This window comes from Enoplosus armatus, chromosome 6 (assembly GCF_043641665.1).
Source record: "Enoplosus armatus isolate fEnoArm2 chromosome 6, fEnoArm2.hap1, whole genome shotgun sequence".
In the NCBI taxonomy this organism is placed as follows: Eukaryota; Metazoa; Chordata; class Actinopteri; order Centrarchiformes; family Enoplosidae; genus Enoplosus; species Enoplosus armatus.
The window spans coordinates 8870360-8934735 of record NC_092185.1 but is presented as its reverse complement, the minus strand read 5'-3'; the positions used below and the strand labels follow the sequence as shown (position 1 = coordinate 8934735).

General features: G+C 43.3%; 4 protein-coding genes across 4 annotated transcripts; 2 read left to right on the top strand and 2 right to left on the bottom strand.

Annotated features, from left to right (window-relative positions):
* Positions 1–7109: 7109 nt before the first annotated feature.
* On the top strand, positions 7110–18786 carry LOC139286625 (zinc finger homeobox protein 3-like). The gene is given in 10 exon segments (XM_070907495.1): positions 7110–8778; positions 8870–9408; positions 9573–9786; positions 10444–10551; positions 10684–10820; positions 11036–11146; positions 12683–12863; positions 12954–17719; positions 17856–18521; positions 18670–18786. Coding segments are annotated over 10 exon segments (8508 nt in total).
* Positions 18787–30503: 11717 nt separating this feature from the next.
* LOC139286255 (deoxyribodipyrimidine photo-lyase) lies at positions 30504–35820 on the top strand. The gene is given in 10 exon segments (XM_070906995.1): positions 30504–30737; positions 32584–32852; positions 32913–33238; positions 33372–33683; positions 33845–34017; positions 34128–34212; positions 34269–34501; positions 34637–34831; positions 34946–35171; positions 35276–35820. Coding segments are annotated over 10 exon segments (2598 nt in total).
* An 822-nt stretch (positions 35821–36642) lies between these two features.
* LOC139286715 (glycine cleavage system H protein, mitochondrial-like) lies at positions 36643–39207 on the bottom strand. The gene is made up of 5 exons (XM_070907613.1): positions 39057–39207; positions 38754–38836; positions 38547–38610; positions 38056–38187; positions 36643–37209 (listed from the first exon to the last, which is right to left on the bottom strand). Exons 1-5 carry the CDS (start codon positions 39205–39207, stop codon positions 37112–37114), a joined length of 528 nt encoding a protein of 175 aa, XP_070763714.1. The 3' UTR covers positions 36643–37111.
* Positions 39208–40276: 1069 nt separating this feature from the next.
* On the bottom strand, positions 40277–57891 carry fam107b (family with sequence similarity 107 member B). The gene is made up of 4 exons (XM_070907301.1): positions 57694–57891; positions 44953–45124; positions 42019–42175; positions 40277–41843 (listed from the first exon to the last, which is right to left on the bottom strand). Exons 2-4 carry the CDS (start codon positions 45078–45080, stop codon positions 41724–41726), a joined length of 405 nt encoding a protein of 134 aa, XP_070763402.1. The 5' UTR covers positions 45081–45124; positions 57694–57891; the 3' UTR covers positions 40277–41723.
* Positions 57892–64376: the final 6485 nt, after the last annotated feature.

The following is a 64376-nucleotide window of genomic DNA, read 5'->3' as shown; positions in this document are numbered from 1 at the left end:
ATATTTAATAGTCCTGATTAATAATAGTATTGATCCTTATGGGAAACATCTCTTTTTGTCTGCTACCCTCTTCACAGGGGTCAGAGATCAGGGTCAGCTGAGGGGCAGCACCCCTGGAGCTGGTTGTGATTCATCATCTCGCTCAGGATTTAGTGAGGATGGTTCTTCTCACCGAGTCCTCCCCTTGAAGGACCATCCTATGGGCCCGTTATGAAAAACAGGACAGCTGAGATAAATAGAAGAAATGGAAAAAATAGGTGAAATGTATTTGTGCAAATCTACTAGGTAAACTATCAACTATTATTATCGCTAGTGCCTTACATTTACTGACGTATGTCTTACATTTAAATGTAAGACATACGTCAGTAAATGTTCTGGGAAATTCACATTTTTTCATTTAGTTTGAGGAGCCATGAATCCTCTTCCACAGACAGCAAGTTTAATAGACGGAAATGCAGCAATACTGAACGTGTTTACCTCGTGGTACGACAAAGGAGGCTTGGGAAGATGGGGGTTTAATTTGTTTATGCTCTTGGGCTTTCAAATATCTGCATTTTCTCCTAAGGAATTTGGTGGTAACAGTAAATAGCAGACTGGGTTTAAGTGTAAAAACACACCGTTTCCTGCACTCACCGTTTATATTCATTTCCTTTCGAAGAAAATGGCAGGTCTGTTGTAGGGAGAAGAGAAATAAATATTTAATTCATATTTTTACTATTACAATTTTTTTTTTTAGCATTAATGGGACTAAAACAAGGTTGGGAAATATTGTTTTCTCCCTAAACAATGTCCCTCCAGGTACCATAGAGGAATGCAGGTAACAGTTTAGTGGCGTCGCTCAGAGGCCGGCCGTATTTGCAGGCTGTGTACCTGTATAAATGTAAAGCAGGTTGATGCTGAATGAGCCTCACCCTCAGAGGGAGAGGAAAAAAAACATTTTGAATCAGAATCAGGCAAACCAAATTAAAGGGGGTGCAAATCCCCCATGTGCCTTCTCCCTCCCCATTTCTGGCCTATCATCTATCTCTGGACCATGGTGGGGTTGTCATGTCGACCAGCCCACAAGTTACTATGACAACGGCTCAAGGGGAAGCACTTGCTAGGGAGGTTATTGCCTCCTTGGGGATGTAAGAAGGACAGGGGGAATGTGAGCAGACACAAAGATGGAGAGACTTATAGACACCAAAAAGGCTTAAATGAAGGGAGAGGTCAAGTTGGGAGTGTGTTTGTGTGTGTATGGCGTATTATGAAGGCCAGTTTACGTTCACTCTCATACAGTGGACGCAGTGTGTAAATCACAGTTGCCCCACGGACGCTTTGGATGCAGAGTACAAAGTTTTCTCCGTCCTGGACGAGGCCCGAGCCTCTCCTATACATGATGTATTACACTTCCCACTCAGTGCCATACCCTGGGGCAGAAAGGGGCGGGGGCAAGGGAGGGAGTGACATTAAGGACCCTCCAAGGTGTCAGATGGGTCCCCAGCTTCCCCCACATTTTGTCATATAAATGTCATAAAGACAAGTTTGGAGTTGGGGAGCTTTTGGCTCTCCTTCTGCCTGGGGGGTATCACAGTGGTTAATTGCCCCATTAGCACTGACAGGGTAAATTGGTGGAAGGGCTAACTATATATTACAGTGAAAACAACAACCCCTGGCATACACCTGAGGGCATGGAAAGCGTGGTGCATTTTACAGTGCGGCCTGTGCATGTTATGCAAGTGTGTATGCAAGAGAGCGAGAGAGTGTGTGTGTGCAAATTGTAAATGTAAATGTACACTCACATGAGAGTTTTAATATCAGTAAAATATTTGACTTCTATATTTATCACTACGGAAATGAACTCGCAGTGCCAGCCAGGGAGAGCGTCTCCTCTCACATCTGCGCTGAACTTTCTCAAGGCGTACGTTTAAACCAATCAGGAGAATTATTCTGTTCCGTTCTGTGAAAATGTGACTTCATGTGAGGACTGTGCATTTCTGTGTATATTAATTGTGAACCACAAACATTCAGTATATGACACTTTCCTCACACACACAAACGTAGACAATCAAATGTGTGTGTGTTCACTTGCCTTTTCATTGTTTTAAATGGGGGACAATAAAATGCAATTTCAAATTCAAATACAAATGGGAAAATGTACAACAATAACCAGCAATGCAAATAATACAAAGGAACATTTGAAAGCATTTTATTATTGTGTCACAGCACTTTAGTGTAAAAGATCATTTGTTTATCATGAAATTCAAATAGGCTACATAATCTAAAATCAAAGCAAAATGATCACAGCCAAATTGCTTTTTCCCCCCAACATCACATCTGTTTATTGCTTATTCTTTGACATGTATAAAATGAGCACACATTTGATATGTTGTAAATACAATACAGTGTAAAAAAAACAACGTATGCACATGTAAGAACAAACAGATTCTCAAACAGCAGATGTCCATATTGCTTTACCTTCAATTAACATTTTCACATTTTTTTTTACTCAAATCCAGAAATGCACGGACACACCTTGCAGATTCTTCTCTCTCTCTCTCTCTCTCTCTCTCTCTCTCTCTCTCACACACACACACACACACACACACACAATGCAGTGACACACAACTTGGTGATATGGACTAACGTTAAAATGATCATAAAATGACATTAAATTGTCACCGTTCTGACTGCAGCCATAACATAACAACAACAACAACAGAAAATATCCATGTTGGCACGAGGACAGTCACTGGTTTATGTTTGTGATAACCTGCGATCTTTGCTTGGTGGCAGACAATCCCTTTAAACGTTGTCAAATCGTAAAATAATTATTGGATGTTCCACAAAACGTAGACGCAAATGATTTGGCACTTCATTGACCAAATGCATCGATTCTTGCCACATTTACAGTTTCACAAATGCAAGAAAATAATCAAACCAAACCAAGACAAAACCAAAATCAAAATGTCAGTGCATTCAATACCAACATAACGAAATGTCATTAATATTCATATACTATTACGATATGGCCTTGTAGTGCGGTTGTTTCACGCAACAGTGAACTGATAGTAACCTTGCTGCAGTTAATGCTGTAGCCTCTTTTACCTGCTGTGTTAATACTATAATATTCCTATCATTTCTTTCCACAAGGACTTTTTGCTGTAACATTGAAGCCTTACGTACCTTTTTCAAATGTGTATTTATACAATTCTTAAATAAGGACGAGATCAGCTTTTTACAATCAAAGGCCAATAAAGTGAAAAGGTACCATTTGATCCTATATAAATAAAGGGAGTGTTCACCTTCTAAAATATGGACGATCGACAGATTGCATATCCAGGGTGAAATTCACAATAGTATTATCATAACAATAGACCCGAGTGGCGAGGATGGGACGGCCGGACCAGAGGAAAAAAAAAGACTAAAGGTCTTCTGTGATGACAAACACAGAAATGGACACCAATCTAGGCTTAAATGTGTTTTTGTTTTCCAAAACTGAGAAAATGAAGCCCGAAACCCAGACCTGCAGCCTCAGTTCAAAAAACAAGCAAGGGTGCAATGTCTCCTTTCATACCCCAACACATATAGACGAGACTTTTTGTCTTTTTGTTTTAAGCATTTTTCTTTTTTCTTTTTTTCTTGTTTTTTTTTAGATCTCTTTGTCAGACGAGAATATTTGTCTGCCCAAACCTTACGATTACAGGGTACAACTTTCCCCAAAGCAAGAGGGCTGTCACACAGAAATTCAAATATTTCATGAAAAGAATGCATTTTAAGTCTGGGACATAATGCCGACATCTGACCCGTCTAACCCGTGCTTCATCTCAAACAAAATGTCAATATGATATTCCTAAAATAATCCTCCAGGGCCTTGCAGTGTGTCTGTAGTCCTCAATAGTGAATCACGGTGATAGTGTCGCATTTTGTGTCAGATTTTCTGGCGTCATAATATTCTTCTGAGAAGCCAATTTGTCTGCTTTTTTTTGTCCATATTTACTTTATTTCACTTAGTGTTTTTTTTTATTAGCGTATGTCTCTTTGGTGATTTTTCTGCTATATTGTCTTCTGTCTACATTTTTAGATCAGCTGAAATTTGGCTTAATGTCCATGTATAATGTGTTATTGGCATTTTTAGCCATAATGTTCCGTCTGTTATTAAAAATTCAACGTTTCAGCTGTATTTTCTCGTACTTTTTAATATTTTCCTCTTCTCTATGCGTCCCCCTGTAGCCTCTCCCCCTCCCTCTTCCCCCCCTCCCTCTCTTTCTCTCTCTCGCGGAATCCTATTGATCCAAACGGGCTAATTAGCGGTGTCTGCGCAATTACGCACATGCGCACTGGGCGTAATCTCAGCCATTTTTTGAAGGAAACTAATTAGCAGGAATAAAGAGCCAAGTGTTTTCCCCCCACAGTGATCAGAACTCATTCTACCTCTGGAGCTCGCACAAACCCCTCCGTCCCCCATCTTCTGTTTACTACAGCCTATATGTAGCTTTAATTACACTGTTGTTTGGTAACAACTTGGACCCCGCTGCTCTCTCTCCCTCTCCCCATTTTTTTCCCTCCTGGCTCCGTAAAAACGCAGAGGATCATTCATAAGGAATGAGTGGGCTCTCTATACGATTGTTTTCTGGACTACTACACATTCAGCGTACGGAGCTTTGTACCAGAGCCGCTGCAGAAATGTAAGTCTGCCATTTGTTTACGATATTAAAGGGACCTGGGAGGAAGCGACCCGGCGGTGGGGAGGAGTGGGGGGGTGTTTGGTCAGTGCAGCCTGTAAATTCGCACAAATCAAGCTTTTTGTCGATCTGTTTGTGCATTGAGTCACCTGTTACTGGTTACTGAACGCGATTACTCTCGGTTTAGCTGAATCGGAGTGTGGTACGCTGCGGTCCACTGTAAACAAAGGCTGAAGTAGTCTGGAGGCTGAATGTCGGTCAGTGGCTTGACAACACGGACTGAGACGGGGAGTGAACTTCAAGCCGCTGCCCGCCCGGTATTCTCCAACAGCCCCGCTTGTAAATGTAGTAAAACACGGCTTAGTGTCATTACCTTGAGACTGTATGTGGTCCAATGGGTCCTCACGCAAAGCAGTTGCGTTCAAAACAGTATTTGTCCACGTCCACGTCCTTTAATGACAAACAAAATGCATTTTCCTAAAGTATAGCCACACAACTCTTCTCTCTCTGTCTCTTTCTCTCTCCCCCTTCACACCAGGGGTGTTTCTCTCTGTTCTTAACACACGCACACACACGCACACACACACACACACACACACACACACCAGCACCAGCCTAAGATAGAGATTCAGGGAACACACTTTTTGTTATCATTTTATGTTGCGCAATCTGCATTATGCACACCCAATAACAAAGATATCTCGTGTATTAATATTTTCAAACAATTTCTAATATGCATGTTAAATATCAGGTGTTTTGTGTGTGTGCACTTAATTGACAATATCAGAATCAGTTTGTAGTGCACAACAGGATGTACGCTTATTAACACACACACACACACACACTGATGCACACACAGGTTGTTAAATGATGGTTTCCCGTACTTGTGATCGATAGAGAGCCAGGAATGTTTGTATAAATAGTTACATTGCCGATAGACCCAAGTTATTGATTGCAGTGTAAATGAAAATCTTTATCAGATTAGAGACTGTTCTCAGCTGCTGGCAGGCAGGCCCAGCCCCTCAGCGCTATCCAGCAGGACAGTGGACAGCTGCAGTGGGCAAGGGTCTGTGGCCTGTGACATAAACACAGTACATTAAAGCACTATCAGAGTGCCGATATGAGCCATATATCTTTAAGGTGCAGAGAGGGGAGAGGGGGTGGCTACAGGAGAGAGGGAGAGAGAGGGTGTTTGAGGAGGAGGAGGAGGGGGTTGGTTGGTTGAAGGAGAAGGTGAAAGGGTACATTAAGGTCTCTCCTTGATTAAAAAAGGTCAGTAATGAGACACACAGAGTAAGAGAGATGTATCTGTCTCATCTGGCATCCATCTGTCAGTCAGAAACCGAAGAGGAGGGAGGCCCGATTTATTTGTTAGGAAAACCTCTGTAGTGGTGCATGATTGTGCTGGTGTTTCAGACTCTTTGTGCAACCTCACTGCTCAATTTTTGGAAATTTCAAGGATTAACTTGAATGGTTATGGTCATTCACGTATGATAAAATGTCATAGCCTTTTGCTAGTTTCATTAAAACCATTTTTCAAAAGCCGAGGAAATGCAGTCTTAAAATATACAGATTTTAAAACTCTCCTTTAAATGTTTTTAAACACTCAACCATTATTGACTAAATACATAAAGTTTCAGTTTATTACAAAAAGGGATTCATTATTTTGTGTCTGGGTGTGTTTGTAGTGTGCAAGCAATGGGACACAATATTATACACACACAATGAGGAGAGGTCAAAATATAATACACTGCAACACCACAAACAATTGCTTCAAAAATTGCAACAGATTTTAATAAACACCCGTCTGAAATCTCAGCAAAAATTGCTTCACACAAGTATTTGTTGTATTTTGGACTAAAAGATTACACAGGTGTTTGTTTTACTGTGTCCTGTGTTTGCACTACGTGTTATAAAATGGCTCTTGCTAAGCAGAGATCCTGTTTCCACACCTAATATCTCTGCTCTAATTCACAGCAAAAGATATAGAGAATGATACAGTGGCTTTAAAAACTGTTCATTTATCCGCCTTTATCTAAGTGTGGCAATTTAGTGGAAGCCCTTTAGCTCAGAAGCGTTCTGTTCTTTATTTAATCCGATCCCCTGAGGAATATTACAGACCTCCTGCGTAGCCTTTACCCGCATTCCTCTACCTAGTTTAGCGCTCATGCTATTGATTTTCCCATTAAGGGCTAACGCTAACCCCTGAGTAACCAGCCTCTGTATTGCACACTGTGAAGGCTGTATTGAACAGATGCTATCCTGGGACTGTAATCAATGGCCTCCACTGTTATGCAATATTATTTACATGACTCATGTATTTCATTTCCTACTCTTTTCCCCTCACTTTTCTGCTGTCTCTGTCTGTCCTGCTCTCTTCTTCTCCTTCTCTGTATCTGAAACACACAGGTGGGGAAGTAATGCGTGGCAGCTGTAGCCTCTGGTATGGACAGCGGTGAGGGAGGAGGAGGGGATGGAGGGGGAGGAGAGGAGAGAGATGCTGACCTCAGTCCCCAGGCTTTATCTCTTCCTCTCCTGACCCTGGCGGTCATTCCTGAGCAGGGGTCATCCTCTCATACCTCAGCCATGGCCCCTGCCAAAGAGCCCCTGACCCTGCCTCAGCAGGAGGAGGAGGGCGCAGAGGGGTCCCAGGCTAGAGAAGAGACCCAGGGAGGTGAGCAGAAAGAAGGAGGCCGACATTCACAGGAGAATGGAGCGTGTCAAAAGCAGGGGATGAAGGAAGACTTCGGAGAGGGATATTTGTCAGGGCAAAGGAAGGAAGAAGGGGAGGTGCATGTAGGTGCGGGAGAGGCGTCAGTTACAGGGGGCCTCCCAGCAGCCCTTAGCAGCCGAGGCGGAGAGGAGGAGAAGGAAGAGGAGGAGGCCATCTCAAACCAAAGCCAAACCAAATCCAAATGTTCTTTATTACCTCAACAGAGCCAGCACAGCTCTTCTTCCAGCACTGCAAAGGCCAGTGGCACACTCGACAGCAAAATAGCCGCCTCTCCAAAGCCCTCCCCCGCTCCTTCCACCTCTCCAAAGCCCTCCCCTTTTCTTTCCACCTCTCCAAAGCACTTCACTTGTCCGTTCTCCTCTTCTGCCCTGCTGAGCGAGACAGAGGTAAAAGACATTAAGGGAGATCAGGGCTGGATTTCTGGGTTTCCTCAGAGCTTTAAATCCCAGCAGTCTATTCTGGCTTTTCCACTGGCAGGTACGGAGCCTGCCAGTACACCTGCTGAGGATGACTGGCCGGCAGGGGTTCCTCACTCTTCCATTTCCAATGGAGATGGTGCCAAAGCTCCAGAACCAAATGACAGCCAGCTAGACACAGAGGTGGATGATGAGAGAGACAAAGAAGAAGAACAGAAAGAAGCTGTCCTTAAAAACCTCAACCAAGACCTCTCTCCTAATTCACTGACTAGCCACATGACCATAATGCACTCACGCAATTCCTGCAAGACACTGAAATGCCCCAAGTGTAACTGGCATTATAAGTCTCAGCATACACTGCAAGTCCACATGAAAGAGAAACATCCGGAGACGGGAGGCCAGTGTGTGTGCGGTGCCTCTGGGGGAAAGTGTGTGTGTGGAGGTGCAACACGAGGTGTGTGTGGATATTGCAGTTCGGGGAAAGCCCATCCTCGCTTGGCCCGTGGTGAAACCTACGCCTGTGGCTACAAGCCCTACCGCTGTGAGGTGTGTGACTATGCTACCTCATCGAAAGGCAACCTCAGCATACACATGCAGTCGGATAAACACCTTAACAACGTTCAAACTGGGGGACACTCGAATGGTCACATGCACACTCCTCACACTACCAACAATAGCAGCTCCTCCAACGGTCACGCAGTGGATGAGCCTGCATACAAGCTCCCACTCTCTATTCCCACGCCTGCTTCCCAGCCCACCAAGCTTACACCACCTGCACACTCTCACTCTCATGGTAAGCGGTGGCGGTGTGATGTGTGCGACTATGAGACCAGCATTGCCCGCAACCTGCGCATACACACCACCAGCGAGAAACACACACATAACATGCTACGGCTCCAGAGAGGTTACTATCTGTCTCACTGCAGGAGCCTTGCCCCGCAGCTTAAACACCTTCAAAACACAGGTGAGTAATGCATCACATCATCTCGCTGTAATCAAAGATGAAAAGTTTGAAAAATGTCTGAATGCTTACAGGGTTTCTCTCTGTGTTTTAGGCGCTGAGCTCTCCTTGAACATGCGACTGACCAGTCAACAAGTCGCAGAACAGCCAGTCACCCTTGGGTCTACACTGACCCCTTCTCCCTCCCCGTCTCCCTCACCCCCTCCAGCCCCATCTCTGTCCCCCACTGGACCCCTCTCCCAGGGAGTGTTTCAATGCCTTGTCTGCTCCTGCTTTTCGTCCGACAGCTTAGAGTCTGTGGAGCAGCACCTGAACGCCCCTCGCTCTCTGCCCCAGTCTGAGTGGTGTTCCCTGGTCGCTGGTGGCTGCCACTGCAGGCTGTGTGGCTACACCACCCCGCTGAGGGCTAACTTCTCCTTACACTGTCAGACTGACAGACACCGCACCCGGTACCAGCTTGCTGCTCACCTCCAGGAGGGTGGAGACAGGGGTCAGGAGGGGGCTGCCCTTATTGCTAAGGGCAACCCCGTCCAGCTGAGGTGCAACCTGTGTGACTACGTGACCAGCAGTTTGGAGAAGCTACGAGGACATTCCCTCAGTTCACACCACGAGGCCAGCGTCCGGGTTTACAGAGTCAGTACACTCTCAATAATAACCCCTTTGTCTTTGGACCTGCAAGAAGCATTTGAAATAAAAATGTATTTAGCAATTCATGATAATCAGACTAGATTTATGAACTGTTGTCCAACCATAATAATTTAAGTGCTTTCGCTCCTTTTCTACCTCATTATTTTTAGTTCCTGCAGCAGTATGATGGTGAGGTTGATGGAGGTTCGTGGCTGTTCCATTGTCTCCTATGCAACCACTCCTCCTCTTCCAAACTCCAAGTCCTGAAACACAGTCAAACCCCAACCCATCAGCAGAGGGAAGGGCTGCTACAGCTGCAGCCAATGGGCGGAGAGGAACTGGCAGCCATTTTTACCATCAGGAAAAGCCCTGACGGTGACACAGGTGAGAATATGAATTGTGTGAGTCTATTTGATTTCATGTCACATGTGCTTCCTGACATTAGAGAGCAGACGGGATTAAGATGAAAAGAGGGAGAAAATGAGTAATGGCTGTTGCTGAGATATTGATCAAGTAAATTGATTAGTCGATACACATCCTTGTTATATCCCCAATAACCCCTGACAACAGCTAACTAGCACCTGCTAATCAATTGATCAATACAAATCCCCTGGACAAGTATGGGGGAGGTGGAGGCTAATCACCAGTCTGCAGTCTGTTCAAGATAAAACACTGAATTTACATCGTCTGGAGTGTGTGAGCTGCTGGCACAACACATAAAATGAGTAGTTCAACACTTCAGTTGTGAATTGAGTGTATCCTGTGATTTGTCTGTGTGGATTAAGACCTATAGAGGTGAACTGATGTGTTGTAAATCCATATTACCTCTACTTCACCTCTGAGGAGAATCTAATGGAGAATCAATACTTGATCAATAGTGTATGGAGACAAGCAAGAAGTGTGATCCAAAGACATCTGTCTTTTTGAAGGATGCTATCTAGAAAATACTATAAACTGCAAATTAGCCTGATAGTCTGTGAGAACGTATTGTATGAAGCACAATGTTTGTGTAACATAATTATATGTGTCGTCGCCTCCCAGGAGAGCTCAGTGAGGATATGGAAACTTCCAGTGAGACCACCACTGGTCCTTTGGACACAACCAAAGACACATGTAACTTGGGGGAGAAGCATATTTCTGAGGAGACAGGTAGGGTTTCATGCCTTCATGTCAACACATTCAACAACATATTATAGTAAACTCAAATGATAGTATGATAATTTATTACATATATAGTAAATATCAATCTATTTACATGTTCATATACATTTTTACTTGAAGAAGAAACTAGGGGGAAGGAAAGAGAAAAGAGGGAGTCATCGCCCCCAGTCAAACGTCCATCCTCAGGATGTGAAGAAATGGAAAACTCCATCTCAACCAAACGCCCCAGAATACACCAGCAAAATGAGAACCAGCAGGTGAGCAGTTGACACATTTTAATAATTTCAGTATATCCATGTGAATATAAAATGTAACAACAGACACAATAAATGAATTTCTAGATTAGAAGACCTGGCAGTTGCTTGTGTAATCCCACAAACCCATGCACATCAGTGCTCTCTTGCATCCTCCTAATTCATTTTATTAACCATTTTTCTAACTTTTCTCTCTTCTTTTCTCTCTTCTCTTCTAGACTGTCCAGTGCCCTTTGTGCCAGGTTAAACTCCCATACACACAGCTTCAACAGCATCTCACACATGTGCACAGTGTGGCGCAGGACTGTGTAGACAAGCTCATCAGCACAGTAAGTGTATCCAAGTATGTATTTGTTATATTTGCGTTCGTCAGGAAGCAAAAGAAAATGAGAAGGCAAAGCGATGGGGGATGGGAGAGAGTGAAATGTAGGGAGACAATTCCATTAAGAAGGCACCAGAGAGAAAGGCAGCGCTTTTTTTTAATGCATGTTTAAGTAGCTCCCCGCTATCATCTTTGATGCAGCCGTGCATTCTGTGTGTATGTGTATGCGCGACTTTTAGAGTGGAAGAGCGAGGGTTTGACTGAGTGAGTGAGGGGAAAGCCAGTCTTTCTATAATGCATGTTTAAGTAGCCCTCTATTACCAGAAGTGCAGTCAAGCTAAAAAGGGGCCCCCATGCTTTTTACTGTGTCTCTCCAACTAACAAAGACTGGTCATCTATCCACATCACCATCCTCCATCTCCCTGGCCCGTATGCTAAGTGGCCTTTGTCTCTTGCGCTCTTCGCCTCCACTTGACTGACTGCTTTTCACCCTTTCTCCCCTCTGCTGTCCCTTTCTCCCCCCTCCAGCTACTCCTATCATTCCTATTCAGCAATCTCTGTCCCTGCCCCTCCCTTTCTGTCTCTCCCAAGCTCTCTCTCAATTTCTTATGCGTTACCCCTCCCTTACTCACTCACTCACTCACTCTCTCTCTCTGAAGCAGTTTTTTTTTGTTTATTGCCCCATACTTCCTTCCTCCCTCGCCCTGCTCCCTCTCTTTTTCATATTCTACACCCCTTACCCCCCCTCACCATCATCCTCCCTTCTTCCCCTCCTACCCCTCCCTCACTCTCTCTGATAGTAATTGAGGTTCATTAATTCAGACTGAGGTGATGATGGCCATTATGTACCTTGCTTTCCAATTATGCTCTCTAGATTAAGCCTGACCTTCAGTTTTCTCTGCAGTGTGTGTGTGTGTATGTGTGTGTGTGTGTGTGTGTGTGGGGTGGTTCTTCTCTTTCTCTCTTATGAAGCTGTTACGCAGAGAAAACTCTTGTCATGTAAATCTCATCTTTAGCTGTCTGTCCTTTCCTTAGGGTAGCTAGCTGTTCGCATAGATATAGTATTTGCTCTCAGTGCTTGAAGCTGTGGAGATGGAGGTTTTCTATATGAAGAATGATTTTAAATAAATTCATTATTCAGCTCAGTAAAGTTTTATTAAACCCTCGGGGCATGTTGGAGGGTGTCGTAGGAACTGAAGGGCAGACCCACATATCTCAACCATATACACTTATTACCAAATTGATGTGCCTTGCTGTCTATACTGCTGTGCAGGCAGGTGCAAGATGTAACGATACACTCACAGATTCACACTTTAATGTTTTATGATATTTGGACAGGGTGTGCAGGGACTCTCGGTTTATATATATCGATATTTGCTTGCTAATACAATGCTGTACAATTAAACATGTTTTATTCATAATGTCAGATTAAGAAAATATGGTAATATCCCATATTTCTTTTAGTCTGAATTGGTAAAACAACACATAGTGTAGCTGGCAATAAAACCAAAACTGACAGACTGTCGCATTTCTTTTCTTCCAGGTCACTCTATCCATGGAACAACCGCAGCCTCAGCTGCAGACAGAACCACAGACAGAGTTGTGCACAGATGATACTAAAAATAAAAACACCAAGAATAACAAAGGTTGGTATAAAATGCATGATAAAACTGACCACAATTTAGATACTAATTAAATAATCATAAATACCAAACCATGTCATGGCCATTTGTTCAAAACACATTGTCTTGTTGGCCCAATGTTATTGCAAAATATATTTAAATTCACAATCACTATTTTTATGCATTTTGCAGGCATTTCAGAGGAGAACACTGAGGGAGATGTAGCCGCACCCAAAGATGTCACAGCTCTACTCACCCCACCCCTAGAAGACAACACCACTCACCCTTCCAATGGCAGACTGGCTCCTCAGTCCCCAACTCAGATCCCCCCTTCCTCCCCGCCCACCTCCCCATCCAGCGATCTCCCTCCCCTTTCTGATCGCCATGGTTACCGGTTCCGTTGCAGCAGGTGCAGCCTGGCGTTCCCCACTCAGGAGAAGCTCCAGCTGCACTGGCAGTACCATGCCATGAGGGCGGCGACAGAGTGCCCCCTCTGTTCAAGACAATGCCGCAGTCAGGAGGCCCTGCAGAGACACATACAGAACACACACTCACAGCTGGAGAACACACAGGGGCAGAATACACTCTTACCACCTCATACTGCGCAATGCATGGAGCATAGTAGGAATTTAGTTCAACAAGATTTTAGTTTATCACCTCAAGTGGGTCAAGAAGCAGGAGAGGGTGAGGATGAAGAGATAGAGGAAGAAGCACTTGTCATGGAGGGAAAGGAGGAACAAAAAGAAGTTACATTTAAAGAGAAGGACATGGTTGGTGAAGTTGATGGGGGTGAGGATTTAACTGAGCCAGAGAAAGGGCCACATGAGGAGATCATATCAGAACCTAGTTCCAGCTCTCTTGTTAAAAAGAGCTCCAACCCCACAATGGACCGCTATCTGGATCCAACCAGGCCCTATAAATGCACCATATGCTCTGAATCTTTCACCCAGAAAACCATTCTTCTGGTCCACTATAACTCTGTGTCCCATCTCCACCGGGCCAGACGAGCCCTGCAGGACTCTGGCACAGGTGTGGCTGCCCCAGAGGCTCCTCGTGGCCCAGATCCTAGGCCCTACCGCTGCCGATTGTGCGGAGTGGGCTATAGCCAGAGCTCCACACTTGACATACATCTTCGCTCTGTTCTTCATCAGACTAGAGCTCGTGCTGCCCAGAATTCAGCTCCACAGACCCCAGCATCTAGTGTAGCTGCTCCAGTGTCAGTCCCCACTACTGCTACTCAGGCTGCTACCACCAGAGAGGAAACACCCAAGAGTTTGCCTTTCACCAAGAGGCCAGATGTAGTAAGCTCTTCAACCTCTTCGCTATTAGGCCTGGGCTTAGCAGCTGAGGCCCAGCCAACCCTTTCTAACCCTACTGACAGCAAACAGGCTAAAAAGAGAGTGGCAGAGCTTCTAGCATCAAGAAGTCAGCTAATGCTAATACAACAGCAGCAGTTAGCCCAGGCTCAGGCACAGGCCCAAGCTCAGTTACAACAACACACAGCTCTGCTCCAGTCCCAAATGATACAGCACCTTCCCTTGGGGCCAGAGAACCTCCTTAAACAACACTTCCCCTTGGCACCAGACAACTTGCTCTCCCTGCAGCAGCAACTTCTTCTGCCCTTTTACTTGTCAGGAGACATGAAGCTTCACACAGAGTTCAATGTTAAGAGCCCAGAACTTACTCAGTTAGTAACTGCAAACTCCATCCCAAAAGAACTCGTCAAGACAGAAGCTAAAAGGGAGTCCCAACCCCAAAGGGATGAGAAACAAACCCAGAGACAAAATTCAAACTCAGCTGTTAGCCAACCAAAGGATCATATGCAGTGTGATGCCAAGGTTGAAGCAGGCTGCAGTGGATCCTCCATCAACCAGACAGAAAGAGAACACAGCAATTCTAGTCTTGAGGAAGAAAAAGAAGAAATGCCTGTTCCTACTGTTAAAAAGGAGAGTCAGAAGGAGGAAACCTCCTCATTTAATCTTCTTGGATTGCAGTGTCCTCCTCCCAGAGTGCCCTATGCTGCTGTGAATGGGGAGCCCGTTAGAGCCCTGCTGCAGAGTTATGGCTATGAGTTGGCACTGCAATATATACAAAGTAGACACAGACACCAGCAGCAGATATCAACTCATATGATACCAGATAAACAAGAATGCTCTGATATTAACAAGATGGAGGTGTGCTCAGAGGAGGAAAGAGATGAGTTTAGTGAACTACAGGGTGGAAAGATGGAAGGCTGTAACAAGGATAACAAAGGAATAGAACGAGAGATAGAAAGTTTGCCACTAGAGAAAAAGCAGAACAATGAGGAATCGGCGAACAAAGAGAAAGGATGCTGTAGAACAGAAGAAAAGTGTAGAGACTGTGGCAAGTTTTTTTCAGATACCTTGATTTTAAAAAGCCACCGGGAGTACATTCACAGGATGCTGTTTCCCACTGCTGCACTGGAGAGGTTTTCCAGAGAATACAGGCTGCAGTATGACCAGATGTACCCCCTCACACAGCCTAAATCTGGGGAGAATTCAGCTACTTGCACCCATGCTGCAGCTCCAGCCCCATCCTCAGAATCAGAACCAGCACCGGAACCAGTTAAGCCTCAAGTTAAAACTCTTGCACCCTCACCTGTACCCTCAGTTTTAGACCCCATAAACAAAACATGCACTCCAGCTAAAGACCTAACACCAACTGCCCCACCTTCTTCTCCTCCATTTCCTTCTCAAGAATGTCCACAACAAGAGGCACCCATCCCAAGCACACCTGCTACAGTTACTTCTCAAACCATATCCCCAACGCCCAAGTCCATACCTCTTTCCTTACCCAAAATACCTATGCTTCCTCTTCCCTTGCCCCAGCTTTCTATACCCCCACTGTCTTTACCTAAGCTTACTCTTCCCCCCATTCCTTTTCCCATGGAGCTGCCTCTCCTCTCTCCAGTTATGATGCAGTCTTTGGCTCTACAGTCCCAACCCTGGTTAGAATCAAGTGTGAACCCTGAGTTGGTAAAACTCTACCAATCTCTTGGGCAGCAGCCACAGCTTAGTCCATCTTTGCTAGCTCAGCAACCCCAGCTCAGCCCAGCTTTGCAAGGTCAGCCTCCACAGCTCAACCCTGCGCTGCTGGGTCAATCATCCCAACCCAGCCCCATCCAAACAGGACAGCAACCCCAAGTCAGCCCAACAATACTTGAACAACAGGGTAGGAGAACCCGAACACGAATCTCTGAGGATCAACTGACTGTTCTGAGGAAACACTTTGATATTAACAGTCTCCCCAGTGATGAAGAGATCAACAAGATGTCTGCTCTGTCTGGTCTGCCTCATAAAGTCATCAAACACTGGTTCCGTAACACCCTATTTAAAGAGCGCCAGCGAGACAAGGATTCCCCTTACAATTTTAATAACCCCCCAACCATAGCCCTGGAGGAGTCCAGAGAGGAAGTAGCACAAAACCAGCCTCTGACACTTTCCCCATGTTCACTGTCCCCGGGCCTTCCAGCCAACGCCTCCCCACAGTCCCAGGCACCAGACCTCCAGAGAGGGGAGCCCCATAGAAGCCGACGCTCTTCTCGGACCCGCTTCACGGAGCAACAGCTGGAGACCCTGCAGAGGGTGTTTGAGGGCACTCCCTACCCCAGAGAAGAAGAATATGACAGGTTGTCTGCTCTGTTATCTCTCCCTAACAGAATCATTGTTGTATGGTTCCAAAATGCTCGACAGAGAGCCCGCAAAAATCAAGACCGGGGGACAGACGATGGATTAGAGGGGAAGAACCAGCTTGATAACATTCACAGACAAAGAAATGGCTGCTACAAGAATGATGATGATGACGAGGATAAAAGCTGTGGGGATGAAAGACAAGATGAATCTCAGAATGAAAACTCTATGGATTTCACTTATGAGTATTACACCAACCCTGACTCACCTGCCCTTGATTCTTCCTCTCACTGCACAGAAAGTGAGCATCCAACAGCTAAAGGTGAACCAACACCTGTTACTAGGAAACAAGAAGATATAACAGTCTCTCCTCAGGCTAACAGGAGCCCAGCTCTTGTTCAAACTAAAAACGGAATTTCAGATGCAGACATGCAGTGTAAGGAAATATTTCAGGCCATGAAAACAGGGTCCTCTCCACAACATGAGCCCAATCTGTGTCCAGAAAGTACTCCAGAAAGACCCCAGCCTTGCTCTTCCTCCTCTACACAAAAAACAGTACCCACCATCTTGTCCATGGCTCATTCCAGCCAGGGGCATACGCACAGCCCTCGTTCTGATCAAGCTGTTGAAAAGCCTGCTGATACATCACCCAGCATCCCTGCTGCTCCGGAGTCTGAAACAAGTCACACACTGCTGCCTGATTCCACCTCTGGCCTATCCACTGAACCCCAGTCAAAAAGCCAGCTCCAACCCCAAACCCAGGCTCAGTTCCAGTGCAGTCTCTGTCCAGTGGCCTTGCCATCATTCCAGCTGTGGCAGGAGCATCAGACCAGGCACCTCCTGGCAGCTCAGTCCCAGGTCCAATTTCTCCACTCGGGCTTCACAGACCGAACCATGCCTTACATGATGCTCCACCCCAACCACACCCTGATGGCTGGCCAAATGCTTTCCAGTGCTATGTCCCAGATGCACTCTAATCCCACACATCCTATGATTTCGCACTTAAACGGCATACAAATGAAAAACACACTATCTGATCACTCAAATAACACCCTCGCCAGTCTCTCTCAAAGTTCCTCGATACCCATGAAGCAGAGTTCAAAGCTTATGTTGGAGACTAGTTTTGAAGGCCAAAGGGGCGGTAGAGAGGTTGAGGAGGAGCACCGAAGGGATAAGCGTCAGAGAACCACCATCACCCCAGAACAGCTTGAAGTGTTGTATCAGCGCTACAGCTTGGACTCTAACCCCACCAGAGGAGTCTTGGAAAGCATTGCACGTGATGTAGGCCTCTCAAGACGTGTGGTTCAGGTACTTTATGGATGTTTGTTGTGTTTGAATATGTGTGAATGTTTCTGAGACAGAGGGACAGAAAGCAAGGCACAAAAAATGACTTAATGCTTTTGTGTATTTCAAATTTTATAACATACTGGTCTTTCTTTCACAGGTTTGGTTTCAGAATACACGAGCCAGAGAGAGAAAAGGACAGTTCCGGTCAATGGGGCCAGGATCCAGTTTCAGCTTGGGTTTCAACCACCTGCGCTGTCCATTCTGCAGGGCTCTCTTCAAGGTAAAGAGTGCTCTGGATGCCCATATGAGGTCACGCCACTGGGCGGAGGCTGAAAGAGCAGGCTACAACTTATCGATGAGTAATGGATCCAATGGGCAAATTGGGATGGCTACATCATCTGTCATGGACAGACCAGGCCCATCTATCTCCTCCAACCATATCCTAAACCATGGCTATGTCATCAGCAACAAAGAGTTAACCGTGAAGCCACCTGCGATCTCTTTGTCTTCAACCACTGATCTCAACAACCTAGAGGAGGATGATGACTATGAGGAAGATGACGAGGAGTACCCATGTGAGGAGGGTTCCAGTATGGCTGACCAAGGTTCTCCTAGTCCTGAGGGATCTGGGGGTCCGAGCTCAGATTGGGGTGAGACACAAACTCTGCAGCAGCACCACCATCAGCAGCAGCGCCAAAGGACACAGATGAGCCACTTCCAAGTACTCCAGCTCAGAGACTTCTACAGGAGCCACCGTACCCCCAAACGACGCGAGTGTGAGGCACTGGGCCAGGAGTTGGGACTGCCTCACCGCGTGGTGCAGGTAACTGTTTAATATAAAAAATATATACATTTTATACAAATAATATAAATGCAGTTTGATCTACATTTCTTTAAAACGATAATTTCAGGAAGAAATTGGTCTTGTAAGGGTAATGGCTAATATTTATTCACACTAATCTTTTTTGCAGGTGTGGTTCCAGAATGCCAGAGCCAAGGAGAAGAGGGCTAGGAGCCTGAGCTCTGACTCTGCAGAGAGAGAGCAGGCCGAGCTGTCTGCAGGGGCAGGGGAGAGAGACAGAGCTTAGAGAGGAAGACTATGATCCCTTTGCTTCCTACTACATTCTCCCCAAAACCCCTCCTGCACCTGCTGTCGACCGCTAAACATATACACTGTCCACTTTGCTGCCAAACCTGTAACCTGAACACCCCAAAGATGCAGAGCCACAGTGGCCCAAAGAGAAACTCTCTCAACTGAAAGTAGGAGAGAGCCAAAACCAAGCCCTCTCTACCACAGCTTTCCTTTTCATATTGTTCTTAAACTCTTTCCTGGTCTGTCCTTTCTTGTTGAAAAGATATCCTCTCCCTATTCCGTCAAACACCTTATTACAACCAAACACCACCTTGATAAAACCAACCAGATGCCACAGAGGCCAAAGAGCATTCTCCAAGTATGTGACCTCACTGCCCAGCTAGACCTGCAGTCTACCTCTCAGTCTGCATGACAGACTCACAGTGGGCCCTCCACCAGACAGTGCTAGATGACTAGCTGTGTAGCATGTAGTGCCAGTCCATAAGAGGCTGGGAAAGAAATTGTCAAAGAGATTTTAGTGTAAATAGAGAGCTCCAAAAGATAAACTTGAAGAAAAACAAAGCAGTTAACTGTGGAAGAAGAAGAAGATGGGGAAAAAAAAAAACAAAACGGAAAAATATCCTTGAAATACACTGAGGTATTCGCATAGAGCTTTTGTAAAGACTGACTCAGATTCCAAAGCTCGTAACCAAAATTTTACATGTCTGTGGATTTAGTTTCAACATGTTTGTTTTCAGTAACAAACTGCAGAGCTGACGTCTGTACAGTGAATGGGTGCGATCTGCAGCTGGCCTAGGTAAGTCGAGTACCAATAGACTGATGCGGTGCTAGAATGCAGCTTCACCCTCCACAAGCCAATGATGAGTCTTCTGTTGTACATGTACACCTTCTATGTTCCTTTAGTGGATAACAGCCCAAATAGCACAGAACGTAAAGGCCAGTTTGTCCTGAAAGGGGCAAACTATTTTTTATAGCACTCAACCATTAAACTGTATATGAAAACTTTAACCAAACTCAAATTTACATTGTGTGTGTTTAGTAATAGTTTCTTAATATAAATCTTATGGATTGAGATAAACTGTCTTGCTTCGATATAATAGTGTCATGATTGTGAAAAGATTATGACAGCTTTGATATGTTCAGGCAAGGTGACTTACTGCCTTTCCGTTCTATTTGAATATACCAATGGCTGACCAATGTTATGTGATTAATGTAAAGCTTTCTATGCTCAGGTCAACAGCTCAACATGGCTCCATTTCAGATGTGATCTTAATACTGTACTTTTCTGTTTTTAAAACAGAAGAGGCATGGTTTAACCTTGGACTAAGTATTAACAGATATAAACAAAAACATCTCTGTATTTCAAAGATCTGAGCTTTTCACCTCTGAGTAATAGATTGTTACAAAAACCTTATTGAAACTAAAGTGTTTAATAGTGTGAGGGGTAAATGTACAGTATTTAGCTTTTGTATGGTTGACTCAAGACTTCATTGGATGATTGAGACATAGCTCCCTTTTCCACTTACAGACAGAGAGCTACTGCGCAAAGCTGAGAAAAACTTTGGATGTTATTGATGTTATTTTTGTACGCTTAATTTATTTTCCCTCTTTCTCCCTCCCTACCTACTTTCCTATTTTTCTCTCTACATTTCTTCCTGTGTTCATTTGCAACCAGCCCTTATTCTAACTGTAATAATGATAATATAACAATAATAGCTAAACAATAATTAATGCTTTAAGACAAAAATCCAAAGACGTGATAATACTTTAACCATATGACCTACAAAAATAAGCGCTACTGTTTACTTGACGATGTATTGCTGTTTTTAAAGAAGGAAGGAGTCCCTATATCTAAGCTACTGTTTTCTGCCTCTCATAAGCACACTGGAGACTCTAACCAAAACCCCAAACTAGAGCCATGGCAGTCTGTAATATAGCGGTTAAAGAGTTTTACTTCTCTTGAGAAATGTTGCAGTTTATTTTTCTTTCTTTTTTATCATAGTGTTGAACTTCAGCCCTTAAGGATGTCCAGTTTGCTGCTAATGTACTGTAGTTTCTAACGATACTGTAGAAAGATGCATGCTCTGATCGCTTTACAACTAGGCTTTAATGACTACAAACTGTAATGATACCTGTGATGCTGTTGATAAACTGCTCCTCTGTTATTCTGTTGAAAACAAATGGATATGTGGGGCTCAATTCCATCAGGTTTGTTTTTCAGTATCCTATTAATTACCCCCACTCAGAAGATAGAAATGGCTTTCGTAATACCAGAAATATTTTTTCAAGCTTCCAGTTTCAGAAAAACCTGCTTGGGGCATTCTCAATACTTATGGAGATACTGCATAGCTATTTGAAGGAGTTCAGCCCCAAACCTTCCACTGGTGTGGTGTCAGTCTTTCTGTGTTGCAATGTCTCTAGTTCATTTGTCCGGCTAAAACAGCTTTGCTGAACTCAGACTGACATCACAGCCAACTTTCCAAAGGATGTGGACTGACTAACTCATGTCATGTTTTGTTCTTAAACTAACCAATGTTTACGACAATACCAATGAGCTTTCTTCTGTACAGAAATGTGCATTCCAAATACCACAAAGGCAGTTTTTTGTATACTGATTATTTTAAATTTAATTTCTCTCGTATTCTCTTGATCTTAGTGACTGTAAGATGTACATATTGGGGTCCTCTATGGTGAAGGGACTCTGTTATCCTTACTGTAGGTAAAACTATTCTTTTCATTTTTTTCTGGATATGTTGTTGCCATAGTGATGACCAAAAAGATACCTGTGATGTGCACCTGTCCTTATGTCCTGCTCCAGTGGTTTAGTGTGTCTCTATACTCTCCCTCCCCCAGTTCCCCCCTATTGGTGTGTGTTTCTCTTCCTTTCCCTTCCCATACTCCACTGAGCTAAATAAAGTCTGCTTTGGTGCATGCTCTTGTCTCATCCCTTTGGTCTAACTGAGAGAAGCCATTTTGTGAATGTTGTGGTATGCGAGGGTGTCTGCCTGTTATATGTACTTCATATTCCAGGTTGTATGTTTGGTGGTGGTGTGTATCTGGCTGGAAAGCTTTTGATGTGCAACTACGTGTGTGTGTGTGTGTTTGTAACATGGCAGTGTGTGGAAGGCGTTTGGTGAATGGAGCCATGACCTCTGGGGTCACTTCATTAATTACATCTGTGACATTCAGCCAGATGAGTTTCCTTTGTGACTAAATGATATGATGAATATTAACGACCTCGGATGAATTACACTGCTGCTTCTGCTGCTGCTGCTGCTGCTGATGATAATGTGTTTTACGACTCTGGGAGAGAGGGGAGGAAAATTGCACACTACAGCACATTTAGGACACGCAGATTTTCATATGCAACATTTCAAAGACCACAGCGTAGGTTGGTAGGGCAGATTTTATTATTTTGTTATTTTTTTGTGTAAAACTTTCCAGTGGTTGATGAGACAACTTGCCAGAGAGGAAAAACTACAATCCAAGAATTCAGAATTGTTCATTCAGATTCTCAACCACAACCTGGTATCAGATCCTCATTCCCCAGCAGCAAGCCATTCGTTTCACCATTACACATAAATGCGACAACAGAGGAAACATATCCGTGAAACAGTTCTGATTGGGGTTGCAGGGAACAGATAAACAGATACATGGGGAGAACAATAGCAAAGTGAACACAGAAGACGGCTTGAGATAGCTTCGTAGCTGATGATAGCCATCTTAGAAAGTCATCCTGATAAAGTGATCCCCCACCATTTCTCCTTCTCCCTGTCCTCCCCCTCTTAATCAAATGAGTACTGTGCAGCTGGTGGGGTTGCGGCAAAAAGGGGTACGAGTGTGTGTGTGGAGGAGGTGGAGGGGGGGCTTTGAGGGATGGCGTGAAATTATTGCCTGCTGGTGTATATGTGTCGCTGGGGGTAGTAGGGTAGAGTAGGGGGTTGGGCTGGGGCTGGGGGGGGGGGTGTAATGTCATTGCCTGCTGGTGTATCTGTAGTGGGGGCTCATTTAGATTTAGATTGGTTATGTGAGGAGAGAGCTGAAAGGCCAGCTCATGTTTATGCATGAATCCCAAAGCATGCTGCTGTGGTGGAGCCCTGAGTTAAAGAGACAGAGCTGAAATACATTCGCACATTTAGACACAGCTCTGCTTCTTTGGATAAAGCTTCAGACGAAGGCGATGCTGTGCTATCAGATACATTTCAATCAGTTTGTGCGTGTGTAGGCCTGTTTGTGGCATTGTGCGTACGCCGGTAGTTTACACCTCCGTCCAAATGAGTATCATGCTGCTTCTTTTAATTTTAAAAACGTAAACATCCCTACCCACTGCCCGACTATGTCCTGAATATTGGTTTTGTATCACCTGCAGCTGATGCAGAGCTACACACAGTACATGGGTGCTTCCCACATTACACTCACTCACATGCTGAGAGTAATCAGTAAATGTCTTTGAAGGAGAGTTTGTTCAGCACTTCATCAGGTATAAAGTGGTTTTTATTTGGAAATGTGGTCCCTATCCATCTTTTAAATGACTTTTTAATGGCCGTCACACCATCCTAATCAATCATGTGGCAGAGCTAGCCTGCAAGCGCAAATACACTCTATTTATAATTCCTACATTCTGCCGCAAAAAAATGACATTCTGCGCCTTCTTAGTACTGTAAATGAACAGAAAAATTTGAGAAATTGTCTTTCTGATTTTGTGGAAACATTAAAAAGACTTCCTATACTGATCTCCAGCATCCTAGTTAAGAGGTATCCTGTGTAATCTGTCTTTATATTATATCTGCACTCCTCTGTAGAAAGGGTGGATAGTATAACTTTATAAAAATACTGCTGTTTATTGTCATTCTTGGGTATCTCTACATAGGGGCCCACACTTTTTTTGTGACCCCACACCATCCCCCATCCACACTGGCACCCCCTTGTCAGTCCCCCTTCAGTACTTTACATCTATAATGAGATACAAATACGCATCAGCAGGACAGTGTCTACGCCACGCGTCACTGTGTGAATATTACTCACACTTATTAACTGGATTATGTTAATCTTTACACTCTCTGCCCACAGACAACAGACTCCCCATGATATGGGGGTGGTCACGGCAGTAAGCGTGTGTTGTCGTGTGTGTATGTGTGTGTAAGTGTGTGTGTAAGTGTGTATGGCTGTATGTGTGTGTTGGAGTGATTGCCATGTTGTCAAACTGATCTGCATGTGAAAGGGCGGTCTAATTACATCACTTATGCAAATGAGCAACGCACATATGCAAGCACATACATACACACCACTGACAGCTTACTACTAAGGTCAAAAAGACAGTGTGAGCTATCCTCTTACTGAGTAACACAGGGTGGCATCACCACCTGTCAGAGATAGACATGTCTCGACACAACACATAGAAGTCACAATTGATGTTTTGATACTCTCCTTCAGATAAATTAGAAAAAAGAGTGGATGGGTCAAGCTCATAGTAGACTAAAGCACTTAGACTGTTATTGGAAAATGTCCGACCACATATCCACTGATTAGTCTTTTTTCAGACTGAAACATTGATAGTATCCCTGTTGGAATGATTGATTGAGTCTGACACATTTTAATTACGCCCAAATTAAATGAATCGGCTGGCGGACTATAAAACATTGCTGTTTAATAACGAGCCCCTCCATTTGCCTTTTTTTCCTCCTTCCTTCATCCAATCCCATTTTGGCTGCCCGCACCAAATAACCTCTCTCCATTTAATGATATGCAAATGAATTTTCATGAACCCCATGATCCCATGCGATGATTAAACTGAGATGACATTAGCTGCCATGCTGCTGCCACTGTCAGTGTTTCTGTCTGCCTCCTTTCTCTCCCCCTATATCTACCATCTTTCTTCGTATCCACGACAACGGCCAACTGGTGATATTAAGGGGTTCATTGTCACCATTCCCTTATGAATTTGCTTTATGAGAGACGACATTCTGCGCATCCAGTGTTATTTCAGAGAAGTTTTTCCAACAGAGATGGAGCATCAGAGCACAAAATGTTGGTTCTCACGACACACGGGGTAGTGGTACACCGAAGACATGCATGTTACAACATGTTACAATAACATACAATTATTGTAGTGCAATAACATCCTATAGACGATTTTGGTAACCTTCCACATCTCTTCATTTTCCACTTCCAGTGCTCCCCTCCCACCGTTCCGTTTCAGTCTGGATCCAGCTCCACCTCTGCTGTCGTTTATTGTACTCCATTTGCATAATGAAGCCCAGGCTTAATTAAGATCCCACTGGAGTCTGGAGCCAAGGATGAAGGAAAGAAGGACGAGGAGGAGGGGAGGGGGGATCCAGCGTTCCTTAGCTTATCCGCACGTGTCCAAATAGGAGGCACAATTTAAGGGGGGCGAAAAGCGTTGACGAGCGATTAAATCGCTAATTATGATCGGCTGTTAGAATTAGTGTGTGGCTGTTAATTAGCTGCAGATGAGATGCCCAGACAGTTGCCCGCCCCTGACGACTGCAGCACCCTCCCTGACTGGCAATAGAGAAACACAGCTTGACACCCCGGAGATGATGCCAACACATTCCTCCCTTTGACACACACAGCAGTCTGAGGGGATATCCCTTTAAGAACATCCCAGGTGTGCATGTGCAGGAAAGAGGCTCTTCATCATCCTTGTCCACCCACTCCCACTGTTCTTCGTTAAGCACAAAATTACCCATTTTTCTTCTTCTTTATCCTGTATTCATTTTGCTCATTATTCCTCTTCTTGAACATACTCTTCCTCTCCATATTGGAATGGTACGATCCCTTGTCTTAGTTCTTTGTAGTGGGCAGCAGCTTCTTTCCAGTGCAGCAGTTGGCACTGAGTTGGCATCGAGGAAATGGTTTTTGTCCCTTACTCCCACCACAGTTGCATTTGTGGCTCTGGTTCCAACCTTCTGCTACTATTTTGTGTCCGTATTTACTACGCTTTTGCACAGCTTCTGGTGGCGCCCGTGAATGCCTCCCAGTTTGCGTTTGGCATGGTGCCATCTCTGTTTCTGGTCTCTCCCTTGAGGGGATGCCATCGCCAAAACATTTAAGGCATCCGAAATGTTCTGCTCACCGTATGGAGGTTTCTGTTTGCAAATGTGTGTGTTATGTTGGCTTGGCAGCGTGCCATCTTTCTCCCTGTGCCCTTGCCGCCCCTGAAAAGATGCCATCACAGAATCGCTGGCAACCGTTGCCTGGGCACCTCTTCTTGGTTTTGTCCACGCAAACAAACGGTGATTAGCAGCAAATCCTCAGAGGTGAGTCTCCTTGTCTTCGAATAAGACAGTTCTCCGCCGACCGATTTGATTGCTTCGGGTATGCCACGACTGCAGGCTGGCATGGTGCCCGCCGGTGGCAACGCAGCGGCTGGCATAGAGAGGAAGAAAAGTCGCATAATGGATAGAATGCAGGATTTTCCGCTGATATTTTTCTTCGTATGATCAACGGTCATTACGGAGTTACACCTTACGGTTTCATTGTATCATCCATTTCTCTCTTCAACATCCTTCTATGCTTCTCTTCATCTATCTACATCTGAGTCATCCTCTGTCTGCTGGCATCTTGCTCACTCCTATGCTCTGCCGTCCTCTGATATTTTCTATATCTTCCTTTTCTCTGCCCGTTCTGCCGTTCGTTTCGCCCCACTGTGCCTGTGCCAAGGTGGCACCATGCTAGTAGTATGGAGGTCTGTTTCTCTTCCTCTTCCATTCTTATTCTCCTCGCCCCTTCGCCCATGCCCATGCCCGCCCCCGCTCAAGTCCTGACTGGATGGCACTGTGCCAACCTGCCACCGCCATCGCTCTCATTTGTAGCTCATCCCTCCGTTGCCCTTCCCCCTGTCTCTACATTTCCATCCTTCTCTCTTCCCCTCATTTCATTCATCCACTTTCTGAATCATTTACCCTCTGTGTGTACGAAATGCTGTGTTTGTATATACACACACACATACATTACTTAATTGACACATACACAACTTTTCATTTCTTAAATGCACGCCGCAAATTGGCGGTCTTTGTTGTCATTTGGGAGACTTTTTTGGCACCTGAAGGAATGCTCAGAGCGACTGCCCTGTAGGTAATTACCACAGCAGTTACTTATTCCACTGAGACAAGAGGAGAAAGACGAAGAGAGAGTTTGGAGAAAGCTTGTGTTGTTTTAATTAACTTTTACCAACCCCCAACATGCGTGCTTCGTTTCACATCTCTTAAGAGCCTTGTGCAGGTTGTACTTGTTCACACACGCACTATACAGCAATACGATTGTTTGATTATCAGTAAAATCGACTGTGTGCCATTGACCTCACCCACTTAACTAAGATGACCCTTTCTCCCCTGTTTTTGTCTTTTTTCCTCCTCTTTAAAATCTCTCGTGTCAAACAAAAGCTGCTAGTGGTGGTGGAGGCATTAAGCAAATACTCTCATTAGTACACAAAACATAATGAATATGTAAATGATGTGTGTAATTTATGCATGGGCTGAGAGACTTGTTCTCTTTTCAGTCCTCCATTGTATTCACTCTATTTATATCCCCTTTCCTTAAAACTTCACACTCTTACGCCAATTCTCCTTTTCTTAGACCACATCTTGTGAATGAATCCATGGGGTCTCACTATTGTCTCTTTTATTTATTTATTTATTTATTGCACATTTCTCCTTGCCCTTAACCATGGTTTGTAGATTCTAGAGTCTCTCTTTTTTTTTCTCTGTTTGCTTCTTTCTGCTCACAGTCTGTCCTCTCCAAAAACAAACCCTGCAGTGACGCATTAAACCAACAACTGAGTGTTTGAACAAGGTCTGTCTTCCAGGAATATGAATACTGAATAATCTATCACATCCACACTTGACTGTGTTGTATGCTGTGTTTTCCCTTTGTCCCTCTGTGACTGTGTTGATCTTAATGTGTGGTCCAAACTGTGTGGTAAATTGAAGCGTGTCCTGATAGACGGTGAGTAGCCTTGCTCCTGTCTAGGATAAACACCTATAATACTCTGGCTCCCTTGGCAATCACCATAGCAACAATCCATGGTACCCACGTGAGTTGCATAATAAGATGTTCCCCAAGACCACAGACCATAAAGCGGCGACAAACTAGACACCCGCAGCAATGAATGTGAATCAGAAAATAACCATTCAAACGCCAAACCTCACCTCTGACTCATTCCAGACCAATCTTTTCTAATTATCAATAGGCTTGCATCACACAACACACACTCTCAGACGCACATGCACCTTCTCTCTGTCTCTCCAGACCTTAACAGGTGCTGATGAGCCGCAGTCAATGATTGTAATGAGCTATCGATCACCGTGGGAAAACAGAGGGACAGAGAGGGGTGAGGAAGGTAGGGGGAACCAGAGGACACACACACAAACAGAAGGAGGTGGACTGCCAGAAGAAAAAAAACCTTCAGATGAACTAAATGGAGACAAGCTACCCAAGGCAGAGTATCGATACTGGCTTTAATCAAGTCCTTATCTCCTATTCTGCTTAAAATAGAATTTATGGGAAAGTGCTTTCTGCCAGCGCAGGCTGAAGGGAACTGTTCAACTGTTCAGAGCAGCTTCTGGACCGGCTGATCTGCTCAGGATGACCATGCAGACGTACTTGTCATGACCAAGTCCAGATGCCAGTGAATGGCACTGACGCAGTATCTCTATTTTCCTCTCTTTTTGTGCTGTGTGCATGGAGTGGAGGCAGACAGCTTTAGGGAAGGGGGAGGTGCGTTGTGTGAGTGTGTGTGTGTGTCGTGTGTGTTGGCTGGCGTTTCAGATAATGAAATGCAGCAGGGAACAAAGAGCTGGGGGCCCCTATTCTCTGTGCTGCAGCTTCATTTTCACTCCTGTCAGTCTATGATTCTTCCATACCCTCTTTCTTGTGTACGTGTATGTGTGTGTTTATGTTTGTATGAGCCGTTTGTTGTGTGCACCAGTGTCCCCCTCCTCCTCCTGTTAGTATTCTGCATGGCAGATCCCCCTAATGTAATAACTGTGTCTGCATGTCTAATTTACAGCAGGAGAGAGTAAATAGCCTGTGGTTAATTACAGTACGTGTGTGTATGTGTGTGTGTGTATGCATGTGTCTACATGCGCGTGGGTGTGTCAGAATGATTTATGAGTTGCAAATAGCTACACCAGTGGCCCGTTTCTCCTCACTTAGTTTTTAATCTGTCTTTCCATTAATTTTCCTGGAGACGTTATTATGGTTTTATAACCGTGTGCACGAGGATGCACATGTGAGTGCACGTATGTGTTAATGAGACAGAGGTGTGGACATTTTGTGACGATCAAGGCTGCTTGGGCACCTGAGCTGCACTTTGCTTTTCCCCGTTTTTACTTCTCCATTTTCCTTCCTTTCCCCTTTTCCGGTGCTTCGTTCACTTTCTTCATTGAGAGCCACAATGAACACAGATCTTTATTGACAGTACACGGTAGAACATGGAAACAGCAGGTCAATCCGTTTAGCCCAAGGGCCGATACACCAATTCACCAATTTGTCAGTGTTAGTTTGAGAGAGAAAAGCAGCTAATCTCTCCTCTCTGCTCTCTATTGATCACACACTTAGACTCCACTTCTCTGTCTAAACACTATTGATTCTCTCTCTCTCTCAATCTCTTTCTCTCTCTCCCTCTCTTTCTGTCTTCCTCTCGCCACATACCACTGCTCTCAACACATCTTCCCTTCATACACTCTGACTACTTCTCAGATAAAAGCCTGAGTGATTGAGACTGTATGTCCTTGTACCTGAAGCCCTGAGTCACATTTTAGATGAACACTTTAGAATATCTTAGCATGAACAAAATAGACTTTGAGTAATTTCAGTAATACAGTATTATAAGTGGATCTTATCAACTACACACACTTTAGAGTTTGGTCTGCCAGTGTCACAAATTATTGTTCCCTGCTGTGTACATTCAAAAGCTTATGCATGGTCTCATTAAAAAAATCAATTACTTAGCAAGCCCTCTACAGCGTGAATACAGACCATGATTAAAAATTCACTGCTGGGTACAATGTCTCCTGCCTTTGTTTTTCAGTCTCACATCACAGGGTGCACTTGAAAAGGACTACATTCCTGTCAAGATGAAGGCTATGTAAAAATTATAGAATGATTATCTTAAGGGAGATGTCCCCCCAGCATTTTTTACATCACTTCAAATTGAACCAAGGATCCCTATTTGATTGGATTTGGCTTGTGGGGACTCCTGTCATGACAAATTTGACTTGAGACATATGATCTGGTAGAAGATTGATTATGTTGTAGAAGGAAGGAAGATGAAACAGAGGGAGAGAGAGGACACTATGACAAAAAACAAGACATTCCTATAACATGTATTATATACACATCTCTCTACCCTAATTTCAAATTAATGAAATGTAAACAGGGAATCCCAACTGTTACTCACATGCTGTGAAAAAAAGCCAGGCACCCAAGGGTTTCACCATCCTCCCAACATGGCTCTTATTTATTAGACTGGTACACCCCCTACTGGTGATATTAACCCATTACAAACCTTCAGCTTTGCAGGTTACAAAACACCGACACATGGCTTGTGTAACTCAAAATCAGCTGTTGTTTGGTAACCAGTGCGTGGAGCACGTTGGGTTGTAAATGCTCGGTACTAGACTTATCAGGAATTCATAGCAGTTTTACAGTATTTTATAGCGATACTTTATCGTCACCTTTCACTTGAAGATGCCTCCTTCAGCAGCGGCTGGTGCCGAAGACATTAAAGCCTTGGTGAGAAAGGTGTTAAGGGAAGTGCTGGCGGGTCGAGAGGATCCAGAAGGGTTCTTTGCGATGTGTGTGTCGGCCCTGGGACACCAGGAGACCCGCTCACAGTTCCTGTCCCTCATCCAGCCCCTGTCCACGGCCAACAGCTCCCTGCACTCCGTCCTCACCTCTATTTACAAGGAATATTTCTCTAAGGTCAGTGAGTGTTTGTTGAATTGAAGTATAGCATACCTATACAAACATAAAATGATAGAGAAGAAATAGCTATGAGAATTCTACGAAAACAGATCAGAGCAAGTGAGCAACAATGTTTTGTTAATATTACGCTATATAAAGTTTTTGTTTTATCTTACTTACCCCTTTGAGCTGCAAGTCTTGACCACTACGACTTCCACAAATTAGCTAAACTTGTGAGCGAAGCTGTCATAGCTAACATGTTAGCAAACAACTCTAGCGTAGTTACGTCGACATTAGCAGAAATAGAGCAACATTGGATCTTTCTTTCTGGCCACCTGTAAAATATAAGTGCCACTTTCAATGGCATTTTTGCCCCTTTTTGTCTATAAAAAATAGCTAACTGTTAACTGTTGGCTTGCTTAATATGCCAATGTCCTCACCAGGCATCCCTCTACTGTACTTGGCTCCCTGCTCACAGGAGATGTGAGTTATAGCTAGCTTGTGTTGTTAGCTCCTGACCTGGGAGCAGCCGCCCCAAAGTTTTAATACTGCTATTGTTTTGGCTTTCTCGATCCAAATACCGCATACAAAGAGTTCAAAGTTATGAATGTGCTGTAAGAAGTACTTTAAAAAAACTGATTCAAGTACAAGAATTTCATGTACCACTAATAAATGTTATACCTGAGTTTATAATTGAGCCACTTTCTCAGCCCTTATGTAGCTAACAGCTAATAGTAATCACATAATTTATGATTGCTACCAAGAAGTGTTACAACAATGTCATTAGAAAAACAACGAACCCTTGAAAGTAATATACACCTTTGAAGTGACAGATACATACACAATTTGCACACACTTTTGTACAACAATATACTTATCTATGTATATAATAAATGTGTAAGATTAAACAGACATGCGTTAACTACAACGTTTATTAAAAATGGACTTAGAGAAAGCCTGTGGTCTGGGCTTCTGGGATACTTAGGACACTCAGTGGGATACTGGGAGCTAATATTAGATTCAAGCCATTTAGGAAACTCTAATTTCACTAATCACAGATCTAATGACTGCAAGTGTGTTCAACACCTGCACACCCAGGTGTTCTCACTTACTCTGGTTGATTAGACCTCTGCTCAGTGCAGCTCTGATAAAAATTACTTGTCATTAATATAGTAGTATTAGTAAAACAAACAAACAAACAAAAATATCTGAAGTATTGGTGTATTCATAATTCATTCATAATTAATACTAACCTTGTAGAAAAGGCAAAGGTGTAAGTTTTTCTGCTCTTAAAGGTGGAACAAAGCTAACAGAGAGATGTCTGTCATGCACTGTCTGCACACATCCACAGAGTCCTAATTAGCTTAATTAAGTGAAATCACCTGTGTGGCTGTATGAAAGGTGTGAAGAGTCTTAAACATCAAAAGTGCAACAAGAAATTTACAGTGGACACACTTTAATTTCAAACCCTGTGAAATTATTTATTGTAAAAAAATTCCTTACTAAACATAAAATTGTTTTATTCAAAGAACTAAATGGAAGAGGCATTAACACTAGCTAGCTTATCATTTTCTCCAACTGCAACCTTGATAGCCCATAATAAAAAAAACAAAGCGACCACAAAACATTTTTGCATAGTTTGGGCAAAACACCAACGCTGGTGTTTTATCATATAAGATACAGTGCATACTTCTCGACAGTAACTGCAACAACTTGCTCTCTTGCTCTTGTTATGCTTGTTTGATTGTTACTATTTGCACATGTATTTGCCAGTATTGTACATGAAATTCATCATCTCTACCCCAATGACTATAAGCAGTTACTTTAACAGTACTAATAATGGGTTGTCCTAATCAAATTGTAGACGGAAGATGATGAACTGGAACTTGCATTGCATCTCTCTCTACTGGAAATGAAAGATCAAGAAGAGTCCCGACTTCAGCGACCTGGAGAGAGACCGAATCAGAGAAGCTCTCTTCAACTGAAATCAGTGTCTCAGCCTCAGGGAAGCAGCCACACCCAGCCAGCAGATGCAGTTGGCAGGAGAGAAAACTCCAGCTCACCACAAACTGTACCCTGGGTCAAGGTGAACCCACCACAGACACCCCAAAAGACTGAGCTTCACAAAAGCACGTATGTTGATAAATATAATAAGGAGACACCAGGGACAAGTCAGACTGTGTGTGTCTCTAGACCGTCAGGCTCATTTTCCAAGCAAGACACGGTTGAAGAAGGTGACCAAGTGATGGGTGAGGTAGATTTGAATCCATCTGAGAAACCAAAACGCTCTAAGAACAGGCGTCAGCGGCGTAAAGGTGCTGGCCAGCAGGTTGTAGGTTTGTCTGGTTCTCCATCAGCACCGGCACCGGTACTGCTGTGGTTCAGGAGGGACTTGCGACTTTGCGACAACCCGGCTCTCACTGGCTCATTGGAGGTTGGTGCACCTGTCATCCCTGTCTTCATCTGGAGCCCTGAAGAGGAGGAGGGACCTGGGGTGACAGTGGCTATGGGGGGAGCTTGTAAGTTGACCTAGTAATCAGTATTTACGGCAGTCTTTGTCAAAGCATCACTGCCCTTAGTGGTAGCTGTTCTTGTCATATAATTTGCAAGTCACCTGACTGTTGTCCAATCACATCTTTTCTTTTTTAACAGGTAAATACTGGCTTCATCAAGCTTTGGCTTGTTTCTGTTCATCTCTGGAGCGCATTGGCAGCCATCTTGTCTTCCTCAAGGCAAATGGGGAGGGGAATGAGGTTGGATCTTCTCTGCGTACCCTTAAGGAGCTAGTAAAGGAGACCGGGGCGAGAACAGTCTTGGCTAATGCCGTCTATGAGCCCTGGCTGAAGGAGAGGGATGATATGGTGGTGTCAGCCCTTCAGAAAGATGGTGTTGAATGTCGGATGTTTCACTCGTACTGTCTCAGAGACCCTTACTCTGTCAGCACAGAGGGTGTGGGACTCAGAGGTTAGTCACAACAAAATGAATTTAGTGTACTGAGCTTGCTTAGATATTTGTGGTAAATATCAAAGCTTGAAATATGTAACACAATAGTAACACAATAGTATATAGTAACACAAGCCTGTTAATTTTATGGTGAACATCTGTGTTTTTTTCTCTTGATTTAGGAATAGGTTCAGTGTCTCACTTCATGAACTGCTGTAAACAGAACCCAGGGTCTGCATTAGGGGTTCCCCTGGACCCTCCAGTATCTCTCCCCACACCTGCCCACTGGCCTCAGGGTGTCTCTTTGGACATGCTAGGCCTGGCACGCATGCCCCGCAGGAAGGATGGCACAACGGTCAGTAACTACAGCAGAGCAGTCCTGTATGCCCGAGCTACGGCCCAAAATACAATTAAGATTAGATCATCAAGTCCTCAGTATTTTTTTGTGTTCATTTTGGTGTTCAGATTGACTGGGCAGCTAACATTCGTAATTCCTGGGACTTCAGTGAAGAAGGAGCATAAACATATCATACTCTGTGTTTGTAGGAATGTGAAGAAGTGTGGTATTGATCTAACAGTATATTTTGGTTCTCCCATGTGTCCTAGGTGTGTATCGATATGAGAAAGAGTCAGGCAGGGCGGATGCCCCAAATACCAGCTGTCTGTCTCCATACCTTCACTTTGGTCAGCTCAGCCCACGCTGGCTACTGTGGGATGCCAAAGGGGCGCGCTGTCGACCCCCAAAGTTCCAACGCAAACTGGCTTGGAGAGATTTGGCTTACTGGCAGCTGACATTGTTTCCTGACCTCCCCTGGGAATCCCTCAGACCTCCATACAAGGTAGAAATCTTGATAAGACATTAACATAAACTTTTGGTGTGAAAGAAATATGTAAAGATGAACTACCCTTCTTCATATCACACTATGAAGAACTACATTTATTTCGAAGCATTATTCACCTGCTGGTATTTGCAGGCTCTGCGGTGGAGCAGTGATCACGGCCAGCTGAAGGCCTGGCAGCGAGGTCGAACAGGCTACCCTCTGGTGGACGCAGCCATGAGGCAGCTGTGGCTGACAGGCTGGATGAACAACTACACAAGACACGTGGTGGCGTCTTTTCTCATAGCGTATCTCCACCTGCCCTGGCAAGAAGGCTATCGCTGGTTCCAGGTGAGTTGTGCATACGTACAGGCACAAAATGCACTCACATAGATATCATATACAGCAACAAACAGTATAATAAGAACTACTTACTGACTGTATCCAACATGTACATGTGTTTAGGACACCTTAGTGGATGCAGATGTCGCCATAGATGCTATGATGTGGCAGAACGGGGGCATGTGTGGTCTGGATCACTGGAACTTTGTCATGCACCCCGTCGATGCGGCAATGACCTGTGACCCCTACGGCAGCTATGTTAGGAAATGGTGTCCTGAACTTGCAGATCTGCCTGACGAGCTTATCCACAAACCTTGGAAATGTCCTGCGTCTATGCTTCGACGTGCTGGTGAGGAAGTTACCATCATAAGGCTGTTGGGTCATCTGTTGGCTTCTTAATATTTCCACACCTTAACATACAAATCTCCTTTCCTCACTATCCTCACTGTTTAGGTGTAGTGTTTGGACAGACGTATCCTGAGCGAATAGTTACAGACCTGGAGGAGCGGAGGAGTCAGTCGCTGCAGGATGTAGCTCTGGTGCGGAAAGAGTTTGGACAGTATGTGGACAAGCGCTCAGGCTGTGACTTGGTACCTCTACCCCCACGCCTGGTCTCTGAGGCTCTGGGCTTATCACACAGAGATGGAGGTGCCGTGACAGAAGGGAAGCAGTTCCTGTTGCCTGTTATCACCCGCATGGAATTCAAACACCAGCAAGAAGATCCAGACGCAGATGCCGCGTCAAATCCCTACAACGCTGTTCTTAAAGGATACGTGAGCCGCAAGAGGGATGAGACCATTGCCTTCCTTAATGAGAGAGACTTTACTGCCAGCGTGATGTTTGAGGGAACCCAGAGAAAGGAGAGGCTGGAGAGTGATTATCGCAGAATGGAGGGGCTGCCTCGGCCTCCTGCACCCCGGGGCCGGGCCAGGCGAACTCCAACAGCCAAGGACAGGTTTTCTATAGTACCTGGTGGAGCGGTCGCCTCTCTCAGGTGACTCGGAGATCAAGACTGAAAGTTTACAGGTTCTAAGTGACCAGACAGTTACTAGTAAAATGCACATGGACAAAATGTTACAGAGCAATAGTTTTTAAGATGTGGCAAGAACAGGCCAAAAAGTCTCCTCTTGAGACAACTGAGAATTTACAAAATGCTCATAACATTTTGTACATCAAGTATTCTGTGTAATCTCAGCTATTGAGCAATGGTATCATACCAGCCTGGGTGACAAACATTGGTTCAATATACTTGATTTCAGTACAGCTTCCTTTCTTAAAGGCCCAATATGTATTTTTGAAGATAAAAATCTGGGGTGTTTCACATAAATATACACTTACATTGTGGAGTTTGAATTATAAGTGGGGAAGAAATGGCATTCGGTGTTTCTCAGCATATGAAAATAGAGGCGTATATTACAGTGTTTACGAACTGATGTAAACAGCATCGGGAAAAACAGAGTCAATGTGTGCAGCAGAGTACTTCAATCAAGTTGAAGGTGGTATCAGGTTCCAATCTTGTGTTTTGAGTTTTGGTTGTGGGGCTACCTTTTTGTATACTTTTTATTTGTATAATGGGTTCTAACTCTAGTCGACTGAAGCAGCTTTCTTTTCATTTATTTTAGTTGATGCAAATGTCTTAATATGTAAATAGCATATATATTATCTAACGTGTCAAGCATAATACTTCATGTGACAAGCTGTATTTTTAAAAAACTGCCCACATTTATAAAATCAATATTGTCTAATTTCCCTGGGGATCAATAAAATATTTCTGATTCTGAAGCCTGAATTTTGGGAAATAAATGACACACAGAAAACAGTGTTTCAGGAAATGTTTATTTGATCTAATTTACAGGTCCCATGTCTACAGTGTTGCCGTCATACATGCAGTGTAGACCAACATTATTAATACCATAAAGACCAAAGTGCTTTTTTTATTTAAGTCTAACGATGTCCTACAACAGAAATTCAAGTTTTGACTGAAATGTTTGGAAACTTCTATTGACTCAGTCTCTTCTGTTTGAGGATTTGAGGCTGCAACAACTCAACATTGGATGTTTAGTCAGTGCAGATTGACAGGTCCCCTAAAGTCAGTCAGTAGATAAAGGATTCCTAAAGTTCACAGCTCTACAACACTGGCAGGTCAGCAATCTGGAGCTCTTGAGCTCCCCTGGTGGATGCTAAGCATTGTAACTTGTTGTAACTGACACAGGCACAACTTGTGGATCTCCATGCCAGCGGTGTTTGAAAAGGAGAGAGGGAGCATAGCACTTATTAGGAGGTATGAGGTTAGTCCTCAATGGAGCGGATGTATCTCTCATAGGATGCTTCGTCCATTAGAGTATCAAGCTCCGCAGGATTGGCGATGGTCATCTTCATCAGCCAACCTACATTGAATAGGTTAAAATCAGGTTAAGCTATGAATCAAGGACCACGTCAATGTTTTTGCATACTTTTGCCCATCACAAGTCACACACTGGTATGGCATGGAAAATTGTTAGCAGTGATTTAAGGTACTTAAGACAGAATGGGCTAAAACCTCCAAAATCATTGGTATGGATCAGGTGCAGAGGAAAGATGGTTCACACTCGTTAACAAAATTTACAAAATGTCAAAGGTTAATTTTCACAAACAAAATGAGGAAAGATTGTACAAGATATTAATTTCAAATTATACAAAACCATCTTAATCTCCTCTATCCTGCAGTGGCTGTCTTCTATGTTATGTTGCATTACTGCCATCTACTGTCCACAAAATGATGAAGCTTGTAAGCAGTATCCTTAAAATTCACACCCTATTACTGAGAAGCATTATGGTTGGAAATAAGGGAAACAGTTTATCAGTATATATATGAATTCCTTTTTCAATCAATGGCATTTTCAAGTTTTTGGAACAAGTACAGGCAAAGCCTTCATCTGTAAAAATGTGAGCAGAGTATGAAATGTTTGTTGTTGCTTGACATAAAAAGCTCCCCAGTGTACTGACTCCAAACACTGGACAGATTTCTTTTGCAAGATATACACAAGTTGATGACTGCAGTAACAGCTTTTAAAAAACAGGTGTCAACGTACAAACGTGGTGACTTTGACCCCAGAGGGCTGTTAATATAGTCAAATACCAATCTACAACTTCACCTGTTAAAGCTCACATTTCACTTCCACTTCCAAATGCCTTCCTCAAATACCAGAGTGATGTACATGGACTGGATTACGTATTTTTGTGTGTGCGCTTACCATCTTTGTAGCAAGATTTGTTGACCAGACCAGGGCTGTCTGCCAGTAGTGCATTGACCTCAACAACTTCTCCAGTCAGAGGGGAATAGAGCTCACTGGCTGCCTTTACACTTTCCAGAGCTCCAAACTCATCTGTGACAATAGACGTTAGAAACATGTGTATTTACATCAATGTCTGCTCATTTCAGAAATATAGAAACTACACAGAAGGCATAGGCAAATATTGCTAAGTTATGATGACCTTAATTAATGTACGTGTTTAGTGGCATGAGGACAAAATTGTTATTATTAATTATTATCTTGCTTTAAAATGCAGAATCATTTATCCAGAAAAAACATGTTGATATCAATGCTTCGGAAAACACTAAAAAAATCTCATATCCCAAGATATATATAATATTAGCAACCCCAGCTACAGAGCATCAACAGTTTGAATTTTCTCCACATCTCCAATGAGATGCAAAAGAGTCAAACTCCCCTAAACTTCATACCTTGCTGAGCCAGCTGTGCCCCCACCTCTGGCAGTCCACAGTAAACTACATCTCCTAGAGCCTCCTGCAAGTGGCAGAAAGCAAGGTCAAAGGTAGTAGCAATAACATTTCCTTTAATGCGTTACTTTAGTGTTTGTGCATGTACATGTGCGTTTAATCTTGTGATATGTGAGCCTGTGTGAGTACGCGTACGGCCAGGGAACTTACTTGCGCAAAGTTGCTGATACCGACAGTCCCAACTCCGTCGTCTTCTACTCGAATCCATTCGTGTTTGTCTGTGAATTTAAGTGCTACAAGACAACACAACAGACTCAGAATACAAAGAGCCTCCCACTAGAAGAGTTTGAAGTAGTTTGTAATCCCCGACCAGTATGACAAACAGGAAAAATAACAGACAAACATGCAGCAGCGTCGTCAGCTCTCGTGTCCTTTTCTCTAGCTAATGTTAGCCTCTAGCTACCGAGAATGTTAGCTAACATGCTACAATAAAACACATTCACAGGGGAATACCTGCTGTTAATCGGCTAGAAGATGCTAGCGTTCTTCCAAAATAAGGTTTAGGGGCCAGCCGCAACGGAGAAAGCGTTGCCGACCGGGTAAGTAAAGGCAAAACTGTGGAAAAGTTGGAAGACAGGGAGCGGAATAGCCCACAGGCGGCCATTTTTGTCGCTTACTGATGAGAGCATGGAATTCTTCTTCGTGGATATTAGATGCAGCAGTAGCACTTCACTGCCCTCCACTGATGAAGACAAAACTACTGATATAACAAAAATGTGCTATATTAGCTGCTGTCATTTGGTGCGTCACAGTTTGAGACAGTACAGAGGACATTTTTGGCTCTGACAGGTCTCCTTTTAGAGCTATTTTCTGATATTGAGGGTTGCTCCACTGCCTGAACAGCCGCATTCACAAAAATTATTTATTTTTGCTAATAATCAATATGTGTAACTTTGGTGTTTGTTTTGACATGTGTACTTATTTGGTCAAAACTCACTATCTGTTAACAGCTCTGGATTATTACCAATGTTTCTTTATTTTGAAATGATGCCTTCCTTTGTATTTCAACTATCTTGCCATCCTGAGCTCATTTTTAATTATATGTTACTGTGGTATTATGCTTTACCCATCAAAACCACAAATTATGTGTTTTATTTTTAAGAGTAGACTTTAAACTGCTTTTTAATTTGCTTCAACCCTAGAGTGACCCAGGACCCATATTATTAGTGCAGTAAGTAAATAGTCAAATGTCCCTATTCAACATGAACTCATTGATGGAAATAGTGCAAACTGTTGGTGTGCTACTCTGCAAAGCAATACAGCATAAATAATGTTGCCCACTTTAACCTCCTACTGCCAATAATTGCAATGAAAATACTATTAATTCATTATTATATATAATGTGTTATCACTTTGCTGGATTGTAGGTTGTGCCACATGTAGTTCAATCTCTGATTTGCCACTTTCCAGATCTGGAATTCCATCACTGAAAACCAGCTGCAGTCTAACCAAGACCAAATACTGCTCTACACATCTGACTGTGGCAGTCTGTGGGCAAAATCAACATCAGTTTCAGACTAAATAAACAGAGCTTATCACAGTGATAAGCTCTGTTTATTTGATAGGCCTGCTGTTATTTTTGCATCATGCTCCATTCAGAAAATAAAGACTGCTATTTGTTAGATAACAAATCCACAGACTCCAGCAGCACACAAAATAAAGAAAAATAAATGGAACGTGTTAAAATTAAGTTTATTTAAAAGAACATTCTGGAGAAGGACACAGGGTCATGTTGTTATAAATATGCTTCTTCCCAGGAGAATGATAGCTATCATCTCTTGGAAGCCCACAAACCAGAATTTCAGACCCTTAATTTCATTGTGTGTGATATTTAAATAACCCACTAAATGTGCACTTGAACATCCAAAGTTATCACAGTTTCTCACGTTGAGGAACTATTTAGGAATTTGTATATGGTAATGGTTACAAGTTTAATTGTTTTGCAGATGGCCACTTAATCAATTAAGATTGACTGATTTCAATAATTAATTAATTTCAATATATGTCTGCACATCTATGACTCCATTGTAAATCAAAATAATGAAGTGATTAAGTTCCAGGACGCTTATCAGAGTTGTTTCAGGAGCTATGCAGATATCCCAAGACCTACCAATCAATTATATCTTTACGACAGGTGGCTTCCACTTTCTGCCAAGTCCTTTGTTCATGAAAGCACACAAAGACTGATAAGACAGGGATCCAGGCTTATTCTTATTGACCAACCTAACAAAAACTTAAATTATTTATTAAGTAACACTTTTATTCATACAAAACAACAGAATATATAAAGAAAAGGTCACTCATGCCTGGGAGTTCTACTATTGCTCAAAATTGCATTAGCTGAGGAAGTGGCATGTTTGGAATTAAAAAAAAATAATAATAAAGCAAACTCGAGTGTTTCACACAACCATACACTCCCTTTGTCCTGTTCTGGCTTCATAAACTATGCTGTAAAACAAACTAAAATACACAACGACTAAAAGTGTCCTCCCCTACACCTGGGCTAAAAGCTACAAACATAAATAACAAAAGCACATTTGTTTGGCTTTTACATTACACAGCTTCAAGAGTCCATCCAGTGTCCACTTTTCCTTATTTGATTCTGAAGATGAGAACAAAAAAAAAACAAACAACAACGATAACAACATTGATAACAGTAAAGAGAAACGACCACTTGCTGTGGAGAGAGGAGTGAAAACAGAGGGGATGAAAACTCCTGTGTGAGTGTGTGTGTGTGTGTGTGTGTTTGGTTGTTTCTCCATCAGAGCTCACTGGAAGCTTGCTCGCCCTCGTTGAAAGGCGCGCTACATGTAACATGTCTGTATTAGGTCCCTCCTGCGGGGGGTGCTGTGTGCTGCTGGATGGGTGTGAGGAGCAGAGGTGAGTACTGGCAGTCCGTGGCAGGCAGACAGAGGGGGGTCTTTAGTCTGTAAAGTCTCTCTCCTCACTGCAGGAAGGAACAGCTAGGTTGGGAAAGCCAGGAAGTTCATCTCGGACCACGGTCAGGTCACCACCGTGCACCACAGACAACACGCTCTCTCTTTTGTACACGCACTCCTGACGTCTCCGTGCCCACAAACACGCGCACAATCAGCCAGACCCAGACACCCCTGCTGGTGTTTAGGTGGTTCGTTCCTCCCCATCGGTCTCCTGCTTGGTCCTGCGCAGGTTGCTCTTCATCTTCACAAACTCGGGGGTGTTCTCCTGTTCCTCATCGATTTTCTGTTGCTCCAGCTCCAGCTGCAAGAACACAGACATTGGCAAATTCAGATTCAACTAATTATAAAAGGTGATAATCTGTTGATAGCAACATCTTTAAACTGCATTTCATCTTTATTTTCATCAGATACAGTAACAAAATGCCTCCATTGAAGTGCTTAAAGAACACTTAATATTCATTCTTTCAATCATTTACCTGCTCTAGTTTCTGTTGTCGTTTCATGAGCTCTATCTCTAGGTCGCTCCTCTTCTTGTGGGCCTCCTGCTCCTCCTTCTGAGCCTTGAGGACTTGTTCCCTCTTTCTCTTCTCCAGAACCTTCTGGAGCTCAGGTTTGTTCTGAGGAGCCAGCCCCCTGTGTAGAAGCAATCAGTGAAAACAGCATGTTAGTAAAATAAAGCTTAATGAACAACCTTCGACAACCCATGTTAACGACACTACAGAGCCCCACTCAGAGGGAGATTAGCATTCACATTCATGTGTAACAGATGATGGCCATGACCTCATTCTAGTTTGACACGCAGATCTGTAGTAGATGTTCTGGATTAAACATGTCAGTCTTTTTTCAGGAAAAGTTTTGATTTTGAGCCAATCACAGATTGTTCCACATTTATCAATCTGCGTATATGATGGTTGCCAGCATTGGAGCTGACTTTGGAAACGAGGGTTGAAACCATGGGCCCTTTTTCCTTTTCTTTACTCTTCGAAGTACCAAAAACAATCCCACTATAAAACCCCATATCTTAAACTATCTAACATATTTCTCACAAGGAGGCTGTTTTGGGGTGATTAGTCACTGGGAAACCAGAGGGACTGTTACACAACTGCCTGGGTTTGTGTAGCAAGATTCAAAACGAGGAAAGGGATATCTTAGTAAAGTGTGAGCGTGTCTTGCGACCAAGAGCAAAAATACCAAATGTTATGTAATGCTCCAAACTCCTCCAAATTTCGAGAGAGAAGGGTGGGGGCTGAGGATGAGGCTCGGGGTAGGGGTATGTAAGACAGAGGGGAACAGAAATGGGCTGGAGTCAGCTGAGAAAGGCAAAAGCCAATAAACGGCGAAGGATTAGGGAAGCACAATAAAGTGCCACACAAAAAAAGGACAGCAGAGGCTATCCTTTGGTCAAAAATCCAATAAATTCAATAATTAATTTAACCCTAATAATTAAAAACCATATTATCCAGATTACTGTCCTCGTGGTTACTGATTTTCCTTTCACCATGAAAGCCTGACTCTGCACAGGCTGCGTTGGTTCTTCAAAGAAAACACCGCGTGCCTACCTGCAACAAATATGCCTTAATTAAATGCCTTATTAAATCCTGAAGATTACATAACCGAGCCCACAATGGTTCAAGAAGGAGTGGGGGTTAATTTACAACAAGACACTGCTTTATGTAAAGTCACTGCAGCGCGGTTAAATGCTGCGTTTTTCCTGACAGTGAGGGTCTTATGAACGCACTTAACGGGCTGAAGCAGAGCAGAGGGTAAAAGCTGTGATCGGGTCAGGCTGTTTTTGAGCACCTCGCACAGACAGGAAGGAGGGTCAAGGTCACTGAAAGCAATAAGACAGGCTATAAAGATGCTTACTCAACTCTCCCTTCACTGTGGGCAGTGTTTTCATAATCACTGACCCCTCCTTGTCCACAACCCCTCCCATGAATGGACACCCTCTAGCAGACTAGGAAGAATGTGAATTCTAAATCCCACACATCAATACCTCCATCTGCTCAAATGCTTCACCAGCCTTGGTGCCTGAATTTCTGAAATTCCTCTGTATATGTGTGTGCATGTGTGTACGTGTGTGTAGGAAAGGTCACCACAGCTAAGGTAGCAAAGGCAGAGAAAGGCCCGCAGCTAGAGACTGTTTTGTAATCTTGATTACATAACACGTTCTTTTTTCCTATTCATGCAGGCATCCATCCATCCATGCATCCATCCACCCCTCCCCACTCTCATCAGCATGACTAATCCACTACGCAGGCAAGCTTTCTATACTTTCAGTACATGATAGCGAGCCCAATCAAAACATGTTCATCCCCCCAAAAGCCTGCTAGACTTATCTCACATACTCCTACTGGTACTCCGGGACATTCTCCGTCTAGACGACTAGAAACAATATTCTGCATCATTTGGAACGGATTAATAGTTTTCTCCTAATATTTTTTTTATTAAATTCTTCCACGGTCTCCTTATCCTGCTCCCCCTGGCCTCTTTCCCCATCATCCATTAATGCCTTGCCTCCATCACTACAAAAGCACCTCACTCTTCGACCCGTTTAAGACAGAGCATCGCTGCTGTGATGTAACAGCTGTCAACAGCATGTGTTTACGTAGCTATTTATAGCACGGGCACAAAGCTGCAGGCACCGTTTGGTGAGAGAAAATACAAACATTTAGTGTCACAAGCGTGATCATAGGCCCCAGCGTGCACGTGTATTCACACTGAGGCATGGATGCTCACACACAGGCTGCACTTGAGGTTTTATATAATAGCTCCTATGAAAGTTGTATATCCTGAGCTTTACATAATACTGCTGCTGGTGGTTGGAGGGACCAGTGAAATCAACTCTAGTGACATGCTGCAGAAGCATCAGTACAGTCTACATGGATACCACCAGACCAATTATAAGAAAGTAGCAGGGTTGCTGTATTAACTCATCCTCCATTAGTAGAGGTTTAACTAAATTAGACTGGATCTGGACACTGTGCTGTTTTTCCCTGTCTGATCTGTTCTATACAGGGGCAAACCTGATAGTGTTGCCATAAACAAACGAGGAGAGGATGATGATCCAGAAGCTGTTGGACAGCCACAGAGATTTACCACCTAATAAATGAATAAACAATTATCTGTCCAATTGTGTGCTGCATGTGAAGAAATATCACTAGCCGCTTTATTATTGTCGCAATCATAGACCTGGAATTGAGCCATCTTTGTTGAACACTGATCTGGTTTTGTTTATGTGCCATAGACCACCATAGAACTTCGGGTTGCTAATTGTAAAATAAGACTCTCTTCCTTGAAAGTATACCTGGGAATTACCATGAGTGTTTACCAGAAAACACACAAGAAAGACGATAAATAAGAGTCAAAGGGAGGAAGGATATTGACGGTATATTTTTCTGTCTCCTGACCTCTTCTGGTTCATGAGCAGCTCTCGGTGCAGGTCCTGGTGGTTACGGGAGGTCTTGACTGGGTTGATCAGCTTCTTGGGTTTGATGAGCTCATCACAGTCCCCCTCCAGATAGTCTGGCTCCGCCATGACACTCCTCCCCGGTGACAGCGATAGACCAGGGTCACACGGATCTAAATAGACAGAAACAAAACGAAAATGTTCATGTTGACCTTCATGTTACAATCATTATGACAAGAGTTCGGATGCAGCAGTGCATTGGTGAGAGAAATCTTCAAATCTGTGTTGCAAACATTTGTCAGGGACCTATTATTATTTTACCTATTAGAACCCTGATATGAGCATCTGCCAATCCTCTGGGACAAGCTCAGAGTTTTTGAATAGTCTCAGCGCTGAGTCCCACCATCACTACGATGGTGGGACTCAGCGCTGAAATTACATAATTGTTCCACACCGAGTGAAGAGGAACATTTCATACTCCTGTCAGAAACCATATGTGAAGTAATGAAGAGGTGAATCAGCATCACATCATCATCATCTTTCACATAAATATTTCAGAAGTTGCTAATACATTAGCTAATACATTAGCAACCCAAAGATTCAATCCATTGTGTCCCATGACCTCAAAAATCAAAGTTATTCCCATTCATGGCCTGCAAATGTTGCTGTCACACTACCTTTGGCCATTTTACTGAATTAGTTAAAAACCAAAGACATTCTGTATTTCACAAGTATTGTACTGTATACAAAGTATTTTCTTTCCATTTATAGGAATTAAACCAGCTCATATATGCAAATCTACTGTCTCCTGACCAAAGGGCAACCTATCAGGTCATTATAAAGCTGAGGATAATAACTGAGATACAGCAAGTTTGACCAATGCCTCATGTTAATCACAGGATACTTACAATACTACCACAGTAAATAACTTTTAATGGCAGCTAAGTGCCACTGTTCCCCAGTCTGCTTTGCTCAATGAAAATATCCCCACTTGCATCCGACTGACATCTCACATGCTCCATTCAAAATAATGCACACTTCAACAGAAACAAATGTATGATCTAACCAACTGAAATGAGAACAGAATAACATTTGACTAAATGATCTGCTTGTTCCCCTTTAAAACACACATGCAAGACTAAACAGCCGAGTACTTCACTCTTTTAATCAGCTGTTACAAAAATGCACAAAATTCAATCTTGGCTTAACTCACCCTGCAGATGAGGAAAGACGGGGTATCTGAACATTGTTGCCATCTCTGCTATTTTGAGTCGGATTGTATTTTCCAAGACAAGCTATTAAAACTCGCTGTCCTGTTTGTCAGTATGTTGCGGAGCCTCACACAGGAGAGGTGCTTTGTCTTGCACAGCTGTCTGCGACTGAGCTGGTTGGAGTTCAAAGTCTGTTTTATAGCTACGCTCTCTCACACACACAGTCTCTCTCCTTCTCTCTGCACCCTCCCTCACCTACTCCCTCCCACTCACTTTCTATGTACATCTCTTGGCGAAGAACAGTTTATCACAAAATATTTCCCTGAAGAAACGGATTCATCACTGATTAATGAATATTCTCACTTGTTTATGTAACTTCATGGTATTTTTATCTTGGCGGTAAAATAGTCCCAAAACATGTTTTAAAATAGCAGTAAATTGGAATAAAAGTACACTACAAAATTAGAGTCTATTTACTTTAATATTAGATAACAAAGTCACGTGCATTTCTTCTCCCACAGCCTGAGGAATGACTCACATTTATAAACAACCATGTTCTCAAATGCCTGTGAGTGAGTCTCTTCTGTCTGCGACTGATAAGGATTTATAAAGGCTGAGAACATGGAGTGATGTTTTGGAACATGAGCGGAGAAATCACATTCACCAGTTGTACCAAAGATGCATTACACCGCACGTGCCAGACACAAAGGTGGGGAGTGTGTTCTCAGAATCAAAACATACACGCAGAGGTTGGTGTAATGAGTTGAAGGCACCACTAGAGGTCGATATTCTTGCATCCCCCAAACTAAACCATGTCAGTTACATAACAAAGAAGCCTAAGATAAACATGGTTTGTGGCTGCACACTGGCAGAACAAAGAGGCAGAAATGCCACATAATAAAACACGCTTGATGTATATAGTGGAATATGTTGACAAATGAACATGCTTTTCCAGTTGGTTGTGAGTAGTCATAGTGGTGGGTAATCCCTTCTAATCTCAGATTAGTAACCTTTTAAAAATTGTGTTCACCAACTCGTGTTGCCATCACAAATCTTAAAATCTATGTACACATTTATAAAATCATCATCTTCAACAACAAGTAACATGTTCAGGGTCAAGTTTGGAAAATAAATTATTCATTCATTCAAGTATTTTTATTTACATACTACATCACTGCCTATAATGTTGTTTGTGTCACAGCCAGAACACGGTGATAGTGTTTGTGCGTGTGAGATGGCAGAGGTGGGCAGAGCAGCTTTTGGCTGCAATCAGGGGCTGCGTGTGAGCACACTTGTGCTGTGTACATCAAAGGAGGTGTCTGTTAATGCCGGTAGCAGGGGGTGGAGGAATTTACAGACTGGCAGTGTTGTCAAAGTGTCCGTTAGTTTAACACATCTGCTCCTACTTCCTCTGTGCCCCGGGGGAGAGGGGAAGTGACATAGGGAGTTCAAAAGGAACCTGCAACCTCAAATTGGAGCCCTGCTTAAATTCTGCCTTATCACTGGTGGTTTTGCATGTTATACTTAATGTTGCTTCTGGTTTCACTTAAAAGTTATATAGATTATAGATAACATGTTTCTGTCAGTTAGAGTACAACACCTAATGAGTACAGTAGATAACCAGGTTAACATGCTCCAGTGTCGGTGAGATAAAGACCTGTATTTAATTAATGCACAGTTGTGCCTCAAGATCTGTCCTTCTACTACTGTCTTACTATGTGTGGGTTTCAGACCAGCCACTTCAACACATACAGTAGATTGTACGTGTTGGTATTTGTAACTACAACAAAACATGAGCATGTCAGTGTGGGGATAACTGTACAGTTTTCGGGACACACACACACACACACACACACACACACACACACACACACACACACACACACACACACACACACACACACACACACACACACACACACACACACACACACACACACACACACACACACACACACACACACACACACACACACACACACACACACACACACACACACACACACACACACACACACACACACACACACACACAGATAATGAGCATCCAAAAGACCTGAATCTACGAGATGTCCCAGAGAAAGGGAGCAGCATTCAGAGCATCCAAAATGTCCAAGCATTCAGGGATAAAATGAGAAGAAAGTTGGTGAAAACAATGGAAAAGACAGGAGAGAAAAACTGGGTCAGAGTAGCGACTAGGATAGGAGAAAAGGGAGTTGGCCGAAGGCAGCTTTCCTCTGTTTACTTCACTCTCTCTCCCTGTCATCCTCATGACCTGTGTATGATATCATATACCGTGAAATGTCACATTTTTGAATCCGCTGCAGGAAATATCCCATCAATCATGCAAGACAAATACCAAAAGAAAGATAAAAGTAGCACAGAAAGTTAAATCCATGTAGAGGCTGAAACTATACTATAAACTATACGTGTATGTTTTCTACAATATATCACTCATACCAGGCTCACACACAGACTTTTCTTTTCACTGCATAAATGGGAAAAGAAAACCTGTTTGGCAGCATTTGTAGTTTAAAAAAGGAAGTAATTGAATGAATGTGTTTGATAAGCATGTTTGCACTAGCGACTGTGTGTATGAAAGTGTACCCCACAGTGGCAGGTTGCATTAGAGCTGATAGAATGACTTATCTCAGAAGGATAGAGTGCCTGCCCCGTGCCAAGTGATTGCATCATTGTGGCCAGCTCTGCTATATGAGCTGACACACACAAAGGCTTGCATTCATAATATAGACTCATTTCTCAATTTCCCCTTCAACTGTCATCTTCTCTAAAGTTGCCATGGAGACCTGCCATCACCCACATTTCATTTAGTGGCACGACACGGCAGGAAAGACCTGCTGCCAACTTATACTGACACCTGAAGGCTTCAAATGGGCATAACTGAGGAGACTTTCTACAACCGAAATAAACTCCTCAAAAACAACCTTGAAGTGGCAATGGTAAATATTTTTAAAACAAAGGACTAAATGACTGTGTGTAATGTGAAAGGCGTCCCTCATAGTGATGAACCCACAGAGAATTATCGACAAGGTGCAAAACATAGCGGAGCAATTAGCAGCTAAAGAGCCAGCTATTTTTCTCTGAAACCAAAAACTGAGACCAAAAACAGAGCAAAAGGAGAGTGAATATTTGACTTGCAATCGCTATGTGGCAAGAAACACAACTCCAAACAAACGCTAATGTTGCTCTGTGTCTGCTTGATGTGTAAATAGTATGCTAACATATCAACTTAAAGGGTGATAATATGCTGTTGTTGGGTTCACAGCTTGTTTCCGGCGATAAAAAAACCCTGTTCCCCCTGTAGGTTCAGACTTCATACTTAGCTTGTACACAAATAAATATGTATATGTCCATTTATAATAAAAAATGTATGCATGATAAACACTCTTCCTTGTATAACCCAACAGAGAAGAGCACAGATGGGCAGAAAGACTAATGATGAGGGACGGGGAGGAGAACCTACATTGGCCATTATCAGTCCTTCTCTTTCGTATAACACTGCGAGCACTACAGGAGAGATAAACTGATTTTTACTGACATGAAATAGAAGGGAGAAAGAGGCCAATAACTTCATGTTGGGATCAGTGCCAAGATGGACAGACTGGGTGAAAAACATAGAAATGACATGGTTTAGCTGTCATGAGTCAAAAGTGGCCTTCTTCCTGCTGCAGCCTGGAGAGACTGAAAATGAAGGCAAGGAGAGCAGCTGGTGGCCTGCTTCACCATCTGACCCCCCTGTCCTCCTCAAGGATACAGGCACAAACAGAGCAGACCATCCAGAGCTCTGCACAGGGTGGGGTTGGGCCGTCAACCGTCATTGGTTGGAAACACATGGCTGACCGCACCCAGTGCATCATCAGCGAGCCAGGATTTGATTTCCACAGTGTAACGCACAAAAGGTACGCAGGGGTCAGGTTTACTAAAAAGGATTTGACCAGTATTTTAGCATCCGGTTTGATACATGCTGATCATGGAGACATCTCACATGAAAAAGCCATGATAAAAGTCAATTATTTTTTTTGCTCATTGGTGGTTCTTATTGGTTAATAAGAAGCTTAAAAAGAAATTCCATGAGAACGATTACTAAACAATATTTAAGTAACCCAAAAGAGCAACCCATGATTGTGGCCTTTGTATACTTTCTTGATATTAGCTGCAGTTTTGGAGAGGTAACACACCGAAAGAAGCTCAAGAAAAAAGGTATGAATTTCCCATATTCCGATTATAGATGCATACATACAGACTCACAGTATAATTTCATGAAAAGCTGAAGAAAAATATAACATTTTCCTGAAACTTAACCACCCGCTCTCTTGTTCAGATATCTCCCTCTTGTTCAATCTCCATTTATCTTTTTTTTTGTTTGTTGGCCAGATCCTGTCTATTCCACTCACAGATGGGAGGTCCACCCCTCAGGGGAAATTGCGTCATCAATACCCCTAAAGCAACCCCCACACCCCGTTCTTTCTGTCACACACACACACACGCACACACGCACACACACACACATACACGCACACACGCACACACGCACACACCCTTTCCCCTGTTACTGTGTGTTACAAGCCGGACAGATCCGAGTGTGCGTCTCCTAGACTTTCTGTTAATGAAGCGGCCATTCAGCCATAAATAGGGGAGGCCCTAATTAAAACACAGATAGACGAGCTCTTAACTGGCAGCTGTGGGGGGATGGGGGAGGGAGAGCAGGGGTGTGTGTGAGAGAGAGAAAGTGACAGAGAAAGTAAAGGAGAGGCAGAGAGTTGGGGGCCTAACAGTGACAATGAGCTCATTTCCCGGACAGGCTTCTTGTACGTACGTGCTCGTTTACAAGCCTCCCCCATGACGACACATAAATCATGCTGGGCGGCGCAGTGACGTACGTGAGTGCATGTTTCCAGAGTACAGAATCAAATGATAGAAACACACTTTTTCCGGTCATTTCCACCCGAAAAACACATTCAAAGTCAGTATCGACTAACAACAAAACAACACAGCCCACATACCCTCAGTATTTGTTTTCAGTTAAGTACTGTATGTGTAAGCAAAAGAACGTGTTAGTACAAATGACACTCGAGCTCCGCTTGGGAAAAACTGACATGCCAGCACATTCCAAAGAGAGAAGCAACCAATAAGATAAGACAAAACACGAACACCTTTCTGTCCGTACACAATGCAAACGCAAAGTTCAACTCTTGCTACTGCCATCGATAGTTTGCGTTTGGACTGAGTAATTAGCTCAAATTTATAGTTAATACCAGTCTACAGAGGATGATAGCGTGAATGGCAAATGAAGATGTGATCTTTATTCAAGTATATTTATTTCAAGTACACCTAACATTCATAGCATTTGGCTAAAGAGGACTGAATTATGATGATGATCTGAGGGAGAAACAAAGAAAGACGCAGAGTGAGAGGAAAAATGTTCCTCAAAAGTATGCTTGGGAGTTTGGGGGTTGAGATCTGTTTTGTATTTCCTGCCTCGGAGTGGGGGTCTGGAGCGGAGGAGAAGAGGACCTGGGGAATTCTGGGGCCTCATCATGCACTGACCTCCGAAAAAGCACCCACCCAGCTCCCACAATGTGAGGACGTCACGGGGGAGACGTGGGGGTATGGGAATTTACAATCAGGATTTTGGGGTTCATAAGCACAGCCCAGAGAGGATAATGTAAGACACAGTGCATCATGTGAGGAAGGCATGAGCTTTAGCCATGCAGTACTGTATGTGCTCATGTCTGTGGATGTTTAAAACTCTGATGTCATTAAGGGATGACTAGGCGGCTCTATAGACTGTCACGATGAAAAGTAAACACCCAAACTCATTACTTCTCCTGGCAGCCAGGAATAATAGTTCAAACAAAAACATTTGAATTACTGCGACTTGCCCTCTAACTTAGTTCTCATCTCTCTGGCTACCCACTGCTTACTGTAAAACCATCTTTTTATCTTTTTATAACCTTTTATAACTTTCTTTAGCAGGTCTGGACTGATAAATTATCCGGGCAGATATATCGATCGATATTAGCTTATTGCAGATAGATTGTGTGTGTGGCTATCTTTGATACTGTATGCTTTTGTTTAACTTTATGTTGACTGTATGCATTTGAGGGCCTTAAGCGCTTCAGGAATATTCAATAGCAGTTGAAGTTGAGGAAGTGAGAAGTGGACATTTAAACCATCCCATCACGTGCAGGCCTTTGTTGTACACCGGTTATTCTAATTTTGGACAACAAGCTGAAAGAGAGGAACCTTTACAACTCCATTTCTCATGTTGATGTTCTGCACACGTAAGTTCTTGTTCTCCATTTTAAAAAAAGGGAAGAGAAAAAGAAACAGTACATTCATCACATTGGCAATGATTGTATGTACAGTGTTAATATGATTCTGTGGGTCTGATCGGAATCCCAGTGTTGTGATCCTGGCTTGAAAATCTCTTGTGGCTGTAGTTCTTCAAATCTGTGTCTGTGTTAACTTTCCATCTCTCTTCGTGTCTTGCATCTCTTGGATAACCACAGTGGCTGCATTTGGTCTTGTCTGATTATTATGCGGGTTTGACTGCCTCCATAACCAACTTTTAGGAGTTGATAGCAATATGAGCAAGTATCCAGATATGTGTCAGTTTATTTGCCCCAGCGTGTTCGGATGAACCGGCTGTCTTTAAAATGACAAGAATAACGGATACCTTTTATTGTTAAGATGATGTTACTCAGATAAGCTCAAACTGATCATCCCTTTGAATTTAAACATGCCTGTATTGACAGTTTGTTTTCAGCACAGACTGAAGGTATTTCATGTGGTGGCTCGTTCACAGTCCTGTTGCCGCATGTTGTGAGCCCCGGGCTGAGGCAGATTACAGAATGAATGGGATGGATTGAAAAGGCACAGACACCACTTTGAGTCACGCTGTGGGAATGTGATGAACCTGCAAAGTGATTATTGCTTCGGGCACACAATGGCATATACATATAGGGACACACACACACACACACACACACACACACACACACACACACACACACACACACACACACACACACACACACACACACACACACACACACACACACACACACACACACACACACACACACACACACACACACACACACACACACACACACACACACACACACACACACACACACACACACACACACACACACACACACACACACACACACACACACACACACACACACACACACACACAGCCAGAGGCCTACATTAATACACTGACGTCTCTGAGTGACAGAAACACTTGGATGCACGTTATGTGCACTTTTCTTTAAAAAAGGTGCTTACTCGCACCCAATTCTGAACACATGTCCTGAATTGGTGAGGGGGTAAAGTTTGGGGTCACACCTGTCAGTCAAATACAAAAGGCTGGCCTATACTCTCTCACAGCTGACACTGACACATGGCCCTGTATGTATATGTATAGACCTGATAAGAACAGGTGGACTGAGACAGATGAGCAACACATGCACTGAATCCCGACTGTTTTGCTACACAGACACACCCAAGAGCACAAATTACAGACAGAGCACATGCGTGTTTCATGTGGCTCCTCCTCACTGAGATGTAAACATGTGCCCATATACTGCGCATTCCTCACACACATCGTCCTTGTAAATGCAGTTCCAATATCTGTCTCTTTAGTGGTGTAAAAGCCGTATAGTTAAAAAGCCACAGCCGTTCTGTCTGGCTCAGCAGTGTGAGGTGCCGCTCAGTCATAAAGGAAGAGCCTTTGTTATGGCTCTGCTGTCTGTTCCACTTCCAGATTCAAAGCTTTGTGCTTTACTGCTGTTTTTTCCTCATGGAGCAGAGTCACACCCCTCCTCACCGTCTATTGGCTTAGCCCAAGCAGGGAGCTCAATTCTCATTGGCTGGGGGGGCCCACCGGGGAGGATTTGGGAGGTTCTCCTTTGTTTACATGCTAGTAGAGAAAACCCCAATAACAACTGTTACCTTGGGCAACCAGACAATCTACAGTTAGCCAGACAGATAGACAGACAGACAGATACACACACAGGGGTGCGAGCTGATCGTGCACACACACGTTTAATGAGGTAACCAGGTGTCCAAGAACAGGCCAAATAAGGAGTCTTTGTTCTCTATGATTCTATGCTTTATGCTTGAAATGACACAAAATACACGGTATGTACATGCATATTTTTAGTTGGGACAGTAGGCAATCATGTGGTTTCATCGTCTGATGAAACTTTGCAAAGCCTGTACATACATTCTGAAAGGCTGTAACAGAAAGAAGTGGCTCTGTTCTTCCGTGGGTGTATGTTCCTGTTTGTGTTTGTAATAAGACAGGATCATATATCTTGATACTGACTTACAAAGAGCTTAATCCAATTCATGCAGCTCAGACTCCCAATCTCTCTATACTTCAACCTAACAAGCTGCAAGGAGGAAGGCATTTAGAGTCTGTGTGCGTGCGTGCGTGTGTGTCATCCTTTCTCCACGACTACGCAAAGTGGTCAGCGCAGTAATGGTGCTTTATTGTGATTGAAGCTCCAGCATAGCAGCAGGAAAATCAATGGGATTCTTTGAGAAGCTGAGTCTCTGTAGGCGTGTGTGTGTCTCTGTTTCAGTCTTTGGTACACATGTATATCTTATCTCTTTGATCAGTAAATCAACGTCAAGTCCTGAGCCTGCTTAAACAAAGTAAGTCAAGCCTCTGCATGTCTGACTTTCATATGAATAGGCCCCCACCATCCACCACACACACACATACACACACAAGAACACACTCCCCCCCACCATCCATCCCACACCAGCTCTCTATCAGGAAACCCAATACCTGAATCGTGACATCATAATCTAAAACCATGGCAACAACAACAGCACAACTACGGCACAGTGTAAACAGATCCTTTGTCCTGTTCAGGGATTCTGTGATTGCATCACTTGTGATTGCACAAGCGAGACTCATACAGGACTGTAGCACTGACCGAAATGTGTTTCTCGTCTTGGGTATCGGAAAAAAAAGTCAAATGCCAACAGTTAGCATCAGATGCTTTGTCGGGGGTTCATGGTTTCCTTTCAGAAACTTGTTTAGTATACTTACTTTTCTTACCTAATACTCTTTTTCTCTGAAGGTTTACATTTAATTTCATTAAAGTGTATTTATTATAAAGTTAGTGAAGGTGGTCTTTGTTTCAGGCGAGGTGGCCCACCCCCACTATACTTTTTGATTAGATATTTCCTGATTTAAGTCACAACCTTTGCAATTTGACAGTTTTAATCTGGTAAAGCTCTGATTTGGCTTGTATTGCTGTTTGTGTTAAGACAACTGCTCTATTTCAGACGTTCTGCTTGTTTTATTGAATGAAGAAAACATTATATTTTTCAAAGTAAAGTTTCCAAAAAAGTATTGTTCTGGCACTTTGTAAAATGTAAAACTTAAATATAAAAATAACCAGCCCTAGGCTCACAATGGAAAAGTGAACAAAACACTGCACAAGTCTCCCTGCAGGCTGGAACTGGACAGAGCTGAGATGTGTTTGCTAAAACCATGAGGACTCCAACTCAGTACAGAGGCCCTCTGAAACCTCACTCTTTGTTTACATGGCTTATTATAGGGGGAAAAGACTTAAACACATTTGCTACAAGGTAGCCTTTCACCACCAGTGAACAAAATGTCTGTGAAGAACTAGCAACAGAGCCTGATCATGACACACACACACACACACACACACACACACACACACACACACACACACACACACACACACACACACACACACACACACAGCGTGTCTCGTGCGGTGTGGTCTTAAGGATCAGTGTGTTCTGCTGAGTAATGAAGATTTTGTGCCCACAGACAGACCAGCAGGACTGTGGGAGATAATACTGTCAACACACATGTGGTTGCCAGTTACCCCTTCAGGACACACACCCATTCCTGACCCAAATACCTTGATTTACTTGAGGTCAGGTTGAGTCCTTCACATGGACTTTATAATGACACATCTGAAAAATGCACCAGAACCACTAATGGCCACATGGCAATATAGAATGGAAACTCATTTCATTCACATATTTAAATTCCTTTGAGTGCAGTAATAATGGAGCAGAAAGCATTCCAGTTGTAACACCCACCACACACACACACACACACACACAGTGACAGCATCAGCCCTTACGGGAAACAGAAGACAGCAAGGGAGACAGAGTAAGAGAAACAGGAGAGAGGAGGGAAGGAGGGGGGTTCAAAGATCAGAAAACAGATGTAAATCGTTTAGCAAACTCCTTTCCAAATGACTAACACATGTGCGAGAAACTTTCCCCTCCCTGCACACACAAGCACCCACACTTTTGAAAGCTCTGTACCTAGACAGTATAACATACTCATTCATACCACCTGCTTTTGTCACTTCTCCTCTCACTAGAACACATCTGATGATCCAGAGTTAAGTTACTTCTCATGTTAAAGCTGCTCAGTTGTATTTGCTAGACTGCTAATCACCTCCACCCAACAAACACTCAACCCTCTGGCTAGAGCCGGCCTGGAACCTGTTTGTTTAAGTTCTTGTTAAAGTTTGACAGCAACTCTCTGAGGCGTTTTAATTAACTATAAGACACTGTGAAAAAGAAACGCCATAAGTCTGAGACTTTCCTGTTGCCAAACCAAAAAACATAACACACACACACCTCTTCACGTGACAGTTGGTCTATATGTGCCTGATGACAGCGCAGGCCAGTGTGTCAGCTCTGACTGAAGCCATGTGCTTTGACACAGAAGGCAGTAGTGGTCATTGCTGTGCTATTACACACACATCTTACTCACACATGACAAATTCAGATACAGCTCATCCATCTTCTCATGCCGTTTGTCTCACACATGGGCCTAATTTCAAGAGATTACATCGACAAATGAGAAAAACACTGCAAAAAAACAAAAAACAGAGCAAGTCTTGTGTTGTGAAGCCTTCTGAGACAAATTTGGGATGGATGAATAATCTTGACTTAAAAACAAGACTGATTCTGTATTCTAGAAGATTTGTCTACATATACTGCCAACTTGAACTGTAACATCAGATGTGAGCATTACATGTCCCCATAACATCTTCCATGAATACCAGACACACAAGGAATCATCAACGCAGATTTGTTTTTCTTCTATTATTCTTCCAGAGCACAAAGTATCAACTGCCATGACTACTATCAGCGCCAAAGTAAATGTTAAAACTGTAGTCTGTACATGCTGTACCACCCCAACAACCTCAACGTGTTTGCTCTCCACTGTCCCGTCGGCTACAGTCATGCGCTGCAACAAAAGGAGACAATGAAACAAGAGTTTGTTATTTTGCAATCTCATTCTCTCTCTCTCTCTCCTCGGTGTTTTCTTTTCCTCCTTACTTTCCAGTTTTTAAACCCAAACCTGCCGCTTTTGCCGACGGGAGCAGACAGACAGTTACAACGTGCTGCTTTTGTTGGTGCGCTCGTGAAATAACCTCACAAAAAACGCACGAGCTCCAGACACACACATACACACCTACCTCAAAGTCGACCCCGACGCGACTTCTCCAACTCAAGTTCTTTAATATTTAGAATGACAAAGTGGTTCAGGCATCAGTGCGTCCTCGGATCACTTCTTCTTGGGCTTGAGGTGTGTCCGCGCGACTCTGCTTTTGTAAACTGTTCAATAGCTCTAGCGCACACACACACATACACACACACACACATAGACATGCACTCAGTCAGGACCCATAGAAAATGTAAATTTAAACTGGGTGGGAGGGGTGGAGTGACGTCACGCAGTGGCTCCTCCTCCTCCTCCTCCTCCTCCGTCTTCATCTGCTCACTGAAGTAGATGAGTGGGGACTCCTCGAGCGCAGGGCGGGGCGAGGATGCAGCTCGCGCGCACCCACAAACACACGCGCACACAAATGCACACTAGATTTGAAAATCTTGTCATGGGTATCCATCTCACTCACTGAAACTGTCAACGCCTATGATCAGCCAATGAAGTGACGAGATATCCTCTGCTTTATTTCTGTATTGTGTCTGTTGTATTCAAAATATATTAGAGGGCCATTTGTATTTTATATAATAATATTAATTTATATTGAAATGTAATATCTTTCTGACCATGTTGAAGTCTGACAATGAAGTTGTTCTTTATAGTACAAGTGTTGCTGGAGTTGTGACCTCAGCAATTTGATTTCTTTGACTGCAATAACTGAAGTGTATTCTAGCATTCGATTTTTAACCCCTTAACATACTTACCTCCTTTTCTTTCCCTTAAAGCAGAACTATCAATATTTTAATATTAACATTAGACCAAAAGACTAAGTGTAATGTGCATGGGGTCTCTCTTAGTGAACCCACAGATATTTATCACCCAGCTGCTGTTTAGGTTCACTCTCATTGCTCTCATGACCCTTGTTTCCAGCTGCAGCTGTTGTCAGTCAAACAACTCTGATAAACCCCACCGCATACATACATTTCTCCCAAATTCAGCCTGACTATTTGGTTTCTTTTGTAAGTTTATGATCTCCACTATTTAAATATATTCTGTGGATTTGAACAATGTTTGGCTGCGCAGCATTTGTTACTTTACTCATGACTATGGTCTCCTTCAAAAATGATGGCTCTTTTTCTTTAATAACTGAAGGGTGAAATTTTCATTATTCCCTCTGGCAGATCTTTTCATCATTCTTCACTTTGGTCACAACAGATCAGTCTGCTGTCTGTTATTGTGGCACACTGAATATCCTGAGCATTCTTTGTGATAAAGAGTAATCTGCTTACTGATGAAGGGTCAGTGGATCTGCTTATCCACCATCCTTCTGTTAAATCCGCTCACCGAAAAAACCCATAGTGTCATGGTCAGTTTAGGATGCCCTGCTTATTTCACAGGGCATATATCCTTCTTGACTATATCTCATTGGGTTCTGTTGGATAAAGATCTAAGTCGCTGTACTACTACGAGAGCACGCTTACTGGAAATGACAAAAAGAACAGAAAACGGCCCAAGGGTCGGGTTTGAAATCCAAGGTTGGACATCAGAGAAGTAAAACATTCCTGAGGACCTTCTCATAATTTAGGAGAGGGGGTGACTAAGAGTGTTGAGCTGAACAATAGGATGAGTCATGAGAGGGGTCGCCTCTGACAGAGAGGACACTCCCTCCAGAGACCACCACGCTCAGAGCTCCCGCCATGCAGGAAACAGATGTGTATGTAGTGTATGTGTGTATGTACACGCATGTGGCTGTGGGTACGAGAGTAAGAGCTGTATAAAAAACAAAACTCAGAGCAACCGCTATCACTAAAGCTGTACAAGCCATCCATACCATGCTATTCCACATGTATTTATGTTGCTTAAAGGAATAGTTCGACATTTTGGCTTATTCGAGAGATGAGTACACTGAAACCACTCTCATGTCTATACGCTAAACAGTTAGCTTAGCTTAGCATAAAGACTGGAAACAGGGAGAAACACCTAGCCTGGCTCCGTCCAAATGTAACAAAACCTGCCTACCTGCACCTCTAAAGCTCACAAGTTATATCTAATATACATAAACCTAAGTGTAAAAATGACAATTTTGCTGTTTTATGGGGAATTATGTTTCAAATATTTTTCTTAGTTGGGACCAGTTGCCAGGCAACCAGTGGAGACTCCAAAAAGTTACTGGTCACACCCAAGAAATAGTTAGTATAGTTAGTACATTACCTCATCTATTTCTGATACCTAAAACAAACACTTTCACTGCTATTTAAACTCAAGTCATGTTAGATTTAAAACCTCAACCATTATAGGAAGAAACTACTTCCTCACTGCTATGGCAACATGCCTGTGTGAGGGAAGCAACAAGAGATCAACAGAGATATTGCATCTGTCAGTGGTTTCCGTTTCAGGTGGTTTCAGAGAAGTTCCACACTTCTTCCTGTTAACCACAACTGAAATGAAGAGATTCAGCGGGGCACTTACAGTGCTGAGACACCCGCAGATAGTGGTTTTAACAAAAAACCCTTTACTGCTCTAGAAAAGACACAAAATTCCAATTTAAACCACTGTGCTATTTATCCTGATTACCTACAATGTTTGTTATGCATGTACACAATGTGAAGCCAGCTCAATATGTCCCTTGACTGACCTGTGTGGACACATGACTGACTTGACTTGACTTGACCCTTGACTGTAAATAAATGCTGATTGGGTGATGAGGACAGGTTTGGACACCGAAGGTCATGTTGTTGCCTCTTCCTGTGTGTAAATGGGGGGTTTCCTCACTCAGTGTCACTGCCTGGAACCGGACAGCTTCACTGCCCCCTCCTCTCTATCTCACACTGCTGGTATCTGAAGTGTAATTTCTGGGACAGATGTTTCTGTTATCGTCCCAGGGTTTCCCACAGTTCTTGTGTGTGTGCACATGTGTATGTAGGTTTGCATGTGAGGCCCCCTTGTTTTTTCTTTGTCAGGCCTCCAAGGGCCTCCACTTTAAACAGGATATGGCAGTTATCTGAAAACCATGGTGACAGAGAAGGCTTCCTGTAAGTGAGGGCAGGTCTTAAAACTGATAATAGTGAATCTCTTTCGGCAAAGATTTGAGGAATATTCTTTTCTGGGCAAAAAAATATGAGATAAGGATGTATACTCTTAATGGTGCAGGTTTAATGCACGTTTGGTGCTCCATGATGAAGTAAACTGATACAAAATGAAATATAATAGCATTTAAAGATGCACAAGAAGAAAGTAATTTATTCATTGCTATTGCGAAGAGCCATACTCAACACACCAGTACAGGAAAGGAATAGATGGTAAATAATTGCATGTAATTGTAGTGTACATAAACACCACCCCCACGTGTGTGACCTACTTCTGAGTGACTGGGGGTTTGCACCAGCAGCACACCCACCATATGCTGAAGCAGTGTGTGTTTGAGAGCCTTTGGTTACATTTGAGATACTTGTTGAAATCGTCAGCCCTTCTCTTTTTGCATCAAGCAACCATTTTCTTCTCTTTCTCTCTCGTCCCCAAACAGACTTAATGCATTCTTTCCACACTGTTTTCTCCCTCATGTCTGACCCAGCAACAGTTTAGGGCATGTAACCTCAGTGCACTGGTGGAGAAACCACAAGATAAAACTGTACTGAAGTAATATTCCACATTTATGACATTGCGTTTTGGAAGAAATTGCCAATTAGGTCACTGTAAGCGACTTTGCGAGTTGTGCATTTCTGTGATTACACGCATGTGTGCGCATTACAAAGAGGGTGTGTGCAGGCACTTTGTGTAGCTTTAATAAAGCTGGCTGATTTTTTAATAAAATGTGGGTGACACTCCCACTGTCAGCCTGTCTGTCTCTGTGATGTGTTCACCAGTTCTTGGGGTAACGTAATGCATTCAGCTCTTCCCTCTTCTCCCCGTGAGTGTTCAGCCAAAGTTCAGCTAATTCAATCACTGCTGGATGACTCACACCACAGTGTCCCTTTCTGCACAGATGCACAGACACACACACACATTCAGGCAAGCAAGCACACACACACCCAAACAAATGCACTGAGGTGCCTGGCTGGATGAGGTTTGTGAGGTCAGTGCTGCGTCAGCCTCTCAGCGCACTTGTGAAATGATCTCTTGTTCCCCAGCTTCATTACCCACTCAAACTCTCCCTGTCTCTGTTTTGTCATTCATTTTCTTATCTGCATGCCCTTTTCTCTCTCTCTTTAAGACCAACTCAGACATTTTACTTGTCATGAATATATAGAAGAGAGATATACCATTTAGGCTGAGGCAGCAATACTCTCTGTGACAAGTAAATCTCACTTTTTCAGGGCTGCCTCTCTGCGGTTTTTACTTAATCAGAGATGGCATGAGAAAGGTTCTCGTCTCTAGTTTTATTCTTGCTTATCATCCATTACAGTTTCTTTTCCTCTGTCTGTTACCACACATACCAGCCATACAAAGTGAATTTGACCGCAAAGTCATTCTATACAAATGAAACAGGATTCACTCAACCTTAGCAGATGAGCAAATTACAGGCTGCATGCCATTTCCTGCATTTGCATGCCTGCGTGTGTGTCCGTGTTTGCATGTGTTTGAATGTCATGCACAGGAGCACATGCAAAAAGATCATGATACAGTAATTTAACTGCAGCCCTTGGATGTTGTCACTGAGACTGTTATTACTGGTCAAGCCACCCAGATTTATTGAGCTTTACTGTACAGAGCCTCTCCACTTAGCCTAATGACTGCCAACAGGAACGAGAGCAGATGGCTCTGTTACAGTACAGCTAGGGTGAAATGTCCACAAAAGTTCCCACTTCTTACATGTCTATTTTATCACACAGACACAGTACGTTTATGCATGTCTGGTATATAAATCTTTGCTGGACACTTAAGAATTGATACACCACACACATGTTCAAACTATTAGGGATGCTGACTTTTTTTCATGGATACACAAATGAAGTAATTCATCACTCCCTGTACAAATTCTAAATACAGGCATTAAAAGCTGTTTTTGTACTTAGGCATGTGCACACACACAGTGCAAACAAAGACAAACTCCTTCACCGCACTGACAAAAGCTAACAGGTTATATGGATCCTTCAAGTGCATTAATACTAGTTAATCATAAATGGTGTGGAAACAAATAGACGCAAAGAAATGAGGTGAGCTTGCCTGAGTATACCCCTACAGGAGACACAAGCAACATAATAGACCACCATGTATTTGTCCATCCCTCTGTCCATCCACTCGTCTGGTCTGTCTGTCTGTCTGCATGTTTGTGTGAATAAGCTGAATAAGCGGGTTTTCCAACACAGAGAGCAGGAAGGCCCCAACACGCACACACCAAGACCACAGGAAATCAAGGTCAGTGTGACAATTGTGTGCATGTGTGTCAGAGAGAGAGAGAACGAGGAGGTTCTGTACTTACATTACCCCCTGGTGCATCATAAGCTCTCCCATTTTATCCTTGGTGGAGGAAGGAGGGGGGGAGACAAAAGTGTGCTTGTTTTGTCAAATTTCCCTCATTGGAATAAAGAGACCTCAGTTGTCAGGCTTACAGTGCTCTTTGTGTTGATATAGCAACTCTTAAAGTACCACATGTACTGTAGCAGATGTTCTCTTGTTTTCTCTTTCAGTGTGTGTGTGTGCGCTTGTGGCACAGAGGCATAGTTAAAGATGTTAATCCTTTAAAAGCATCTAAAACACTGTGCTGGGTTAGCAAAGCCCTAATGGCAGTGTAGCTTGGTTAACAGATTAGCCTACCTTAAATACATGTGATATATACCTCACAAAAACGGGGTGGACAAAATAACAGGAACACCTTACAGTAGGCCCTATTATTTTATCCAATTCAATAAATGCCACTTTTACAAAACTTTTGAAATAAGATTTTTGTTGTGTCAGATGCACTCATGTTGTAATTTTTGAGGCCGTAGTTTGTGTTTTTGCTCAGGACTGTATTATTTGGTGAGATGCTTTTATCTCCCAACCCCCCACCCCCAAAATCCATTCTTTGTAATGTTATCAGATGGGGTTAGAAAACAAAAGGCAGAGAGATTGACTGCAGATGGGGCAGCCTTGGCTTGTGCATGCCAAGGCTTTGTTACACCCCCCCTCCTGTAGGTCTGCTAGCACACACCACTGCACTCAAATTCACACTTACATTTGACCACTCTTGTAGACACACAATGTACACACTCAATCACATTATTAATCAGCCACTCAACTCCATCCTTTTACCAATTTGTAGCCCTCCACCCCTCCCTGTGCTTTACCCCAAGACTCATTGCCAAGGTAACCGCCAGCACTCAGCTCCTCCCAGACATCCTGGCAAGGTGAGTGAACACACACTGCACACGCACACACACAAAGTCATCCACACAGAATGTCCGTCCTTTCCTCTGGATCACTATTTGCCACAGACAAACAAAGAGAAATCTCCCCAATTACTCATAAACAGACAAGTTATGGAACAAAACTTCTTTCATAATGACACGTCGACACATTGGGGGCATGACTGGGTGAACCCGATCATTCCTTCACACGCAGAGTAATTCTTTTCACAAATATGTTCCTCTCCACATAAAAGTCAAAGTAGTTTTTCCATCAGCAGAGGACAGCTCCAGCCAGAACGTTTTTTTCCATTTTCAAATCAGTGCCCAACAACTCCAGCGTTGGAAGAGCTAGAGGAGGAGAAGGGAACGGAGAGAAAAGAGGAGGAAGCTC

What these genes read in the sequence shown, in the direction of transcription:
- fam107b (XM_070907301.1), bottom strand. Translation starts at nt 45,080, where the DNA reads ATGGCGGAGCCAGACTATCTGGAGGGGGACTGTGATGAGCTCATCAAA. An exon ending in CTGCTCATGAACCAGAAGAG is followed by an intron (nt 42,176 to 44,952) that starts GTCAGGAGACAG and finishes GCTTCTACACAG; the next exon opens with GGGGCTGGCTCCTCAGAACA. An exon ending in GACAACAGAAACTAGAGCAG is followed by an intron (nt 41,844 to 42,018) that starts GTAAATGATTGA and finishes GTGTTCTTGCAG; the next exon opens with CTGGAGCTGGAGCAACAGAA.
- LOC139286715 (XM_070907613.1), bottom strand. Translation starts at nt 39,207, where the DNA reads ATGGCCGCCTGTGGGCTATTCCGCTCCCTGTCTTCCAACTTTTCCACA. An exon ending in TTCTAGCCGATTAACAGCAG is followed by an intron (nt 38,837 to 39,056) that starts GTATTCCCCTGT and finishes GTTGTCTTGTAG; the next exon opens with CACTTAAATTCACAGACAAA. An exon ending in GTATCAGCAACTTTGCGCAA is followed by an intron (nt 38,611 to 38,753) that starts GTAAGTTCCCTG and finishes TGCCACTTGCAG; the next exon opens with GAGGCTCTAGGAGATGTAGT.